The 62,705-nt window shown below is 52.8% G+C and overlaps 2 protein-coding genes across 3 annotated transcripts; one reads left to right on the top strand and one right to left on the bottom strand.

The window, feature by feature from the left end:
* Positions 1–6,500: 6,500 nt before the first annotated feature.
* On the top strand, positions 6,501–21,830 carry PHF10 (PHD finger protein 10). Of its 2 annotated transcripts, XM_078868127.1 has the most exons (12): positions 6,501–6,561; positions 8,000–10,974; positions 11,785–11,927; positions 12,319–12,402; positions 13,345–13,478; positions 13,979–14,122; positions 14,950–15,059; positions 15,861–16,017; positions 16,791–16,946; positions 19,673–19,781; positions 20,203–20,391; positions 21,233–21,830. In XM_078868127.1, the coding sequence occupies exons 1-12, from the start codon at positions 6,526–6,528 to the stop codon at positions 21,316–21,318; spliced, it is 4,323 nt and encodes a 1,440-aa protein (XP_078724253.1). In that variant the 5' UTR covers positions 6,501–6,525; the 3' UTR covers positions 21,319–21,830. The 2 variants fall into 2 exon arrangements, with proteins under 2 accessions (XP_078724253.1, XP_078724252.1); XM_078868126.1 differs by lacking the exons at positions 19,673–19,781; positions 20,203–20,391; positions 21,233–21,830 and having other exon boundaries at positions 16,791–19,651.
* Positions 21,831–24,918: 3,088 nt separating this feature from the next.
* Positions 24,919–54,499, bottom strand: PPP1R37 (protein phosphatase 1 regulatory subunit 37). The gene is made up of 13 exons (XM_078868125.1): positions 53,839–54,499; positions 51,986–52,083; positions 46,156–46,201; positions 44,034–44,134; positions 42,798–42,917; positions 41,912–42,062; positions 41,434–41,589; positions 41,015–41,127; positions 39,994–40,135; positions 39,648–39,814; positions 31,202–32,603; positions 30,751–30,854; positions 24,919–30,335 (listed from the first exon to the last, which is right to left on the bottom strand). Exons 1-12 carry the CDS (start codon positions 54,317–54,319, stop codon positions 30,766–30,768), a joined length of 3,066 nt encoding a protein of 1,021 aa, XP_078724251.1. The 5' UTR covers positions 54,320–54,499; the 3' UTR covers positions 24,919–30,335; positions 30,751–30,765.
* Positions 54,500–62,705: the final 8,206 nt, after the last annotated feature.

Here is a 62,705-nt window from a genome sequence, read left to right as displayed (position 1 = left end):
AGCTGTGTGTGTGGTTCTGCGTGAGTAGCTGTATGTGTGGTTCTGCGTGAGTAGCTGTGTGTGTGGTTCTGCGTGAGTAGCTGTATGTGTGGTTCTGCGTGAGTAGCTGTGTGTGTGGTTCTGCGTGAGTAGCTGTGTGTGTGGTTCTGCGTGAGTAGCTGTGTGTGTGGTTCTGCGTGAGTAGCTGTATGTGTGGTTCTGCGTGAGTAGCTGTGTGTGTGGTTCTGCGTGAGTAGCTGTATGTGTGGTTCTGCGTGAGTAGCTGTGTGTGTGGTTCTGCGTGAGTAGCTGTATGTGTGGTTCTGCGTGAGTAGCTGTGTGTGTGGTTCTGCGTGAGTAGCTGTGTGTGTGGTTCTGCGTGAGTAGCTGTGTGTGTGGTTCTGCGTGAGTAGCTGTATGTGTGGTTCTGCGTGAGTAGCTGTGTGTGTGGTTCTGCGTGAGTAGCTGTGTGTGTGGTTCTGCGTGAGTAGCTGTGTGTGTGGTTCTGCGTGAGTAGCTGTATGTGTGGTTCTGCGTGAGTAGCTGTGTGTGTGGTTCTGCGTGAGTAGCTGTGTGTGTGGTTCTGCGTGAGTAGCTGTGTGTGTGGTTCTGCGTGAGTAGCTGTATGTGTGGTTCTGCGTGAGTAGCTGTATGTGTGGTTCTGCGTGAGTAGCTGTACGTGTGGTTCTGCGTGAGTAGCTGTGTGTGTGGTTCTGCGTGAGTAGCTGTATGTGTGGTTCTGCGTGAGTAGCTGTATGCGTGGTTCTGCGTGAGTAGCTGTGTGTGTGGTTCTGCGTGAGTAGCTGTGTGTGTGGTTCTGCGTGAGTAGCTGTATGCGTGGTTCTGCGTGAGTAGCTGTATGTGTGGTTCTGCGTGAGTAGCTGTGTGTGTGGTTCTGCGTGAGTAGCTGTGTGCGTGGTTCTGCGTGAGTAGCTGTGTGTGTGGTTCTGCGTGAGTAGCTGTGTGTGTGGTTCTGCGTGAGTAGCTGTACGTGTGGTTCTGCGTGAGTAGCTGTATGTGTGGTTCTGCGTGAGTAGCTGTGTGTGTGGTTCTGCGTGAGTAGCTGTGTGTGTGGTTCTGCGTGAGTAGCTGTGTGTGTGGTTCTGCGTGAGTAGCTGTGTGTGTGGTTCTGCGTGAGTAGCTGTATGTGTGGTTCTGCGTGAGTAGCTGTGTGTGTGGTTCTGCGTGAGTAGCTGTGTGTGTGGTTCTGCGTGAGTAGCTGTATGTGTGGTTCTGCGTGAGTAGCTGTATGTGTGGTTCTGCGTGAGTAGCTGTGTGTGTGGTTCTGCGTGAGTAGCTGTGTGTGTGGTTTTGCGTGAGTAGCTGTGTGTGTGGTTCTGCGTGAGTAGCTGTATGTGTGGTTCTGCGTGAGTAGCTGTGTGTGTGGTTCTGCGTGAGTAGCTGTGTGTGTGGTTCTGCGTGAGTAGCTGTATGTGTGGTTCTGCGTGAGTAGCTGTGTGTGTGGTTCTGCGTGAGTAGCTGTGTGTGTGGTTCTGCGTGAGTAGCTGTGTGTGTGGTTCTGCGTGAGTAGCTGTATGTGTGGTTCTGCGTGAGTAGCTGTGTGTGTGGTTCTGCGTGAGTAGCTGTATGTGTGGTTCTGCGTGAGTAGCTGTGTGTGTGTGTATGTGCGCGTGTGTGTTCGCGTCTCGGCGCCTGTGCAACTGTGTGTGTGTGGGAGCAATATCATGGATTGGGAATAGGGTTTAGTGTTCGCGTTAGGATGACTGATCGGGAAAGGGCGGATAGTTTTCGGGTTAGGGATGGAGTTGGGGTTGGCGTTGCCCTGGCTATGATGACACAAACCAGACACGCTCCGATGGCCCTGCCGAGCGATGCGGCCTGGCCAAAAGAGCTCAGCTTTTAATAAATAAAGAGGCACACGAGACGTAACTCCGTGTGTACTCTAAAATCAACATTGAGTTTGTATAGATTATTAGCGTCATAAACCACATCGCCGTGTGATCCGCAGACACGGAGGCGCGCATGTTTATGTTAAGACGTTTGTAACCGATTCATGAATGTACTCGGGGAAAATCCATGAGGCAGGAGGACACACCGCTACATTCCGCATTGTCCAGTGTGGCTTCTTTACCTGGCTGTTGATCAAAGACATATATATACAACAGCAATGCAGTAATTATAATATACATTGGGGGACACACACACCCACCCCAATATTTAAATATGCTCAAAATGTCCCCCCCCCCAATATATTGCTATAAAATAGATTTCTGTTTATATGATTGTGGTTATGGTTGTACTTTATTAATCCCTAATCTCTGCCATTAAATACAATGAAACAAGAAAAGGTAAACAAGAAAAAACAGAGCAATGTAATGCAATACGCTATTAGACATTATTGTAAAAAATAAATAAAAAGTCGATCCTATGTATTAGTGAATTTTTTAATATTTTAGGCAGGAAATGGCAGGAAATTCTTTTCAAATTTAGATTTTTTTTTTCTGGGGGGGGGGGGGGACCCCAGACCCCCTGGAAGATTTGGTCCCCCCCCCCCCGATGTTGACTCCATGGCTACGGCCTTGCACAACAGCAACAGAAGCAACAGAAGCAGCAACAGCAGCAATAGTAGGGTGCGAAAGAAGTTCAACATACATAAAACGCTCTATCCAACACAGAAGTGACAGATGGACATTAGTCCCCACACTCTGCTTGCACTGCATTCACCTGGCAGGGTACGGCACCTCCTCGAAGCCCAAGGGGAAGGGAAATTTGTCAACAATTAAGTGATCAACCAACTTTGCTGTTGCTCTCGTGTGTATATAATGTATACACATTATAGATATAGGTAGTGGGAATTGCATGCTCTCTATGGGATACTTCACAGCAAGCGAATTACATGGTTCACTGAGAATGCGTTATATTTGTAAGCGGTTTAACACGAGACTCAAAATACACGTAGGGGTTTTAGACAGCCCCAGGTGAAACCAATCAACCGTCGCGTCCTCCATTTTGGAACTAAATGTCTAAATGTAACGAAACATTTATGGATTTGCCTCCGGTTAAAAACCATACAGAGGCCGACCAACTTGATTTCTCGAGCCCCTCTAAGCCGTCGCTATGCCTCGGCATGCCACAGCCCCCAAATGACTTCATACCTCCGTCTCCACGACGTTCGCACTCTCCCTTGTTGTCGCAAGTCAGGATTGAAAACTCACCTTCTTTTAGGACTGTTTGTTGCGTGTGTTTAGTTTGTTGTCCTTTTCCGCGCACCTCCGATGAGCACGGTTGGCTACGTACGGTGCGAAAGAAGTCCAACACACGTACGTACGCGCTCGTCTGGCTGCTAATCTGTCACCAGTCTCGCCCATCGCTCACTGCCGAGCCCTTTCTAGCGGCGTGTGTCCGGCAAAGCACAACTTTATCCTTCTCAAGGGTCACAAATCGCGTTCTCTTGCTTCACGCATCCTCTCTCTTTCTGCCACTCACTGAAATTCCGAGCATTCACCTCTCCGCGCTGCTTTGCTTATCGTTGCCAGCTTGTGTTCCCCGTTCCCCCGTGTCAGAGTTCCGTGCGTCCGATCCACGTTATGCACCACGGATTACTCCACGCATGTTCCTCTTCACGCAGGTAAATCATTTCTTTACGGCAGGGGTGGGGAACCTTTTTTCTGCAAAGGGCCATTTGGATATTTATAACAGCATTCGCGGGCCATACAAAATTATCGACTTAAAAATTAGCCCGTTATATTTGGTCAAACATTTAATTAACTCGCCCCTAATGTGATGGCTGAAACTGCTTCTCTTTGGTGAGGCGTGTGATGTTAGCTGGTATTGATGATGTTGCTACTCGCAACTGCTTTTGCAGGTTTGCTCCGAGATTTATTGAATTTCGAGTCCCGCCTGCGGTTGCCTTGGCAGGGCCACACCAAATGATTTCGCGGGCCATATACGGGCCCGCGGGCCGGACGTTCCCCACCCTTTGCCTGAGTTTACGCAGTTATTACGACGTTTTTTTAACAAAATCCCCTGCAGCACCATATATTATCAACAGAGGTCGCTATTGCTCTATGCCCCGCGACCCAAGACCTCGCCTGCCTTGACCCATCAATCAAAGCGAATGCCAGCTCCCTCCCTCTGAGACTGGAAGATGGGGCTGTCGAACGTTTAGACAACTGAATTGTACAATGAGCGGTTTATAAAAGCAACGTGTCCAAACATTATTTTGTTTAGCAATATTTATGCGGTTTTGTCGATTTCTCCTTGCCAATTCGTTACGAGTACAGCACACCGGTGCGTTGGAGAGCAAAGCCACAACATTTACAATCTGTCTTTGCTTTGATTTTTCCGTTTGCGTCAGTGCCCTCTAATTAGATTCTTGCTTTTGACACGTTTGGTGACGGGTCACTTACGATTATTACACCCTCAGGAATAATCAGGGCGGCCCGCTCGATTCGAACAGCGAACCTCTGCTATAGAGCGGCGAGCGCCCTGCCGCTGGGCCGTGTCACAACCCTGGTGGTACCTGTTGAGTCTCCTCGCCTGCTCAAGCAAATCAACCTGAGGCCTGGTTAATGGTGAGATGATATTTGTTTTAAATCAAACCACTCTTGGAACTTGTCCCTGCCAAAAAACCAGGACGTTTTGGCAGCTTTGCCCAAGCGAAGTTCTCGTTTAACCCCGGTAATTCCACACACACACACCACAGCACAGGATAATCCCGCAGTGGTGACTGAAATCAATTCCAGTTAGTTACTCAAGAGGACAAAGCGAGCGTAAAAAGTCACCGGTGGAATTGGGTAACACGGTCCCCTCAATTCGTGCCGTGAGGGGGTCACCTTGGGACGATGCGAACGCGATGAGTCCAGCACCGTACGAGTGCAGGGCTGGTTAGTTGTTGAGCCACCATTCTTGCGGCTTGGTCAGAGCGTAGACACGTGGGCTTAATATTACAAAACAATCGTTCACGTTTGTAAGGTGACGCATTTCATCCGTAGATCCCAATGCACCCCAGTGTATGGAAAGCAGGAAACAACCATAACCTGTAGGACACACGGACAGGACTCGGGGTGAGTGAAGGCCAATTTAATAAGGTGCGATTTCAGGACGGACTTAAATATCTCTCACGACTGTCTTGTTAGCAAAGGCAGAGCATTGTTCCAGTCTGGGAGCTGCACAGAGGCAACAGCCCGATCACTCACTCAACTAATCGCTCACCCACTCACCTGATCACTCACCCACTCACCCGATGACTCACCCACTCACCCGATCACTCACCCACTCACTCGATCACTCACCCACTCACCCAATCACCCACTCACCTGATCACTCACCCACTCACTCGATCACTCACCCACTCACCCGATCACTCACCCACTCACGCGATCACTCACCCATTCGCCCAATCACTCACCCACTCACCCAATCACTCACTCACTCATCCACTCACTCACCAGATCACTCGATCACTCACTCACCCGATTACTCACTCACCTGATCACTCACCCACTCACTCGATCACTCACCCACTAACCCGATCACTCACTCACCCGACCGCTCACCTGATCAGTCACCCATCCACTCGCTCACCCGCGCACTTACTCGCCCACTGTGACACGAACCACCTCGTGAGTGACAGTCAACAGGCTGCACCGGCAGCACTCGCAGCAATACGAGTCGCGTGCAACAAGTCGCGCGGCTAACCCCGACCCACAGAGACTCGTCGGTACAGCCCCCCGGCTTCATCATTCACGCCACTCACGCTGGTGGTGAACTCAAACCTGTCAACCCACACGTGTTATGGGGCCGTCCATAAATGACGTCACACACCTAGAGGGGGGGGGGTGTCAGACATTTGTGACGATGTGTGACGAGGGGGGGGGGTGAGAAATGTGACGTCACATCAAAATGCACAACTTTTAATAAATATAGATAACACGTTCTACTTAATTAAAAGTTTTTAAATATCTTTTTCTCCTACAACATCAGAGTGCAGCGTCACATTAAATACGCACTACATTGACAATAGTTTAAAGCAATTTGAAGCATGTTTTATTTTCAAAAATATGGATTTGGGGTTGGGGGCAGATCTTTGTGACGTCATATTTGAGGGGGGGTCTGACTTTTTGAGACGCCGTGTGACGAGGGGGGGGTCAAAAATCGTCCAAAATCGCGTGACGTCATTTATGGACGGAAATTGAGTCCATACGCCGAACAGCCGTTTCAATACGTGCAAAAAAGTTTATATTTGTTTGTGATTCTTCCTTGTGATGGCACTTTGTAGGATGAACGTTGAGGTGAATAAGGGGTTGACAGGTGTGTGAACTGCCAGCTCCAATTTGCGAGTCAGATCAACGCAAAGTTGCCCATTGCATCGCGCAGAGTCATCGTTCGCGTCGTGCTGGAGACCATACCAACAAATACCTAAAGTTAACAACACATAATTTAAGTTCCCGTCTGGTATTTGACCACACGCAGCGCCAATATTTACATCCACAAATTTACGAAGCGCGTTTCTCGGGACGCGTTGTCCGCGCGAGGCTTCCGTGGATCACGTGGTCCCCGGTAAATTAGGAGGGGGGGGGGAAGATGGCGTCTGGCGGTGACACTCGGAGCGGAGACCCGGTCAGTGGCTCCCCCTGCCCCCTCGTCTCCCCCTGCCCCTGCTCCCCCTGCCCCTTGCTCCCCCTGCCCCCTCGCCGGCTCCCCCTGCACCCCCTGTGCCCCCGGCTCCCCCGTGCTGGCTGAATCTTCTACTGCTGCCCCTTTCTAGCCATGCTCTCTTTAGTCTCCTGGTTAGCTGCCTCTCGCTGCTCCTTACGCCCTCTGCTCCTCACGTCTCCCCTCGTCCTTTCTGGCTGCTTCTCCCTCCTCATCCTCATCCCGGCGTTCCCACCCCACCCCCCCATTGCTACCCCCCCCCCCCCCCCATTGCTACCCACCCCCCATTGCTACCCCCCCCCCCCATTGCTACCCTCCCCCCCCCATTGCTACCCCCCCCCATTGCTACCCCCCCATTGCTACCCCCCCATTGCTACCCCCCCCATTGCTACCCCCCCTGCCCATTGCTACCCCCCCCCCATTGCTACCCCCCCCCATTGCTACCCCCCGCTCCCCATTGCTACCCCCCCTATTGCTACCCCCCCCCCCCATTGCTACCCCCCCCCCCCCCATTGCTACCCCTCCCCATTGCTACCCTCCCCGTCCCTACCCTCCCCGTCCCCTGCTGTTCCCCCACTCTCCAACTCCCCTCATAACAATTCCCCATACCCCACCCGTTACCCCCGTTACCCCACCCATTACCCCCCTCCCCCGTTACCCCCCCTCCCCCGTTACCCTCCATCCTCCCCCCCACACGCTGTTCCCCCACACCCCCCGCTCCCTCGCCCCCACACCGCCCCCACCACGTTCCTCCTTCCATCTCCTCCAGTCGCCTTCGTTGCTCCCCACTCTGCCCGCATCTCCCCTTGCTGCGCTCCTCCTCCGCAGCAGCAGCAGCAGGTGCTCTCTGATTGCTGCTCTGCTTGGGGCTTCTCGTCCACCGGGGTGGCAGCAGCAGCAGCAGCTGTAACAGTACCACGCGTCACTTGTTGTACTTGGTGCCGGCTCGTGTGCCCATCCACTGCCGGACGAGGGCCTCGGTGGCGTAATTAGACCATACTTCTTCTTGGTTCTTTCGGTAAAGTCACGCAGAATGGAAATAATGAGGACGGCTGCTTGCGTTGTGGCCGAAACGTCGTGAGAATTATTTTATTATGTTTTATTTGTATTATTTTATTACTTCCATTCTACGTGACTTTACCGAAAGAACCAAGAAGATGAATCCCTGCAGTCACGAAAGCTTTAAATCGAAATAGACCATACTTCGCCACGCTGGTTAGTGCCAGTTGGCGACTGCGTGGAGCGTAGAAGTGGGAACGTTGAGAGCAGCAAACAACAATGGACGTTCCTGCACTGCCCTCTGCTGCCCATCACAAACATAAACTGACGGGAAATGCTCTGACCGTTGTGAACGCGCGTTTGAGGCGTCGTGTGCGTTTTAACCGGGTGGTCTTCTGGACAGGCCGAGGAGGAGGACGGCTCTGGGAATACGGGGGTTGCCCCAGCACCACCACCAGCTACAACAGCTGCACCGCCTTCGGACAGTGGTGTAGCTGGGACTACACCACCACCTCCTCCTGTTCCACTGCCACCCGTCTGCCCTTTACCACCGGAATCTGAACCCCGGCAGATTGAGACCCAGGAAAGAGCGGCCCCCGATTCGGCAAAGCCACAGGCAGCAGTACCAGCAGCAGCAGCAAGGAATGTAGCACAAGCGGAAGCACGGGTGACCAGTGCGGCAGTGCTACAGACGGTGGCACTCGGAACGACAGCGGCAGAGACGGCAGAAGCAGCCGTGAAAGCAGTCCCAGCGGCGGCAGCGGTGCCAACGGTGGTGGTGGCGGAGGTACCCGATGAGGTGGTAGCGCCAGCAATCAAGGCTGCACCGTTAGCATCGGCTGCAGCGTTAGCATCGGCAGCGCCGTCCGCAGCATCGTCATCCGTGGCGCCGCCATCACCAGTGCCAGCAACTGCATCGACGTTGACAGGGGTGCCATCGACATGGACAGCGGCATTGACAGCAGCAGCAACATCGTCAACAGCAGCAGCAACATCGTCAACAGCAGCAGCAGCAACATCGTCAGCAGCAGCAGCAGCAACATCGTCGACAGCAGCAGCAGCAGCAACATCTTCAACAGCAGCAGCAACATCATCATCATCGACAGCAGCAACATCGTCGACAGCAGCAGCAACATCGTCGACAGCAGCAGCAGCAACATCTTCGACAGCAACATCATCATCATCCACAGCAGCAGCAACATCGCCAGCAGCAGCAACATCTTCAACAGCAGCATCGTCAGCAGAAACATCATCGACAGTAACATCATGGACAGAAACATCATTGGCAGCAGCGAAATCGACAGCTTCATCAACAGATATCCTACATACAACGACAGCAGCAGCAGTTCCAGCATCATCATTGGCAGCAGCGACATCGACAGCTTCATCAACAGATATCCTACATACAGCGACAGCAGCAGCAGTTCCAGCATCATCATTGGCAGCAGCCCCATGCACATCGACAACAGCTTCAGCAGTATCATCAACAGCAGCCCCAGCTACAGTAGCATCATCAACAGCAGCCCCAGCTACAGCAGCTTCATCGATAGCATCATTGACAGTAGCGTCAATGGCAGCAGCACCATCCACGTTGACAGCGGCATCAACAGCAGCAGTAGCAGCATCATCAACAGCAGTATCCTCCACAGCAGCATCACCGACATCGACAGAAGCATCACCGACATCAACACAGCCAATGATAGCAACAGCAGCACGAATAACATCGACAACAGCACCTTTGGCAGCAGCGTCAGCGACTGAAAAGCCAGCATCGGGAAGCAGAGAGGCAGCATTGCGCACGGTGATAGTGGCGGTGGGGGCTGTTGTATCTAGAGACGAAGGGACCAAGAACGAGGGGACCTCTGCGGTCATAACACGGGGCGTGGGGGAGCACATGGCTAAAGTGACGAGCACGGGGGATGCGAGAGATGACGGGTTTGTGCCTCAGGACGTGGAGATGGAGGAGGTGAACGAGGTGGATCCACGCACGTCCATGACTAGTCAGGAGTCTGTGATTCAGAAAAGTGGAGCGTGCGTGTCTGAGACCCAGGAGAGTGGAGGCCACGGGGCTGTGACACAGGAAGAAGAAATGGAGACGTCAGAGACACAGGAGGCTCGATCTGAAGTTGGCGGAGCATTGGAAATTGGTGCGGAGGAGACCACAGCACCGGAGGCTGGAGCTCAACAGGTTCTGACACCGGAGGTTGGATCACAGAAGGCCGACACGCAGGAGACTGGAGCACAGAAGGCCGACACGCAGGAGGCTGGAGCCCAGAAGGCCGACACGCAAGAGGCTGGAGCACAGAAGGCCGACACTCAAGAGGTTGGATCACAGAAGGCCGACACTCAAGAGGTTGGATCACAGAAGGCCGACACGCACGAGGCTGGGGCTAAGAAGGCCGACACTCAAGAGGCTGGAGCACAGAAGGCCGACACTCAAGAGGTTGGATCACAGAAGGCCGACACTCAAGAGGTTGGATCACAGAAGGCCGACACGCACGAGGCTGGGGCTAAGAAGGCCGACACGCAGGAGGCTGGAGCACAGAAGGCCGACACTCAAGAGGCTGGAGCACAGAAGGCCGACACTCAAGAGGCTGGAGCACAGAAGGCCGACACGCAGGAGGCTGGGGCTAAGAAGGCCGACACGCAGGAGGCTGGAGCACAGAAGGCCGACACTCAAGAGGCTGGAGCACAGAAGGCCGACATGCAGGAGGTTGGAGCACAGAAGGCCAACACGCAAGAGGTTGGAGAACAGAAGGCCGACACTCAAGAGGCTGGAGCACAGAAGGCCGGAACGCAGGAGGCTGGAGCTAAGAAGGCCGACACGCAGGAGGTTGGATCACAGAAGTCCGACACGCAGGAGGGTGGAGCTAAGAAGGCCGACACGCAGGAGGTTGGAGCACAGAAGGCCGATACGCAGGAGGGTGGAGCTAAGAAGGCCGACACCCAAGAGGCTGGAGCACAGAAGGCCGACATGCAGGAGGCTGGAGCTCAGAAGGCCGACATGCAGGAGGTTGGAGCTCAGAAGGCCGACACTCAAGAAGCTGGAGCACAGAAGGCCGACACGCAGGAGGCTGGAGCACAGAAGGCCGACACCCAAGAGGCTGGAGCACAGAAGGCCGACATGCAGGAGGTTGGAGCTCAGAAGGCCGACACGCAGGAGGTTGGAGCTCAGAAGGCCGACACTCAAGAGGTTGGAGCTCAGAAGGCCGACACGCAAGAGGCTGGAGCCCAGAAGGCCGACACCCAAGAGGCTGGAGCTAAGAAGGCCGACACGCAAGAGGCTGGAGCTCAAGAGACTGGGACCCGTCCGACCAAACGGCGGCGGTTGGGGTCTGGTGACAGCTCTCGGAGCAGCGACACCATCCAGGACGTCAGGTGAGAGCTCACCGGTGGCGTTCAATTAATCCGTCATTGCACATTTACAACAAAAGTCCAGTCCTGCGTGTGTTTTCGTGTCCGTTGGAATGCCCCGTGTGGTAGCTTGCCGACTGCCGATCAATCAAATTGGAACGCGCCGTGCGTTTTGAACATCCGCTTGCGGTTGATGTTAAATTTTTACAAACATGCAACCAGGTTCCATTGTCAATCCCAAAACGTGTGGAATCATTTGATTGCGGCAACTATTATCGAAAAATCAATAGTAGATGTATAACCCGTTTGCCTTTTTGCATTGAACAGGATCCCATGGTTGAGATGGAGTGTTCTTGCTCGTAACACTTGGTAACCCAGCAGCAGCCTGACTGCTGATGAGGCCCCGGTCAAAACCGGTCCACAGTTTGCTCGCATAAATAAATGCTGTTGCTGGATAATTATGGTGTGGAAAGTCGATAGGCGGATGGACATAACATTTTCTAGTTAATTGTGAAGATACAGGACGGAGTTCTGCTTGGACCATATTTTCTTGCAGGTAAGGCTTAGAGCATTGCACAGTTGTGTAAGTTGTTAAATCTACCGTATTCTCTAAAAAACTGGTTGTCATCAGATGACATTTTTAAAATGTAATCCTCATCAAGCCCCATGGTGTAAACAAGTGCAGTCTCCTCTCTTTATCTAATCCGTCTCTCTACCGGCCTCTCTGTTTATGTGCTATGAAGAAGGGCCATATGATAGATGTTTCTTTTTAAGGCAACACACAGTATTATTGGCAAATGCGTTGAGGTTTTTTCCATGTAATCCGCTCCGTAGCTCGGTGTGCAGTGGAGCATTCTTCCTGGCCGAGATGCTCGTGGAGTACAAGTGGCCTTCGGACGACGGGGGCGAGTACTACATGCTCCAGGAGCAGATCAGCGAGTATCTGGGGGTCACCTCCTTCAAGCGCAAATACCCAGGTGTGCCAGCAATTACTCTGACCCAACCCCCATCACTGGTAGTTGTAAAAAAAATCCTCATGAAATCACCATCATTTGGGCGGCAGGGTGGTGCTGTTGTGGTTACACCTGTGCCTCACAGCAAGAAACACCTTGGCTCAATGCCTGACTCGAATGCATTTCTGTGTGTAGTTTGTATGTTGCCCCCCCCTATTCTGCACGAGTCTCCTCAGGGTTCTCCGATTGGCCAGCCACCCCCTCGCGTGCGATGCTGGCCTTCATAGGTGTTTGCTCACATCACTTGTATGTATGTATGTTGAACATCTTTGGGACTGTACGTAGCCAACCATGCTAATGGTACAGTCTGTTGAAGACAATACTGGGGATGTTTGTCTTTGTGTGTGACGCTCAGACCTGGAGCGACACGACCTGTCGCACAAGGAGAAGCTGCACCTGCGCGAGCTCAACGTCATCACGGAGACGCAGTGCACGCTGGGTAAGCGGGGCCCACCTTTCGCCCCCGCGCTGTGCGAATTTGCACTCGTTGACTGCGCTAGGTCGCATCGAGAGGTCAACAAACGGGCCGGGTCGTTAACCTTGGTACAGAGAAACTCGGGAGAGAGGAGAGAGAGAGGACAGCATCGTGGCACAGCGTGGAACGAAGCAAACGGGGCCCAGCACCAACAATGACTCTCTGGGGTAGTCAAGCAGCACCAATGAGCCCCCCAGGGCATCCTCAAATGGCAGGGCCCCTTCACCAACATCAGTGTTTGTATGGTGGGCCGTCACGTGGTCCGGCGGTAGCGCATTTTACTATTTCCGCAGTTCGAGCTCAGCAGCCAAACCTGGTTTATGCTGCCGGGTGCATTAACGATAAAATACGGCTTCCTTAAAGATCTCGAAACGTTATTCCAAATGGAGCAGGCCGTGGTGTGCCGGCGGCATGGTCATCCCAACACTGCCCCGTACTGGCAGACGGATGCTCACTTGCAGGCTGGCGGCGGGTTCGTCTTGTGCCTCCACAAGGCTCCCAGGAGATGTTACTGCACGGCAGAGATCGCAACCGGGTACCCGATACCCGTACCCTACCCGATACCCGGCTACCCGTACCCGGCCGGGTACGGGTGCGGGTACCCGTTTGCGACCCTGGTGCGGCCGGGTACGGGTAGACCGTGAGTCACTGGTGAGTAACTGTTTGTCACTCATTTCCCAACGTCTTGTCTCTTCTCACAATTCAAGTTCCTAGAATCAACCCACCCGCGCCTGCAACATGGCTTCATCCCAGAGGTCGCAATCAGGTACCCGATACCCGTACCCTACCCGTACCCGGCTGGGTACGGGTAAGGAATCAAAACCCGTTTGCGATCTCTACTGCACGGGAGGCGCGGTGTAATTATTAAAATGATGCCGATGGGTTTTGTGCGCTCACGCGTGTTAGGGCTGACGGCACTACGCAGCGACGAGGTCATCGACCTACTGATGAAGGAGTACCCCACCAAGTACGCCGAGTACGTGACCGTGCTACAGGACCGCGAGCGGCAGAGGATCACCGACCGCTACAAGGAGTACTCGGTGAGTGCTTGTCTGAAGTTTTAATGAAAAATAAATATGTTTAGTGTTGATCATGAATAAACTAAGTATGTGTGCTTGCTTTAAAATGCTGATGTATAGGTGGGTGAGTGGGTGGATGGGTGGGTGAGTGAACAAGTGAGTAAGTGGATGAGCTAGTGAATGTACAAGTGGGTGAGTAAACTTGATTTGAAGCTTTCGTGACTGCAGGAATTACTCTTTGGTTTTTTCGGTAAAGTCACGAATAAAGAAAATAAATTAAATAATAGACTACGACGTTTTGATTGCAACACAAGCAACCATCATCAGGTAGAACGTGACTTTTCCAAAAGAACCAAAGAGTAAGTGGGTGAGTGTATGAGTGAAGGGGAGGGCGATTGAGTGAGTGCATAAATTTGTGAGTAGCAAATGAACACACGAGTGAATACATGAGTATGAGCGAGTGAACACCTGAGTGTATTTGTGTGAGTGAGTGAGTGAGTGAATGTTTTTGCTGACCACAGCAACAGCAGAGCAACCAGAAGGTGGAGCCGGGCAAGGCCCCCGAATACATGAAGAAGGCCGTTCGCAAGGCGGCCGAGTACAACCTCAACCTGAACCGCGAGCGCCTGGAGGAGCGGCGCGCCTACTTCGACCTACAGACGCACGTGGGGACACGCGGACGCACCAGGGGGACACGCGGACGCACGGGGGGACACGCGGACACACGGGGGGACACGCGGACGCACGGGGGGACACGCGGACGCACGGGGGTACACGCGGACGCACGGGGGGACACGCGGACGCACGGGGGGGACACGCGGACGCACCAGGGGGACGCACGCGGACGCACCGGGGGGACGCACGCAGACGCACGGAGACGCACGGACACATCGAGACCCAACGGACGCACAGACGCGTGGACATAGGGCTTTCGCACAGACGCTATGACACGCTCGCTCATGGACAGATGCGCATGAACACACGGACACACGAACTCATGGATGCACTTGCACGTCCAAAGCTGTGGATACGCGGTGATGTGGACATATTGGCACGTGGTCGACACACTGGCACACGGGTACATTTACAGACATGTACACACAACCAGGTGGACACACAGGCACTTGGACACACACACACACGGGGGCACACACATTGACAGACATTGGCACACGGGCAAACGGATATATACTGGAATTTGAGTACAAATACTGTACTAAGATCCCCCATATAGCCTTAAGTGCTGTTAGCGAGACACACGGACAAACACGTGTGGTCAGGTACACACAAACACACGAGCAGACAGACTTGCGAGCACAATACTACAAACACACAGACTACAATGACACATGGGCATACTCACACAGGGACACACGGATCTTCTGCTGTCCCATGTCAATACAGACCACACAGGCACATGGACGGGCAGTTGCACATGGACACGTGGACGCAGAGTCACGCCTGTCTCTGTCTCCCCTGTGGCATCCAACAGACAATCCAGTTCCCGTATGGCAAGTACAAGGCCATCGCGCCCGACAAGACCAAGGTCGGGTCCTACCCTGTCGCCCTCATTCCGGGCCAGTTCCAGGAGTACTACAAGAGGTGAGCGTGTACGTCGCTGTCGTGCAAGCGGTCGGGGTTGTGTGTGCGTGTGCGTCTGCATTAACATGGTGGAGAGCGGTGGGGCAGTGGTTAGCTCACTGCGGCGCTACGAACCCAGCGACCCGAGTTCGATTCCCCGCTCATGAACAATAAAAGTGCAGAATATTTTAACGGATCTTGGACAGAGGCACCTAAGCGTAGTGTTGGCCACACCACCCTCCTTGCATTGTGCTGGCGCTCATGGGTGCTCGCGAATAGTACTTTCCCCGAAAGTATCTTAAAGGCTATATGGGGGGTCTTTGTCTTTATATGTGTGTATGCGGAGCGGTGGCATGGTGGCCAATGCTTTGAGCAACTGTTGCAAAGCTCGGACAACGGTGTTGGAGAATTGAAAGCGTTCAGAAGTGCCTCGCGCTGTCTTATCCTCGCCCCCCTCGGTGTGCCGTGCTGGCACTAAAAGGCGCTCACGAACAGCGTTTGCCCCGGCGTTGCACGCGGCTAAGCGGGGGAGATGACTGTTGTCATCATTGTCGTCACTGCCGTTGTTGTTGGTGCGCGTGGGCACAGGCACTAAGCGGGGGGGGGGAGGGATGACTGTTGTCATCATTGTCGTCACTGCCGTTGTTGTTGGTGCGCGTGGGCACAGGCACTAAGCGGGGGGGGGAGGGATGACTGTTGTCATCATTGTCGTCACTGCCGTTGTTGTTGTTGCGCGTGGGCACAGGCACTAAGCGGGGGGGGGATGACTGTTGTCATCATTGTCGTCACTGCCGTTGTTGTTGTTGTTGCGCGTGGGCACAGGTACTCGGCGAGCGAGCTGCGCTACCTCCCGGTGAACACAGCGCTCTACGCGCCGCCGCTCGACCCCGAGCTGCCGGCGCCCGACAGCGACGGCGCCGACTCGGACGATGACGGAGACGGAGACACGCAGGGGAGACGCGGGGACGACTCGACCTCCGTAACGACCAGCACCCCGGCACCGCTATGCGCACCGTCAGACGTGCACCCTCAAACGTGCACCGTCACACACTGGCACGCACCGGCAAGCGCGCACTGTCACAATGCTGCGTGCCTCCCAATCGTCACCAGTGACATAATGGCCATACTTTCTCACATCATCAACATTATCGGCATCACTATTTCTCACATCATCATCATTGATCACATCGGCATCATCATCATCACCATCAATTGCATCGTCAGTGTCATTGTCCATCATCAGCATTAATCTTGAAGTGAATGGTGAACCCAGCTCCCCAGGACACTAGCCCACAACCATTGCGTTGGTCGGAGCACTCGCCTCCCCACAATGCAGTGAAACGTCACAATTTGGGGTCTCACAAACTACTCGCATAGAACACACGAATTGGATCTCATCGCTTCTTAAACGCATCACCGGACCCACGTGTCGCGACGCTCTGAGTGACAACAAATACGTCGTGGACTAAATACCCTTTTATTACAAAGATCTGATTGCAGTCGGCGTTGTATGTATGTTGAACCTTCGCACCATACGTAGACAACCGTGCTAATCACAGGTGCCGATGAATCTTGCCACGCCTGGTTAAGAGGTAAATAGCCCCACCTGTCGTTGTGTGCGGCCGTGCGAACTGCGACGTCCGCCTGTGATCTGCATAGCGAGCCGTGGCGTTGGTCCCGAGCCGTGGGGCGTGTGTCAGGAAGTTTGATCGTTCGTCGCCGTCCCCGCATCTCATTCCCTCCCGACCCTAGGACAGCGGCACGAGCAGCAGCTCGGATGGCGAGAGCCCCAGCGACGCTGCCGAGGAGCCGGCGCCCCCCCCGCGCCCCGGGCCCGGCCGCCCCCCCAAGGACCCGGCGGCGGCAGCCGCGCGCCTGGCGCAGCACAAGGCGGTGCCCGGGTACAAGGTAGCGGAGAAGGCGGCGGCCAGCAGCGCACAGCCGCACGCGGCGCACGCACCGCAGCACACAGAACCAGGCGCCACCACCGCAACCACCACCGCCACCGCAACCACCACCGCCGCCGCAACCTCCACGGCAACCACCGCGCCGTTCCCGCTCGCGCCGCCCACCGCCCCCCTCCCCGGGCCATCCCCCAAGCCACTTCGGGCCGCTCCGTCGCCGGCCAAACCGTCCCCGATTCTAGCGCCACCCTGCACGTGCAAGCACGGCCTGGCGCTCGCCGGCCCGGCCCCGGCCCCCCCTCCCCCGGCGTTGGCCGTGCCGGCGCATGCGGCGGAGGTTGCGGCTCACGCCTCGCCCAGGCCGCCGGCGCCGGTGCAAGCTGTCGCGCCGGTCATCGTCCCGGCGATGACCGTTCCCACGGCAGCTCCGGTGCAGGCTCGCGTGCCGAATGCCGGCGCCCGTCCCTAGTGCCGCTGCTGCCCTCTTCTCCCTTCTACCCCTCGCTGGGAGACGTAAATAACCAAACGGCTCTTACCTTGTAGCTATACGCACCAAAGCCGCGGTGTCCCAGGCTGTCAGAGCTGCAGGTCTTGAGGCTTCGTTGATGACAACACAGCCTGTACAGTCGTGGTCGGGTGCAGCGTTTGAACGACATCACTACCGGTCCTGCTCGTTCCCGGTCGCGACGAGTGGGCTTTGGCCACTTCCTCTCAGCTTCAGCGTCACACTCCACAGGAGGCGAATTACTCGGTTCATGTCGAACTTTTACAGTTTGAACTATATTCGTGTCACGTTTCTGATCTGTTTCCTTTTTAGAACCTCGATAAAATTCGATATCAGTCACTCGCCCATTTGGTCACGATTGCCAGCATTAGACGTCACTGTAGCGACATCAAGAGAGAGAGAGCTACACTGTCATTTTGCTGAAATTTCCAAAGCATCTTTAAAGAAGCTTCAAAACTTGCTTGGAACAGCCCAGGACACAGAATAGTGTAGCCACAAGATAAGAGCCAGTTTGTTTGACATGCATATTACCTTAATTTCCATACGCACCTTTCCAATTGCCGTGGTGGTGTCCAGACGCTGCCCCGATGAGTGGGGGTTTACGTGCCCTACCTCCCACGTAGGTCCACAGATCTCACGGAGCTCTCGAGCCATTGTAGTTCACAAAGTTCACTTGGCCCACGGAACCCGCGTGGCCCCTGTGGCAGAGATCTCCTTCTCATAGAGACCCAAGTGCACAGCCGCACACAGAACCGAGCTGATGACAGCCCGACACGTTTTTTTGTGTGTTCAGAACACGAACCGTATAACGATCACTGCTATACCCTCTCTGTACATAGATGTGCGTGTATGTATATGTTCTTACTGTTACTAACATAGCTGTTGGATGTCATCAGTAACGCAAACGCAGGCACTTTTAAAGAAAATATAAGATAATTCCCATGCGCCTCTGTGGTTGAGTCCATCCTCTTCCCAACGTTAGGTCCTCCTCCTGCACTCCCAGCCCTTGCCGACTCCAACCTGAACTCCTAATCTCCTGACCCCCTGAACCTAACCCTTGACCCAAATCCCTAACCTGCGCGCGCACACGGAGGCAAAGACCGCTCGACACTGGGGACTCCTCGGCTGTGCGATCGCTCTCACTGGGGGCCTAAGCCTTCCCGGGATGCTTGAACCGCACGTTGATCTCTCCCTTGGATGCACTTTCTTTTCGTAGCGCTGGAAAAGCACGAGAAAACAGCTTGAGCTTTTTTTTTTCTTATCGTGAGCATGAAGTAGAGTTATTTATTTATTTTGTTTACAAACGATCGTTGACGTGTTCCGGAATTCCGAGTCGTGGTCTGTGTACGCATTGACGGAAGCACTTTGTTGAGTAGTGGTAGCCGCTCCGAAGGATTTTATCGTACTTTCCACTTTTTTTTACGTTTCTGCACTTTGGTAGCGTAGTCCCCGGCATGGTTTGCTGTCTTTTTAAAAGAATAACCACTGTCGTTTACTGTCTTAACGGAATTGCGGTAGAGAGTAAACATTTTTTATACGCTCCCTTCTCCTTTTGTCGGCTTTTGCTGTGTACTGGGCCTGCGACCGGTTCCCGGCTGTGCTGTGCTGTCCTGTTTCCTTGGAGAATTAAAACGTTCTCATGCTCAGCCCCAGTCTCTGTCTGCTCTCTTCTCCGAGCGGCGGCGTTCCGGGCGCGTCGCTCCTCGCTCCCAACCTCCCCTCGCCCCCCCTCCTCCTCCCCCAACGCCAGCCGAGCCCCACGCTATAATAATAACAATACCCTTTGCTTACCCATTACCCAGTAAAGCCTCGTCGAGTCTTGAGTCTCCCTTTTCCGGAGAGTCCGACCACTTGGGGATGTTTGGCCGATCTCGTCAGCCTCTGCCAGGCTCAACTCTTGGCCTCGTTAATGCTCACCTTTGCGAGGTTTCGTTTCAGCGGTGGCCGCTGGCGCTGTTGACGCGCGCGCTCACCCAAGCCACGGCGCCGCCGTGCCTCCGATGGGTGACCGTGGAGGCGCCGCGGCCGTCGTGCAGCGTCAAACCGCACCTCCGCCGCGTTCTCTCCGCTCATCCCGGCCGCAAACGACGGCACGGCCCGGCTGGAAGAAGTGGCGGCGTTGCTGATTGTGCCGCCGGTGACATGAGCTGTAACATGCGTGCGCCACCCCGTCACGGGCAATAACGAGCGACTGCCACCCCCCCCCCCTTGCGTGCCGCCCGTAGCCCAAAGTGGTGTACAACGCCCTGTGCGGCATCTGCCTGAAGGGGCGCGAGAACAACCGCAAAGGCAAGGCCGAGTCGCTGGTGCATTGCTCGCAGTGTGACAACAGCGGTGAGTGTCGACGCACAACGTGTACACCGCACGCGCCTCTTGTGCGGTAGATCTCGAGGCGCCCTGCCCCAGGGGACTTCCAGGTGGCGGCTGTCCCTGCGAGGTTTAGATGGAACGCAGCACCAGCCAGCAAGTGGGCATGGGTGCCAGTACGGGGGGTGGGGGGGGGTGGGGGGGGCGGCGCGGACGGTGTTGCTATGTGGTTTCCTAATTCAAGTAATTTTCAAGGGATGTATAACCTGGACATGCACTATAGCTTCTGCGGGCATCTTCAGGAGTTGAATATTCCTGAGGACGCCCTCGGTAAGCGGCGCGGCGCGGCGCGTGGCGAAAGCTGGAGACGAACAACGCTCAACACGCAGCCCGATGTGTAAAACCTCGCTCGGACGGCCCAGTTTTTGAACGGCCGCGTTGCGCGCAGGCCACCCATCGTGCTTGGACATGAGCAACGAGCTGGTGGCCGTCATCAAGACGTACCCGTGGCAGTGCATGGAGTGCAAGACGTGCGTGGTGTGCGGGCAGCCGCACCACGAGGAGCAGCTCATGTTCTGCGACAAGTGCGACCGCGGGTACCACACGTTCTGCGTGGGGCTCGACCACATCCCCGTGGGTGAGTGGCGTCCGACACGTCACGCGCACACACGTGCGCACGTGCGCATGTACACACGCACGCGGATGCAGGTCCCCCCTGCGCAGGTTGTCTGTCACGAGCACAGTTAGTGAGCGCCCGCACGAAGGCCAGCGCTCCGACGCGTGGGGCTAATTCGGGAGTGGGATTGCCCCGGTAAATCTGCCGTGCAACCCGTCGCAAAGGGAGAACGCAGCATGCAGGCTGGAAGCATTTGTTAAAACTCAAGACTATTAAACTATTCATTTTATTTAAGCCTTTTTATTTTACCGGATAAGGCCTGCTTGAGCTATATAGCTCTTTTTCAGAAGCGACCTGGCGAACGCATGATAGTCAACGAAGTGGCTTTTCGTGTTGACATTTATAGCAGCCAAATACTCTGAACGACACGCCAAAAAGTGCTGCTTACAATCGGCAGGAAGGCACCGCACCGCTCCATCCATATGCCTTGAGTAGACGAGGCTGAGCGTGTTGTACATGCAATGCGGTGGTCACAGGACATGCACGCAGGCATGATGGGAGCTGTGCCTTGCTGCCGTTTGTGAGCAGCACATCGTTTCGTTATTGATGCCCGTTGAGGAGAACATGTCGTGTGTGCTGCCACCGCATGCTGTGGAGTTCGTCAAGACACTGCATCGGGAGTCGAAATCCCGCGTTCACTCACAGCTCGTTGCACATCGCTTAAAGTTTGTTGTGTGCGACACTTTGGGTGAGAACCTGTGAACAAAAGTCACCACTTTGGATGTGTTTTTTGTTATCATCTTGGCCCGAGTCTAATCTGCCTTCATCACCACCCTTGACCTCCCTCCCTCGCCGTGGTCAGGTCGCTGGAACTGTGCGACGTGCGAGGCGAACCCCGTCAACCCCAAGAAGACGGCAAAGCGCGGCAAGAACGGCAAGGACAGCTGATTGGCGCGGCAGAAGAGAGAGAGAGAGATCCGCCGTTCCCCTCCCCTCCTCGCTCCCCTCGACTACCCCTCCCCATCCCGCCCACTGCATCCTCCTTCTCGTGCCCGGCAATGCCGCCCCGGGAGACGTAATCAGGTGGTGATGTGCGTAACCTCAGGGAGCCGAGCGGTGAACCGCGAGACTTTGGGGCAACTCTTCTGTGAACCGTCGCTAGTGTCGGTCGCACCGATCCTTAGAAATCGAGGTTGTGGCCCCGAACTTTCTCCGGTTCCGTTAGTGCCAGCACCACGACCACCGCCGCCGCCACTACCACCCACACCCCTCCCCCGGATGCTGGCGATGACGAGGGTGTGCCGAGCGATCCTCCTTGTGTACAGGTCGCGAGCTGCCGGGTAACGTGGCTCTGGCGTTTGTGACTTTTGTACCAAAAATGAGCCGATGGTGCTACGGACGTCTTGAATTCAGGGATCCCGATCTCCTGTTTTGGTTTTCTAATAAAGGTTTGAACCCAAGTTTTGGATTTTTTTTTCTCTCACTTAGTCTGTTCTTGTTTTGTCTTTCTCTTTAGATTAATTTTATCCCCATTAACATATAATTGTTTTCTTATTTTTCGTTGCTGTTAACTAGCGTGGATAGATTGTATTTGTCCAAAACTAAAAATATAGTTCGATATAAAAACAAAAATACGTGGCCAATATTCTACCAACTATAAAGGTTAGTACAGTATATTGGAAATATACTTTCATGAAAAAGTAATGCGATGATGAATTTTGAGCATTCACACGTCCAAAAATGGTACTTCACTCACCTCTCAGGGCAGTAGATAGACGTGGGCGAGTGTGGAGAGTGACCGGTGCGGGAGGGGAACGTGAGAGTTGTGGGGGGAGCCACAGATGACTGGGTGTGGTGAGTGTGGTGATGGATGTGTGCCTGTGGTTGTTGGGCTACCAGACAGTCTGGGAATCGGCATCTGTGTTTGGGTGGCAGGAATTTATTTGTACCGACATCTGGTGTAATTGTGTTGAACGTGATCACGGGATACCGATATGACTGGGTTTGGTCAGTGCAAGAGGTGGAAACCTGGTGTGGGAGTGTGGCGAGTGGTGATGGAAGGGCGTGTGGAAAGGGTAAGCGTGAGTCGGGGGGGGGGGGCAGGATATGGGGGAGTCACAGGATAGCGAGCGGTTGCTGGTGGAGGGGAGTGGGGAGACGAGCTTGCAGGGAGTGGGTGCTGGCGCGGAGCAGGACGGGGGTGATGCATGAATTCAGAGACGCGAGGCGAGGGCGCGTACGCGATGATTTATTCACCCCGAGCCCCGCCACCCCAGACGCTGCGACGCTCCTCTCTGCCAGCCACGATTTACGATTCAGAGTCCTTTTCGCTCTCGGCCCTGATGAAGGTCACGGCTGCCAAACCACCCCCCCCGCCGCATCCCTCCTCCGCCTTCCTTCAGTCTGCCCAGGCTCCCTGCACACCGCTCGAGTTTAGGGCAGTCGATAAAAACCTGCGGTCCACGGGACGGTGGAAAAAGCTACGTGGAACTGCCCATTGCACAAATTGAGATTGTATTCGTGTCTCGTGACAACAACTTTGCTACTCAGCAGGCTGAGCCGCTGTCGTATGTTAATACCCAGGTCACTGCTGCAAATGAGACACGTATTATGGTCTCTTGAGTTCCTGCCTGGTGGAACAAAAGACACCATTCCCGATGACCTTGAACTCGATGATGGTGACAATTTTCTCTGTCCTCTTGTGAATCATTGGGTTGCCCAAAGGCTGTTTTGGAGGCTCGGGGTAAAATTCCAGATGAGGCCTCCACTTCACCTTCTAATGAAGCCCCCTCAGATGTGAAGCCCACGGGCGCACTGCCTCACCTGCCCCCCTAATGGTGCCGTGTGTAATCATAATTGAGTAATTGGCTTAGTACACTTTTAGCTTTGGGATATTTGGATTAGTTTTTTTTTTATCTGGCGAGTTATTGAGTTTAGCAGCTAAAACAGACACCACGACAGGAGACGACCGGGGATATTTTGCAAAACGCATGTTTTATTTCTTATACACGATCATACACGGACGGGCACATGGATGACACCTCCTCCACCCTCCCTCTGCCCTCGTCCCCCTGCCTAAAAGTGTACACAGCCCGCACCATCTCCGACCAAGCTTATCGGTCAAACACCCCTCCGTGAAGACACGCCCCGCGCCACCAGGGCAGCAGCAACAGCAGCGGTGGTGGCCAACGATCATGGGACATGGGAGGGGGCACGGGTGGAGGAGGGTGGCAGACAGATGTTTAAATTAAGTGGACGACGCTCTGAAGAACCATGTTCCACACTCAAAACAGAGCAGTACCAAGATGCGATGCCAACTTATGAGAGCGCGCACGCACGCACACACACATATATACTGTATTTATATATAATATGTACACACGGCAGAGCTATTTAAAATGAAGGCACGGGGAGGTGGGTGGACGGACGGGAGAGACGATGGTGGGTGGACACTGGAGGTGGAGGACGGGTGCAGGAGGGTGGAGGTCAACTCTGGTGGATGGATAGAATTCCACAAATACTTGATGAAGTGAACCCCGCCGTGGACATCCCTCGCTCGCTCTCCTCCACACCTTCTCCCCCGCTCCCCTCATCTCCCACCACGCTCGCCCACCCCAATGCCCCGACTCCCGACGTCGCGGGGGGGGGGGGGCAATGCAGCGCGAGGGAGAGAAGCTCGCAGACTGCGCACCCGCGCCCTGCCCGTGCACCGCTTGGGCCCAGCGGCAGATTAGTGTCATGCACACACACACCCAGTGTAGTGTCCGGGCGGTAATTACAATAGAAGGCAACCCGCACCACGTCCCAAAAAAAACAAAAACTCCTCTACCCACCCACCCGATCACCCACCCACCTGATCACCCACCCACTTAGACATGCACTCGCGCGCGGACACACAATTATCCATCCAAGCACGAAGCCACTCACCTACTCACATCCACAACTTACCCACCAACAACTTCCCCATCTCAATCAGCCACTCGCCCACTTACCTAATCACTCGCCTCCCCGCCCTCTGGTGAAACTACGCACCTACTCACATCCACAAAAAACCAACCACTCACCCACCCACCTACCCAATCTACCCACACACACCCAGGTCACTCACTCCCCCCCCACACATTTACTTTAATCACCCACCTCGCCGCAAAGGCGAGCACCGACTCACAATCCACCTATCCACACGCCCAACCGTTCACCCATCCGCCCGCCCAGCCACTCATCCATTTATCAAACCACCCAACCACTGAGGCATCTCTACACTCACTGAACCACCCACCCCGCTCACCCAGCAATGCGAAAAGGTTCTGTACACGAATAAAATTGGAACTCGCGCCGGGTCCCCGTTCGGTCACGGTCGCAGTTCCTGCTGCCTTCGCGCTCCCCTCCGCCCAAGCGTTTGATTTGAGTTTTTTTTTATTATTCTTGCGATTATTACTCATTTCCAACAGCAGCACAGATTCTAAGGATGATTTTAAACATGAAAAACTAAATAAAGGCAAAACACAACGTCGCCCCCCACCCCACCCCCCCGCAAAAAAACCCCAAGAATAAGCGGACGCATTAACACCCAGAACGCAAAGGCAAAACGTGAAACTTAATAACATCTCTATACACAATATTACTATAGTGACAATTATTAAATTATTACTATGTAAGGGACAAATACAAATCATGGGATGAGAGCGTTGGACAGAGATGTGCGCAGCGCGCCGGGCCCAGAACCGTCTCGGATCGGCGGACAGACGCGCGCAATCGCGTATAAAAGTTTCGGGTTCGAGCCACGAAGGCAGTGCAGATTTAAAAACAAACACGGGAGAGAGCTTTTCTAGCGCGCAGGGGTCACCTGCCGACCCCGACCCTAACCCCTACCCTCCCCCCCCACATCTCTCACCCAGCCTCAGCATCGTCCCAACTCGCCTGCCCAGTCCGCCCTCCACCAAGGTCAAGAGGTCAACATGGGCAATGGCGTTGATCGTGTCACTACCGCACCTGGCCATCGCTTCCTGCAGCAGGGTCACCTGGCTGTCACAGAGTTAGCAGCTCTGCTCTCTACAGTATCGTTGCCACGATATGGCCGAGTGCGATCCCCCCTCTCGCATGGGTGCGTATTCTCCGGGCTCTCATTCATTTGGCATACGCAAAATATACTCATTACAAGGGAAGTGGCCAAACATTTCCCTGCATTAGGAAGTTTGGGGCTAAGTGGGGCTTGCTACTTCGCAGGTATTCGCCGTTGTGCTGCTGTGCATCTCTCCGATGTGTTTCTGGGTTGTGCCGCTTTGCGCCGTTCCACCGCACGATGTCAGACGTTCCGCTCAACTCGCCGGCAAGCTTCTTCAGGAACCCCCGTTTGGTTCCCGAACAAGTCCCAGCACGCGCAACGGAATTTAAGACAACGCGCCGAACAGAGCGCGGTACGACCCGAAAAATACCACGCACATCAGAGAGAGCCCAGTGAGGCTTCCCAGGGTAGACAAACCACTGCTTCCAATTCTCATCGTGTACTGCACACCGAGAGATGCGCACGGCAGGCACCGCAAACACAAAACCCAGCGCCACTACCACCACCACTCCCCCCTGATTAGCGACGGTCACCCAGAGCGTGCTATTGACGGCCTGGTCTCATGCCAACGAACATAATAAATCAGACATCGGGGGGGGGGGGGGGGGGTGAAAATTACACCCAAAAAGCAAAAAAATGTCAACAAAAACACTGCTCTAAACCAGAACGTAAACAGCAGCAGCAGCTACAGCCACGGCAACTTTGACATCTGCTGGTGAATGAACCTGGCAGTGATCAAGAATCTTAGCTCCACCCCTCAACACCCCCCCAAGGGAGATCCAGACAGGTTTCAACCCCCAACCGCCTCTTCTCACCTGAGCCATGAGAGCGAGAAGCATTAGGGGCCGTGGGGCTGGCTCAAGGGAGGGGCAGTTCCAGAAATTAGGAAGTACACCTGGGCCACTCAGAGAGACACGTGGGTAAACGCATTCCTGACGTGGCCCTGTTCCACTTGGGCGCCAAACGCCAACCGATTGGGGGCTGCACTTCAAACAGAAGTTATGTCCCCCCCCCCCCCACCTTTCTCGACGATGCCCGTAAAACACGGCGGTGTCGGACACACTCGGACCCAACTCACTTTGTGTCACCGACGCCACAATGGCGACGGCGCGCGTTCGGGTTTTGTGTCCCTCAAACCACCCGACTCTCCCACAGAGCAATCAATTTTTTCCTAAGACTACGACAACTTCCGAAGCGACACCGGTCACGAATCATTCGGTTGAATGTGACGGAGGTTGCATAATTTGTGTAACTGCCCATGAAGCACCACTGCGTGGTGTGTGTACACGTTCGATTGTGTATGTGCATGCGCACACACAACCATATTATTACATGGACAAAGTATACTGTACATGCATAAAGCGTGTATGTATGTCAAACTTCTTTCGCACCGTGCATAGCCAACCACGCGAATCGGAGGTGCGTGTACGTGCGTTTGCACGCAGGACACTGTGCGTTGACCGCGTTACTGCGCGCGTGCATGTGGACACAGCATGCCTCGGGTACGTACACCGCGCTGTGTGCACGCACACGCGTACACATTGCGCTTTTAGGTGCACACAGCAGCACACCGCGTGCGAGCATCACACGTGTAAAGAGTCACCTCCCATCGATGCTACACATCTACACATCGTCATGCCATTCGGGGGGTCACGATTCTACCCAAGAATTAATTCTTCTCCATCTCGTTTAAGATTGCCTGCGAGCTAACATGGAATATAAATCAATACAGAGAACATAGGACCGCTGCTGTGGCTGTGCTGTCATGCGGCTCTCTCCGGCGCGCATTTGGAATACGCGTTTGCGAGAGGTTAAACCTAAACCAGATTTTGTTTCCAGTCGCTTGGAGGGACGTGGTTGGTCCCCACGGCCTTCATCATCATCGTCCACACGAAGGCCCGCCGACGAATCTCCAAGTCGTTGCCTCGCTCGGGGAGGCAAATTAATTTTAACTGAATTTTATTACTTTTACGCAATCGCTCCCTGTACGATTTAAAAATAAAATGTCTCCGTGTCCCTCAGGGTATGGGAGGCACTTGCATAGCGAGCAAACTTGACAACTGCGTTGCGAGTCGTAACATCCATCTGTATCTGGAGCCAACAAAATAAACTGATTAAAACAACAACACCACAATAATAACATCGGTAATGCAAACACAAGCACGGTCGCCGTGAGGTCAGGGCGAGAAGGGAGGTAATCCGACATTGTAGATTTATCCCAAAAATAAGATCAAACCTGGCCTGAACGTGGCTTAAATACCAAGCAAATGTAGCCCAAATCCAGTCTAAAGGCAGCCTGAACCCAGTCTGAACCGAGCTCCAATCCGGCTCAGAACCAGCCCCAGAACAATCTAAATGTAACCCAAACCCAGTCGGTGTCTCGTCTAAACCCGGCCAAAACCCATAGAGAGTTCAGCCGAAACCCAGTCCCCAAACCAAAAGTCTGCATCTCTCCGAAGCCTTGCCGCAGCCCAGCTCAGCAACGACCGACGGTGCGACAACTGAGGTGGATTCCTCTACAGGTCAAGTGGGAGCGCACACAACCGAGAAGGGGCTGCGAGGCCGCTCTGCGTTCACTCGTGTTTCCAGAATTACGTCGTTTGTAAAAAGCAATTAAAGCTTCCCTATCGCCACGTGGAGCAAGAGTGGGGGCGGGGGCGGGGGCAGTGTGAATTATAATCCCATGTGAAGCCCACACTCCAACCCACGAGACCCCAGCTAGGACTGACAAAGCAATGAACGGCAAACCAGAAGCAGCTTCTGCAAGTGACAGATGTACGAGACTATGTGAGCGTTTGTCATGCCTATGTGTATGTGTGTGCATGTGCTTTTCCTGGCCATGCTCTACATCCGTGATACAGGGTTTTTGCACCTCTCTTGTGCCTCCCCAAGGTTGACTCCGTCATAAAGGAGTACCTTGCATACTGTGTGAGTATCAGCATTTGGGAGACAAAGTCATTTGGAGCTGGGCCATACCAACCCCTCCCCGTGTTTCGTGCCAGCCTTGATAGGTGCTCACGAACAGCACTTACTAACGTTACGAATGGATCATTTTGTACACTCCTACACCTAAACCGTGACTGTAATTATCTCGAGTTCGGGAATCGCAAACAATTAACTCTTTTTGATAATAAACCTCAAAATCAATGCCACCACCAGGGCCCTCCCCTTGTCTGCAAGCCTTTGACAAACGCAAAAAAAATTATACACAAATTAAGAGAAAACACAAAAAAACATAAAGCGCCATGTGTAATATATATAGAACTCATTCAACCCTCCACCTCACGATTCGAACCCAAGTCTAACCCAGCGAATCTCACCGTCCACGTTCAAACTCTCATATCAAAGAGGCTTGAGTTGCAACCAGGACTCTCTCCCAGATAATTAAGAGTCTTAACTAAATAATTAAGTCATTAATTAGGCTTAAGAGATGTGAGCCACCTCACCCAGTGAGCACCTTGGCTAAAAATTGGGCCCACAGACCTCTTCCCAGCATGCCAGGCCCACGTTTTCCACCCACAGCGCAGGTGATGGTGTGAGGGGGAGGGGGGAAGTGGGGAGACAAATGCGGTCGGGCACGCGCGACGCTCATCACGCGATACATGGGCGGCAGGCAGGGGTGGACACTCCGCCGCTTCAAGTAAAGAAAAGTTAACTGCATGCACGCGCGATCGCCATTCCCACCATTCCCCACCGCTCCCCCACCGCTCCCCGCCACCAAAGCCACCGCCGTCGTTGGCATCGTCGCCGGCGCTGGAGGCCTCCCCCACCCCGTTGTGCCGACGAGGCCCCCGACGGCAACATCCCAACCGACGCTGCGCGCTCGCACCGAACACGTGCAACCAAATTCAGGATGCACGGGATTATGTGAAGAGGAAGAGGGCGGGGAATATGTTCTCAAAATAATCAAATGTTCGTCCAGCAACGAACGGAGGAGTTGGGACGGCAGAGTGTGCAAAACAGCAGTTTTGTGCCCTGATCCCGGCCGCATCACCGCCTGCGCGACCCCGGTGCTCGGAAAAATAAAGGAGACCTGTGCACCCCCCCCCCACCCACGTTAAGTAAATATATCAGCCTCCAATTAAAGCTTTGGATGTGTGGATTTAGTGACGCTCAAGCCTGAACTATGAGTTAGTGTACATTTCAAATTGGTCACATGTACATCTGTGACAACGTTGCATGTTCTCTTGATGGTGTTCTTCCCCTCCTGATATCCCCACTCGCCTCCTCATCCACCCCTCACTCTGCCGCTCCTCCCTGTCTGCTCTTTCCCACACTTTCTTCATTTTCTCCATACCTCCCCTCTCACACTTGCTCTCCTCATTTCCGCTCCACTCTTCTCCCATGCCTTCCCCCTCTCATCATTCACCCTGTCCTCCGAGTCACCTCGTGTCCATTAATACCGCTCTCCTCCTCTGTCCCTCTCCCCTCCTCGCTCTCCTTCCCTTCACGCTAGTCATCAAGCCACCGTAACGTCCAGTGAGAAATCACAAATCAGTGAAACAACAACGGCAAGGTGAGAATGGAGGGTGAGCAGGCTTTGGATGTGTTGACCGTTTAGGAATCACACGGACTAGAGACTCCAGAATCGCCAAGAGGAGCCCGCAAGGCTTCCTGTACATGGCGAAACAAAATCTTGCCATGGCAGTCTTTGGTTGGAAAGGGATGGGGTCGACGGCATTGTCCGAGGATGTGTGCGAGTGTGTGAGTGTGTGTGTGTGTGGACTTTAAAGAGCGAGTCTCTCGATGAATGAATCGAAGGCGGAGGAGCGACGGGGTGAGATAAGACGTCAGCCGGGACGAAGGGAAATTAAAAATTCAACAAATTTCAATTCGCAGAAGTTCAGGGCGTCCCGTGAGGCGTGGAAGGGAAGCCACGAATTAATCTTCCCCCGAAAACCTGGAATCACAACACAATCATCAGAACAGTTAAAACAACGAGGTAAGAGTTACAATGATAAATTACAACAACGATGTCATTTATATATCCGGAAATATCTGACGAATAAACAAAAAAAAACGTTTAGGATGGTCCTGAAACATTGGCAAGGCTGGACAAGTGCATTCACGAGTCTGGCCCCATGTCAAAGGACACAGGAGAACCCGGGGCCAACCCAGCACCTTACTGCAGCCGAGGGGGTGACACCACCTCCTGGCTACACTTCGCAGCCTACAGTTGGAGGTGGCGGTCACACATCCAAGTAGAAACCTGGCTGCATCCTGCTTGGCTTACGAGGAGACCAGGGATACAAGGCATCCCCCCAGGGCCCCGAGCGAGCGCGGGCGAACGGGCAGAGGGGGGAGGACACCCTCACCTGGTGCGGGTGACGTCAGTGCGCCGTCTCCTGGCTGCCTCCCTGCGAATGCTGCTCCAACTCCCGACCGAATGCGCCCGCCGCCGTCACGCCCACATCCGCGCCTTGGGACACGGCAAGGAGGAGGAGCAGGGGCCGAGAGGTCAAATTCGCATGCGGTGCTGGGCGCGTGGCGACGCGTCGATTCGCCAACAGATGGCCGTTCTCAAGTGCGCGATGCACGCATTGGAGTAAATCATGAACAATAATTGTGGCAGTTTTCTATATTCGCCGTCCAGAATAGCAATTTAGAGTGCCGTTTCATTCACATTGGATCAGCTTTACGAGAGGAATATTGCCCTCCCCCAACCCGATTAAAGACAAGCGGACATACGCGCAGATGGACGATGCCAATGCGTTAACGCTTTTAAACACGAGCTGGAAGGAGTGACTAACGCACGCCGATGCTCACCGGCATCGTCCTCCGGCAAGCTCAAAGGCGGCGCGTCGGCGCTCTTCGTCGCCCCGTCCGCTGTGGCCAGGCACCCGCCGTCCGGTACCAGCTCGGGCCGCAGGCCGTTGGGGACGGCCGGGGTAGGCCCCGCGTGGTCCAGCTCCTCATCCAGCTCCCGCTCCAGCTCCCGCTCAAGCGCCAGCTCCAGCTCGGACTCGCTGCAAGGTCCGACTGACACTGGCGCCGTCACCTCCTCCGGGGGCTCGTTCAGGCCGGCCTGGTCCACGCTGTTGTGGTCCCGGACGAAAACGGAGCCGTCGCCGCCGAGCGTCAAACCGTTGCAGCTGGCGCCTCCGCCGGGCACGCGCGTCGCGCCGCCGTCTTCACCGTCGCCTCCACCGACAAGCTCCTTTCGCCGCCGTTCGGCAGCGTCCCTCCCTGGTCGCCATGCGGCGCCCTCGGCGACAGTGCCGGCCTCCCCATGCCGTGCCGTTCGCTCGCCCCGGCCGGACCGGTCCGACGGTAAAGTCACAGCCGCGAGATCCTCGTTTGTCGCACCCTCGGAAATAGCGCCGCTCCCCAGGCTCCAGCCACTACCGCCCCGGGCGCCGTCCATCGGCGCGCCACGCTCGTCGCAAGTTAACCTCGCGGGGTCATGGGTCAGGACGACCCCTGAGCGGCCCGACTCTGGCGTTCTCACGAGAGCCGCGTCCTCTGGGCCTGCCGGCACCGCCTCCCCGCTCGACTGCTGCACGCGTGCTCTACCGTCGGCTTGCGAAACTCCCGGCTGCGTCCCGTCCCTCCGGACGCGATGCTCGTCGCCCGACGTCGCCGTCGGGCCCTCCGTACCGCGACCGCTTTCCTCCGCCCCGACGCCCGGCCGCTGGGAGTCGCTCTTCCCGCCCCCGAGGTCCTGACTGCCGGACCTGACCATGTGTTGCACGGCGCCGCTCTTCACCTGCGACTGCCACGGCTCCTCCGAGATAGTGACCCGGAACCGGCTGGGCTTCCTGACCACGGCGGCAGGCGGCGGCGGGGGCGGCGGCGCAGGCGGCGCCGGCGGCGGCAGAGGGGACAGCAGCATGGGGGGCGGCGGGGACGTCGCGGTGGCCACCAGCTGTTGCACGAACAGCAGGCTCCGCTCCTCCACTGCGCCCGGCTCCACCCGGTCGCGACCAGCGGGCCGAGGGACGCTTCCATCCGACTCGACCTGGGTGCCAGCAGCCGACTGCTGCTCCTGCTGCTCCTGCTGCGACTGCAGGTCGAGGGCAGCGAAGGACGTGGTGGGCGAGGAGGGCGAGGAGAGACACGGGGGGCCCGTGCCGTCGTCCTCTCGGTCGCGTGCGGCGTCGCGGTTGCGCTTGCAGTAGTTCTGGATCTCGGTCTGCAGGTTCTTCTGCGTGTCCAGGAAGCACTTCACCTGCAGAAACACGTGCAGGGGCCGGAGGTCAGAGGTACACGGACGGGAACATCATGGCCTGCTTGCGTTCGCCGTCACAGGTCGATATCCAAATCAATCAACCACTTGATTGACACGTCAAGAGTTAAATTAACCTTTTAATTGTTTGTTTGGCGGTCTCAAGCAGTAAGGGTGGCGTGCGTGCCAAGAGTGTTCTGTAGCCTGATACCAGTCTCTTAAGCCTGATCCAAGACAATCTGGACAAATAATAAAGCTTGCAACAAAAACGCATTAGTGAATAACACTGCCCCAAAGAGGAAAATATAAATATATTGGCAGGAAATACCCGACATTGCCCAGGTACCTGCAGCTATCTTTTGTGAATGCAGAGTAGCTCCATCACTGTATTTAGGAGGGGTGTCAATGAATATAGTGTTTTCCCTTTTGAGTTCAACGTGTCCTAGATTGGTCAATCAGACCTTTTTTCAGCAACTGCTGTGCCTGCTGTATTACTCTGCCACTTGCAGACTACATGCTTCGTGATTAATCAGAACATTTGCCTACAATCACATGCAGTATAACTTCGTACCGCATTGTGGCACGTTACATTACATTATTACAGGCCCCATGGCACAGCAAAATCTTAACAGTTGCTGTAACGCCACCGACCCCCTCCTTCTGAATACAGTGAAGCTTTTTTTGAAGCGGGAACGATGCCGTGTTGTTCGTCTCGCACGAAGAGACGGGCGTGGTCACGGAGGTTGACCGTTAATTGGAATCACCACCGGGGTTTTTGGGCAACGCAACCAACGTCAATTTCAGATTCACTTGATGAGGAGGGGGTCATTACGGCACTGTTGGATGTGCGGGGCGAGGTTCACACGTGCAGGGTTAGGGATTGTGACGTCACTGGGAGCGTGTGGGGGTGCCGTTTGGGGGGCTCTGGGCCCCCTATATAAAATTTCGGCTCGCCATGTAGCTGAGGTTTTCCGCTGGGCTTTAAAAAGCAACCCTGCCAAGTTTGGTGGTGATAGCTTTAACGGTGTGGCTTTTTATTTGGAACAGACAGACAGACTTTCATTTGTATATATATGTAGAAGACACAGACAAAATTTCAGCAAGTGCTATGGGGAAGGGCCATTTGTTAAACGTCGACTACTACATAGTTATTCCTCTGTCGGGCAGTCTTTTTTGTGCTTGTGCACAAATATGACAAACGTTTAGTTTCATTTTCCAAGTGGAGCGTATTTGTAGTGGAGATGCAAGGCGGGCTAACCGGAGAGACAATCAAATCCTGGTGATGTCACTGACAACTCATTGTCGATTTCAAATGTATTGGTAACACACCGGTCATTGTCAACTTCCATGGAATTCCCAGACACCGCCTGATAGATAACTTTGCAACGGTCACCGTATTGAATGGACGTAGACTACTGTTAATATTGTTTCATTCTTTGATAAGAGATGCACGCAGACAATAATCATCATCGTTGTCATCGTAAGCTATCGTCAATCTACTGCTGGATGAAGGCCTCCCGAAGCTACCGCCACCCTCTCATGATCTTGCAATGCAACAATCGACTCGGGGACCCGCATGAGAATATTTCTCCGATCCGTCTCCACCGCGTACGTCCTCCTCTCATATGCGTGCTCCACTCCTTGGCTGTCGCTCCGTTATTCTCCTTGGCCAATAGTCCCTTCTGGCCGTTACACATCCTGCCCAAGCCCCACTCGCTTTTCTTAACGGTCTGGATGACGTAATTAACCTTTGTACGGTCTGTAATCGACGTTATCCAATTTGTTAAAAGTTGACACGGCAATATAAAAACAAAAACATTTAGAATCAGAGGTTGTAAAAACATATTGCACCTCTGATTAGCACGGTTGTCTACATAAGGTGCGAAAAAATTTCAACATACAAAGCGTTGTATACCAATGCTTGTTTACTTGTGGATGTGTTATGTGGAAACAATACACGCACACAGCTTACCAAGCAAAACCCGCTCCCAGCCCAACAAACAAAATAAACACAAAGCCTCAAACGGCGGAAAAACAAATGGCACATAGACAAAAGCGTTTAAAACACACACACACAGACACACACAAAGAGGTGAACACAAAACAGTTGCGCATCGTTGTGATTTCAAAATGTATATAAAAGATATATAATTATGATTCCCGTGACCGGCGGGTGACCCTCGCTCACGGCAACACGGGCTGGCGTGCGGTTCGGAGCTCCATCCCACCCACGCTTGCGACTCTTCATGGTTCCGCCTTCCTTAAAGTCAGCGCCATAATCACGCGGATTTTAAGTCATAAATTGTCAATTTTGAGCACTCGGGGGCGGCCGACCAAGGTGAAGATCCAACGGCGGATGGAAGTGATGATGGTGATGATGATAAAGGTGGTGATGATGGTGATGATATTTCGATTTAAAGCTTTCGTGACTGCAGGGATTCATCTTCTTGGTTCTTTCGGTAAAGTCACGTAGAGTCGAAGTAATAAAATAATAAAAATATTATGTTTTATTTTTATTATTTTATTACTTCCCTTCTACGTGACTTTACCGAAAGAACCAAGATGGTGATGATACTCTGGTTCTTTCAGTAAAATCACGTAGATAGAAATTAATAGATCACGACGTTTCGATCGTAACACAAGCAACCGTCATCAGGTGAGACAAACACGGCAGGAGAACTGCTGAGGTAGGGGGAGCAGTTCTCCTGCTGTGTTTGTCTCACCTGATGACGGTTGCTTGTGTTGCGATCGAAACGTCGTGATCTATACATTTTTTATCTACGTGACTTTAACAAAAGAACCAAAGAGTATGGATTCCTGCAGTCACGTAAGCTTCAAATCAAGATTGATGGTGATGATGGTGACGCTATACCGTCGGTTCTTATAAGACGGGTTTTCGACTGTGCAATCGGCTTGTGGGATCTGTGTAGAATGAAGGAAGCGATGGCGAGGGTGCGGTGGCATCAGAGGCGCTGGCCACGACGCCCTCTTGGATGAAGGAAGAAACGGAGGGAGGGATGGAGGGAGAGTTTGGAGGGATTGAAAGGGCGGAGAGGAAGGCAGAGATGGAGGGAAGGAGCGAGCGAGCGAACGAGGGACGTGAGGGAGAGAGAAGCCCCTCACTAGTAAGCGGGAGGAGGCATCGCGTGTGATGCACGACGCGTCGCTGAAATAATAATTTACGCTGGCGCCGCCGTGGGGCCACCGCAGCACTAACGGCGCGGTTATTAATGTTCACGGGGACCGGAGAGGACGCTGCAAGCACGCATCGCAGCTCATTAACACCGCCATCGCTTAGGATTAGCGCCGCGCGCTGCGCAGACAACTCCAATGTTGTCTCCTGGCCCCGTGTAACCCCGGGGCCTGGGGATGCATGGCGCGAGTTGGCGGGGGTAGTGGGGGTAGCATTGGCTTATTTGTTTTAGTGAATCACTAAAACAAATACACACACATGCATACAAAATGTGGAATTCATTTTAAACTTGAATATTCATAAGATTGCAGAGCCCTTTAGTTAAATCACTGCTCCCCCCCCCCCCCCCATTACTGTGCGGGTCGTGGCGGGTTATAACCCCCAGTACAGGACTCACTTGACCGGCCTGCCATCCGCGACTCTGTGGACAACAAGATCCTTGTCCTGTCTGTGCAAGGTAGTCAACCCATCATAGCGGTATCCAGGCCCAAACCCTGCTTGGCATCCGAGATCCGATGAGATAGAGCGGGTTCCAGATGATTTGGTCGCAGGCAGGTTTTCCATCGCGAGCATTGTATGCCCAAAAATGTCATTTGAACAACAAAGGTACAAACGGGACATTCAAAACATGCTTTTCATGTCAAGACGACAGTAGCATATTCGTACATTACCATCTTCACACAGCCTGTGATAGCCACCAGCACAAAATAGCTGGGACACAAGGCATTTATTGCTTTAGGCAACAGCGGGATTTAGAACGTCGCAGAGCGGACGGGTTTACAGAACAACCAGCTGACCTATGAGATCGTGAAAATGTGGTGATGCTGCTGCTGCAATCGTTGGCAGTGATGCACAAATAACAAAAAACTTACCACATCTGTCAGTCAGGCTTCTTTAGAAGCAAAAACACATAACACACAAATTGTTGGGAAATGGTCCTTCTTAATAGCACATACATGCTAATTGCTAAGAAGGGATTTAGGATGGGGCAAAGAGAAGGAAGAAAACGAGGAGAGATGCCAGCACGGTTCCCCAATGACCTCACGGTTTGAGTGGTTATGAGAGAAAGATGGACCAGCAGAACAACTTCATGCAAAGCATGCTGGGTCTTCCTGTTGGGCTGTTGCTGTCTAAAAACACCTATTTGAATGAACATTATCATTTAGTTTCAGGCCATCGGATATATATGTATTTTGTGTGTGCCAGGCTGATGGGTTTTCCCATTAGCTAAACGAGACTGCGTGAATCCGTCCAGGTTATTTATAACCAGCACAGCGCCGATGTCTCCATCACACTCAACAGGGCAAACCGCCAAGGGGGGGGGAAGTGTTTTGGACAATCCGTTAAACTGCCAAACCAACCCCGGTGAAATTGAGGTGGCCGGGCGGTTCAGAGGTCAGAGTGTTAAGTCGGCACTGCTGAGATCCTGGGTGTGAATCTGGCTTTCTGCCATCTGTGATTAAACCAAATTCACAAGCACAGCGCGAGTTGATTATAAACAATAACTGCCCAAAAGAGTCCGACATATTAAATTTGGTTCTGCACTTAACTTGGCTAAATTGCAACCCTTTGAATTAAAACACCGGTTCACCCATCACGCAACCAACATTAGTCTTTGGCCAAGCAACGTGCAGTCTCCTACTGTGTGGACCTGACGTCACTTGGAAGGATCTCGGAGGTCGCTCTCCATTGTCTCCTTTCACAGAGTTCTCTAGTACGAAGGGTTGCGCTGCTCTGCGAGATTTACAACTGGAGTCTTCATCGCAATGCGTGCCACCGCCAGCACTTTGCCACTAAATTTGTTTTAAAATCCCGTTACGATTTTCTAACTCCACGTCTACGAGCCCTAGGAGAGAGCACCGGCATCCTTAACACAGCAGCAGCAGACGCACAATCAAGAAGGCAGCAATAGCGGCGGTAGCGTCGATGGCGACGATGGCAGCGGTGGCCACAACGGGGTGTCGAAGCGCACACACGACGCCGATCATCTATTATTAACGAGCCTCCGCACTCGAGTTGGGAGGCACTGGCCAATCATCAACCAGGCTCCGTCTATAATTATCCTAACAGTGCGGCACTCAGAGTACCGCGTCAGGATCGCCCCCATTGCCCCGATCGCTGGCTCCGTCGTCGCCTGGAAACCAAATCTCTTGTCCAAAACACTAATTGCTTCTGTCTGCCGCTGGACAGCATCTGCTCTTTTGTCAAGAGCAGGCTGGCGCGCGCGCGTGCGTGCGGGCTTGAGAGAGAAGCACGCACGGCAGGCGGTTCGCGGCAAACACGATGTGACAGCGTCCTCCCCAAGGCAAGCGTCGGCCAGGAAGACGGAACTCACTAATAAACACACGGCGAATTGCAACGCGAACTCACAGCCCAGCCCGCAGGGAGATCTCGTGTCAAGAACATCTGAGTTTACTGTTACAGGAAGTGGCTGGGTAGCTCGGAAGTTAGTGCGCTGAGCTGGTACGACAGAGATCCTGGGTTCAAATCCAGGTTTTAACCAGCTGCGATTCAAACAGGGTTCTCAAGTAAAGATTATATGCGTAGAGACCCACAGACTTGTATAGAGATGCACACACTAGCACAGAGACCCATTGACTCAGAGACAGAGATGTAAAATAACTGGTTCTCAAGTTGTAGTGAGTTGATGGTTCCCAGCCCAATCACAAATGACTGCAAAAACTAATAACCATCACGGTTACAATTGGTTTTGCAGTTAATTTGGCTAAATGTTAGCTCCCAGGAAATCGGTTTGAATGACATGCAGGGCATATGAACGGCGACTCCAGTTTGAAAAAAAGAGGCCTATTGAATGACTTCAGAAGTAGTTCTCCAATGTCATCTTCAAGGGCCGTTCAATGGTTGTTTAGTTATGAATCAAAGACACGCTCGCCTCATGACATGATGCGGATAACGCAATTGGAATAGAATTGGAGAAAAAACTAAAACAAAACAATTATTCTGATAAAAAAAACGGTGAAAATAAAATATCACGTGCAACAAAAAGAAATGGTAGAAACAAACTGACGGATCGATAGACGACCTTAGCTTATTGCCAGTTAAGAGCCTATTTGGGCCAGAAACTTCAAATGACACCTGGACCTAAGTATAACATTAACAATCAGACATAAGGTCAGCAAGGTCGTGAGCCCACACCATTTACCACAGCACGGTCATTACGGCCGTTGTCCGCGACTATGGGCGACCTCTGCTCACGTGTATCATAACCCCGGTCGCAAGGTCTGCCCCAGACCCGTGACCTCATCCCCGGTCCACTTCATCGACGTTCAACCGGTTAAAGAGGGTGGCGCACCTCGAAGAACACGAGCAGCTGGGCAAGCGCCGCTCAATCACCTCTCTAAGAGCGTCACCGTCACCCGGATTTCAGCTTCCCCCTTGCATGGCCACCCTCTCTGGGTACCGAAAAACTAAAACGCACGACTGAACCCACGAACCGCAGGCCGGACTTGGCCTGCGACTTCCATGTCATACGGTCCGTGAACATGAGGCCGACGAATTGTAAGTAGCCGGCAGGTTTTATTTACCTGTCACAACGAGCATCTTAGCCACACTGATCGGGAACGAGGGGGATATTTCCGACAAGGCAACAACACTGCGTTACTAATGGGAGTGCAATCAGTGGGATTCTGTCACTGCAAGAGGTCCTTGAAGTGACAAAAGTGATCAAGGTGGGTGTGTGTTTGTGTGTGTAATGTGTGGTTCCCCGCCAAAGGTATCAGAAAGTCCGTTTCGATGCTCAGCAAAGAAAATCTTCCATTTCAATCCCTGCTCTGACCTCAGCCGCAGTGACCTCTCCCTCTGACAGCCGCCCCGGGGACGCCGCCACGACCCACCTGCTCCTTCTTGGGCTCCTTGTCGATGTCGAGCCGGGCGAGCGACGTGTTGACCTTGAGGGCGAGCGCCAGCGCCATGAGGCCGCCCGTCTTCACGTCGTTCTCGCGCAGGTCGATGCGGACGATGCGCGGGCTCTCGGCGATGAACTCCGCCACGGCCACTGCACCTGAAGTGGCAGAGGAGGGGCGGGGGACCAGGTGAGCCAGGCTTGGCAACGTCGTAGCGACGCAGGGGAAATTCGGCAGGGACAATTCAGCAGGCGCCGTTTCGCTCCGGCCTCCAGGGACACGCCGGCCGGCACGGGGAGGCCTGGTGTGCTGCGACTGTACGACGCTGCGCATTTACCCTCGCAGGTGATGCGCGTGCAGGCCAGTCCCAGGCGCAGCACGGAGCGGTTGGCGATGAGGCCCTCCTTGAGCCGCAGGACGCCTTCGTTGCCGACGCTGTTGTGGCCCAGGTTCAGCGTCTCCAGGCTCTGCGTGCACGGCTGCGCAGGCACGCGCCCAACAAACACGCGACAATTCGTTGCAATTTTGAAACAAGGTAAAATTTTTACATGTATATCGTTATAATGATGAGTAAAATCGCACGGCCCCAGGAGAGACCTAGCTGAAATTAAACCCCGGTGGTCGAATGTACAAAACATATTTACAAATGACAGCAAAATATACCAAGGTCACATTAGTCCATAAAAATGGAAAACGAAGTGGGGACTGAGAGCGGAGATGCTGAATAACGGTTATGACCATGATCACGCTGATTAGCCCAAGAGAGTCGTGCGTGCCAACATGGGGAGCAGAGGGAGAAGATGCTGCCTGCCCTGCCCCTACTGTTAATAAAGGATGCAAACCCACAACCCTGTGCCCCCCTAAATTAATAACTTTCACAGGCCCCCATTGGCTAAGTGATGTGGATACAGACGCTACCTACCTGCTTCTCCCCCTTCCATTAAAACAATTATGCCCCGTCTTCTTGGTTCTTTCGGTAAAGTCACGTAGAAGGGAAATAATAAAATAATAAACATAAAACACGACGTTTCGGCCACAACGCAAGCAGCCGTCCTCAGGTGAAGAACAAGTCTGTCGGGAAGACAGCGTCTGAATGAGACGCTGTCTTCCCGACAGACCTGTTATTTTCCTCTGTTATTTTATTATGTGTTATTTTTATTCTTTTATTATTTCCCTTCTACGTGACTTTACCGAAAGAACCAAGAAGATGAATCCCTTCAGTCACGAAAGCTTTAAATCGAAAATTATGCCCTGGTTGCACACAAATGGTGAACAGGTACACATGGGCGGGTTGGGGGGTGGTGGCGACGTGGGCGCGCGTGTGGGCGCGTTGTATGCAGTAGGGGTGTCGCACGTACCAGCATGCTGGCCACGTACTGCATGCCCACGTGCGACAGCTGGTTGTTCCACACGACGAGAGTCACGAGGCCTTTCTTCTGCTCCTTGAGGCCCTCGCACACGTGCTGGAGGCCTGCACGTGCACAGGGGGACGGACACACGTGCATTCAAGTCACACGTTCGCACGCAAACGTCCACATGCACCCAATGGGGAGCTACTGAGACGCTACCAGACACTACACCACCAAGGCCTACTGGGATACTACCAAGCACTACCGGGACATTGCCAAACACCAGAATACTATCAAACACCACCGAGATACTACCAAACACCACAGAGATACTATCAAACACCATCCGGACACCACGAAACACCACCGAGGTGCTACCAAGCACTACCGGGAAACTAGTGAACAATGCTGTGGGCTCGCGCTCGCACCCGAGTCCATGAGGCTGTTGTTGCGCAGGTCCAGTAGCTGCAAGGTGCTGTTGAACTTGACCAGGTTGCCAAGCTGCAGGGCGTCCTGGCCGCTGTTCAGTTTGTTGTCGGCCAAGTACAGCTCCCGCATCGCCAGGTTCATCTTCAGCGCAGACACTGGGGCAAGGTCGGGCAGGGTGGGTGGTTGAGGTGGGAAAAAGTGGGGGGGCAGGGGGGAGTGAGGTGGGGGCGGTGGTTGTCGGAACGGTAGCGGCGGCAATGGGAAAATTTTATTTAAGAGACAACTAATTGGAGGCGGGGGGTGGGGGAGAGGGGAAAAGATCGTGTGAAGCGAACTGCAGGGGCTGCGCTGAAATATTAGCGGGCGCACCAAGGGTTGACGCTTCACGTCCACCCACGTTAGCCCTGCACAGCGACCCTTAACCCCTCCGCATCCCAAACCCGGCTCCCCCTGCGCCACATGTCCAACCCGACTGACCCAGAAGCAGGAGGGGGCGGCCGGACATGCTGGCGTTCTCCATGTGCAGCACCGCGAGGCTGCTGTGCATTCGCAGCGCTCGCGCCACAAACGGCAGGGCCTGGTCGGCGACGGGCGAGTTGCGTGCGTCCAGGATCTGCAGGCTGCCCGTCTGGTGAGGTCAGGCAAAAGGAAGCAAAGTCGGCGGGACAGCGAGGGGGTGAACACACAGGTGGGGCAGAGGGGGGGGGGGGTGATGAGAGGGGGCAAGGAAGGGATGGGCAGATGATGGTGAGTGACATCGAGTAGCGATTGAGAGGGAGTGGGAAGAGGAGGCATGATGACCAAGTGGAAGGATAAGATGAGGGAGAGACACGAGCGGGGTCGCGTGGCATGGGGTGGAGACATTAGGCAAGTAACCATTTGCTCCTCTCACACTCACAGTGACTGATGAATAGTCACGATTCGGGGGTCACAAGTAAAATTTTTTTGGTTTGATTTTCCACGACGATTGTATCTGGTGTATGCGTGCGTGTGTCTGTGTGTATTATGGGGAGAGGTAGTGTAGCGGTTAGTATGCTGAGCTCGGAACCCGGCGACCCGAGTTCGATTTCCGCTAATGGCCAACACCAGTGACAATTATCTGAACCAGTCCCGAGCCTCCCCTAGATAGAATCAGCCGCAAATGAGTACCCGGTACGATGTGTAAACATCGTCATTGGGAAGACAAAGGCGGCCAGGCGTGGTGCTGGCAACCCACCCCCTCGTGTGCCGTGCCGGCCTTCATAGGTGCTCGCTAACCGCACTTGCCCCAATAGTCTGTTAAGGTTCTATGGGGGATCTTTGTCTTGGTGCCCTGTGGCTATCTGTGTGCGTGTGTGTGGCGTCTTGTGGGCGAGGGTCTGACCTTCTTCATGAGATTGGCCGCGGCCTGCCACCCACGCACACCGATGTGCTTGTTGAAGGAGATGTTGAGGTGGACGGCCGACTCGTAGTACTCGACCATGTCGAAGAGCGCCGAGGCTCCCTGCGCACGACGGAGGCCCGGGGTGTGGGCCGCAGCGACGGTGAGGACAGAGGCACAGGGTGCGCCATTGCGACACTCGAGCGGCGGTTTGAATCCGCCAGTACAGCAGCATCGGAATAGCGCAATAACGACACATCTGTGCCGTGACTTATGGTGACGCTAACGAAGCATCACAGCCCAGAACCTTGCCGAGTATTCATCAGGTATAATTATTCATAATATAGGTTTTTGGGTCAGATCGCGTTATTTATAAATGTGTCGTAACCCTCCACCACCGACATGGCCACCAAGCAGGCGCTACTGCAGGAGTGGGCCTTACCTGGTTAAATTAAAAGTTTAGTTTTTATAGTTTAAGAGTGTGCTCTTAAGCATGGGTAACTAGAAGCCCATAGAACAACACTGTGCAACCTCTCAGGCTCCCATTGGCAGGGTCAGCACACATTAGCGAACACCCGCACACAACGCCAGTGGCTCCCCGAGGCTGCATGGGGCTCGCAACTCATTTAGGATGAAAGAAACAAAGGAGTGCTTGACGAGGAAGCGACTGAACAAAGAGGACGAGAGTGACAGGACTAGATAAGCGAGCTTAGGATCACTGATCGACTAAAACTGCTTCACGGTGGAATCGATTTCCCCTTCTCCACTGGCACATCTGAGCCGCCCCAGAGTGAGGGGCCCCCTCACGGTACGGGTGCTATACCATCAACTGTTTGCCAAGACGAGCCAGAAACAATCTGTGCTACCCTGGCATCGCAAGACGTCCGAATCTGGCTCGGGGCCAAGCAGGGCCAGGCTGCGGTGTTCGTGACGCGTTAATCACGTGCTACGTCAAGGCGGCACAACTCACACGCGGCGTCACCGCGTCGCTTAAGCGCTTCTCGACCGGCTCGTCGCACATTACACGTCAGCGGCACGGCCGGGCTTCAGCAGTAGAAAAACAACCTGGTGGCATCTTGCGTTATGCCGGCCTCGGTTGGCTAGGTACGGCCCCCGGCGCGGCTCAGTTGTGCGGTGGAAAAATAAAAGGGGGTAAATGAGTCGGTGAGGGAGCAACAAGGAATCCCACCCAAGAAACTTCCATCAGGTTAGAAAATAAATAAATACAAAGACACCCACGTCTTCATCCAGGCTTGTGGACTCAGCGTTGACCTCATTGAACTGCATCCGCTTGAACACCTCCTCCAATGTCTCGCATGTCTTGTAGTCCAGCTTCTCCGCTGCAGGAAGGAGGGACGGGGGAGAGAGGTGAGTGGGAAAAGGTGACAATGGGGAAGTGAGAGGGGAGACACAAAAGGAGATAGCTGAAAGAGGGTAGAAGTGAGAGTGGGGAGAGAGAAGAGGTGAGAGAAAATAAGAGGGGAGTGGGGAAAGGGTAGAGAGAGAGGAGAGTTGAGAGGAGATGTGGGGAGAGGAGAGAGAAAAGATGTGAGGACGGCGACGGAAGGACATGTGTTTGTGAGGCCAGCCTTGAGAGTAGAAGAGAACGTGCAGAGGGAAGCAGGCGATGTGCAAGGTTGAGGTCAGGTTAGCATCATGGAGGGGGCAGTGCTAGCATCTCGTTGGCTGCTTTGGCTTGGATCTGATAAAGGACCGTTGTTAGTGGCTGATGGCCTGGTCTGTTAGGGTCGGCAATCGGGGCTCAGTTGAGAAACCGATTGGGTAGTTTTGTGAGGGTCAGGGCTCACACCGGGGTCTGATTGACGAGTGTGCTATGCCCCCATAATGTGGGCACTTTACTCTCTTCTCTTTTCCCTTCTGGCATTTAGCGCCATCGCACGCCACACAGAAGAACAAAGAAATAACTAAATCAATTAAAATTGAAATGCGAGGAGTGCGTTGGCAGCAGTGACTTTACACACACATATATACACACCTGGCCACTGTCACACATACACGTGCACAGCCCCGTACGTTCAACCATACTTCATCTCGCTGGTTTAGTGTGGGTTGAGCAAAGAGGTTGGATGGCCCGGATCAGTTCGGAAATTGCTCCGCAACCGACGTTAGCCATTGCTGGGAATCAAACCGAGGTCACCGGGTACGTAAGCGTAGTGCCCTAATGCTTGCGCCAATGTTCCACCCCCTTGCCACTTATTGCAAAAACACAAATAGTTTGTAATTTGCTGCGGCTCATGAAAAAAAACTTCAACTGGAACGCTGCGCACATTAATCCTAATTAAATTCGACTGCTGCACCATCCGCCCTATAAACTACACAAACCTTACGGACGCAAGTTGGCGATTCTGCCAACTTTAAAGTTTAAACAAGCCAACGGGCGCCTACAAGACAATTGACCTTCCTACCAGTTCCCTGTCAGGTGGCCGAGTGGTGGAACAAGCGACTGGCAATCCCAAGGTTGCAAGTTCACATCCTGGTTAGGGGTTGACTCCCTTCCTCTGGGGTCGACAGAATGAATACAACGTAGTGGGGACATCAAAAGTGGTTGTCCTATAGATTCTACCCCACTCCCACTCCGCCATAGGAATGTGGAATTTCCACCACTTGTTCTAAGCTTCAAACAGGACATGAGCACAACCTGAATGCTCATTTGAGCAGGAAATCACGTTTACGTATTTATGTTTCTGCTTATTATTATCTATGAGTCTGTATGCCTGTGACTCTGTGTGCATATGCATGCCTACGTGGAAATCTGTCTGTGTACATGTGTTTATGTGAGTCTAAACATCTGCGTGTTTACATGCGTGTTGAGCATGTGTGGACCTATGCCAGGGTAATTATTTGTATGTCTCTGTTTTGTATTTACGTGAGTTGTAAGAACATCACAAAAGGCAGAGGACAACACAACACCTCAAAAGAGCCGAAGATTAAAGTGCCGAAGAAGCCAGAGAGGGATTTCCTCGGAAAATTCCAGCCCAGTTTTGCCAAATGAGCTGGTCCGGGATTTGCGAGCAGCCCTCATCAGGTGAGGTCAGCGCACTTGGCTGGGCTGCTTGGAAAGCTATCAATAATTCACTTAGCTGTGAACGGCACTGTGAGACGTGCACACTCTAAAAAACCTGGGCCGACTCGTCTGATTAATTGGGGTGAACTCACGGCTAATCCCTCGCACCGAGGCACTGGGCAACGCCGCAAGGCTCTTGCGGTAAAGGGGGGGGGGTGCAAAAGAAGAACAAAAAGATGTCGAGGATTCTATTTTAAAAATTACCAAGTTTAAAAGATGTAGGTTCATTTTTTGTTAACTCATAAAGAAATGAAGAGAGTTGGCGTTGAACTTTACCCCTGAGATCGAGGCATTCCACTCTTCCGCTGAGCTCAGTGATATCCTGCAACACAGAAAGAAAAAGACCCCCACCCCCCATGAATACGCATCAAACTGTTGGGGCAAGCGCAGTTAGTGAACATCTATGAAGCTCGGCAGGGGCACGAGGAGGTGACCGGCTGCCTTGTGTCTCCCCAATACTGACATTTACACACCGCACCATGTACCCGTTTTAAGGCTCAATTGACCTAGGGGAAGACCAGGACAGGTTCTGATATTCACAACTTATGTGAGCCATGGCTGGAAATTGAACTTATGTTGCCGGGTTCATTGAGCAGCGTGTTAAGCACTTTGCCACTGGTCTACACCTCTTCTTGTTTAATCAGTTGCTGAGCATAGGTTCAAAACGGCCAGCAGACACTTGCCGAAACATCCACTCGTCCGTCCAACCCTCGGTTCCTCCATCCATCACTCCATATGTCCATCCGTCAACCCATCCATCCCACCTTCCCTCCTTCTGTCCTTCTATCTGTCAGTCCCTGTTTCTATCCGTCCATCAGTCCCTCCTATCCATCGCCTCCTCCTCCCACCATCCATCCATCCATCCGTGGGCCTCTGCCTGGCACGGTTGTGGCACCGCGCCGACGTTGGCACGGCGCCATTTACAGTGCAAGCGGCCGCTCGCCAGAGCCGGCTGAGCGAGCGGCACGGGGGCGGCGGCGGCGTGGCGCGCGAGCATCTGCCGGCCGGATTAAACGCCGCACCTCAGCGCCGGCAAAACAAGCAGCGGCGCGGCAGGAGAACGCGATCCCTTTGCCGTGTACCAGCACGGATCATTATCACCTGCCCAGGTCCGGTTGGAGAATTTTAAATACTGCGAAGACTCGTCGTCCATGTGCCTGCCCCTGGCCCGGGCAAGAGAGTCACGATCCCATTGGCTCTTCTCCTCTATCCGTGGGATTGACGCCCCCCCCCTTCAAATGTAAGAGGAGCTAAATCCCGATGTGACCCAGCTAGTGGCGCCTCTCTCGCCAAACGCGAGCATGTGTCCGATTTACTGTGCCACTTGATGTTCATCCAAACTCACCTTCCCTACAACCACAACTACAGGACCTGAGTTTTGGGGGCCTCTGAAAATCTGTCAGTGACAAGTGTCACAAAGCAAACGATAGGTACAGGTGCAGCTTCATAATCGCTTGCTCCTGCCACTCCTGGCAGAACGGTCTCCACTACAGGGAGCTCTAGACAGCCGCCCCTCAAGGGGATATTTTGACGTCTCGGAAGAGGTTGGAGGACCCACAATTTGCCCCACCAGACACTAGCTGCCAATCAACTACGTCCGGTGTACTCATTTACACTGTTGATCGTTACACCACGGTGGCAGTGGCAGCAGCAGCAACAGTAGCAGCTGCGTACCATTGCAAATATAACATCGTTTTATAAAATCGCCCCGTTTCTTATCGGCATCAACGTGGAACGTGGTTAAGTACAAAAAGTTATGGAAAGAAAAAAGGCGCAATAATCATTTCGCTGACAAATATTTGCACTGTACTTAAATACACACTGCGATGCAGTCACTTTACACGACAGCCGCCAAAAACTACAGCGGGACGTGAGACCGCCCCCCCCCCCCACTGGGTAGCCACAGGGGTCGCTCTGTGCTTAAAAAAGACGAGCGCCTGTTTATTAAAATAAACAGTCTAATGACATAGGACGCCGGTGAGGGAATAATCGCACCGACGCACTCGGAACCGGTTACACGAAACAGGCAACGGTTTTGTTTTCAATCAACCCGACACTTCCCTAAAAAGCGACTCAATTAATAAGGCGGTCGTCGCGAGGTTACATCGGTTCGCTTTCCCTAAACGGACCCAAATCATGCCGCTTCGCCCATCGACCAATCAGCCGCCGTCATTTAGCAGGGCAAGGTAACGCCGTGCATTATGGGACACACAACCAATGAGGGGGAGACAAACAGTGCCGATTTAGTTGGGATTTATCATTTCAGTCGTAGCCTCGGTCTCGTCGACGACAACCTGTGGAGATTGAGTCAAGTCTGAGACTGCTGATATCATGTGGTCATTCTCTTAGCAGTCACTACATTGAGTCAGACGCTTAGTTCGTAAAGGCTGGTGTGAGGGGCGTGCAGTTTCTCTCAGCCTCAATATCATAAGCTCAGCCAATCGGTGAGCTCAGTAAATATTTTTTGTATACTTTTATAACCAATTACCATGCTTGGTATGCCTCAGTAGACTGCAGTCTCTGCTGACGTTAACAAATTACCTTAGTCTGCATCTTCAGACTTGTTAATTTCGTTTCCACATAGTTGTCCTTGCTTTGGCGATTGTTCTTCGGCATAATCGCGTTTGATTATATATTTTCGTCCATTCAGTCATCGTTGACTGATCAAAAAAACCTCTTAATTGAAGAATATTTTCGTCACTAATTTGGCAAACAAACTTATGGTGGTCATTGTCACGTTTTGGGATTTTCATCCAGCCATAGTCATCACCGAATGAAATAAAATAAACACTTTGTTGACGAATATTTTCATCACTTGTTTCAATAGGGACATTAATGCTGGGAGGTGCCGTAGCCCCAGTGGAGAGTTCACCGCCCTAGGAGGTGTTGGCAAAATAAATGGAAGCGGCAAGAGCTCCTAGTGTGCAAGGTGGCCGAGTGGCTCAGAGGACAGAATGCCGAACCGGCGCCACTGAGATCATGAGTTCAAATCCAGGCACTAGTCTGTGATTAAACTGGGTTATCAAGCATAGTGAGTTGATCGTCTCAGCCAGGTCACCAATGGCTGCACAGAATAATACATAAAATTTCCTTCATCACTGAGAGTTGGTTAATTTCCAGCTTGGAGCATTAAATATCAGTTTGACTGTCATGCGATGAACGTTACTCTCAAATGCAACGGGATAGTGCTCCCATGACTGTGTGGACTAGAGGTCACTTTAAGGGAACTCGGAGGTAGTTCTGTGACATTTGTCTCCGTGGACCGTTGTCCAACATGAAAAGATGCACAATCGGGATAACATTGGGACAATATGAAAAACACAAAACAAAATCTCTCGGTTAAATTTACAGGTAGCATTGGGCAGAGTGGAGGTTCTGGCTCTGGTTACCTGGGGCACCCTTGATGGTTCGGGCTGACATGTACACCAAAAATGGAATGGTTATTTAAATAACAGCCCGGACATTGGCGCTCACGTATTCACATACACACAAGGGCAGTGCGGAGTCATTGGGCTAACTTGTGGTGCTGAAACCCAGGGGGAGATGAAGCCTTCTTCGAAACACTGTCTCTCAAATTAAAAGTGTACCACTTAATGCTGCATCATCGCCAATAGAGATTTATTTTAGCTTGTCCGCTTTTACAATAATGTACACATTATTCCCAGCCAGGCATGTAATGATTTAACGATCAAAGTCGATTCTTATACCCACGATTTAAGTATTTAATTGTGTGTGGATATTGCATCGATTATCTTTGGTGATGAATATTTTTTTTGTTCCCTATGTTTAAATGGTCAAAACGAAATAAAAGCAGGACAATCGAGTCATTCCAGATGGATTAATAGATGGTACACACACGGTTGGCTACATACGTTGCGAAATAAGTTCATACAGACGAGACGAACAATAAAGAGGAGACAAAATCCACAAATGGAAGAAGACATCTTCATTGAGACAAGACCATATCGACAAGAGAGAGTACAGACGAAACAGACAGTACAGATGAGACGGGCAGAAAAAACGAGCAAGACAGTACACACACAAAAGAGACAGACAACATGGGACAAGGTGTACAATACAGATATCGTGTACAAGAGCATAAAAAAAGCAGACTGCACAGCCACCACAAACAGCAGACTCTACAGACGGTACAAATTAGTCGATAAACAAGAGACTGTACAGACAAGAGAACAATTAAATTTTGAATTGCATTGTGACCTAAAATCATGGAAATTCATCAAAATGTGGGGCGGGAGCAAATCGTTACACATCTCATTCTCGCCGAGTACTTCCGCAGATCTCTATCGGGGCTGGCTAAAAGCAGGGGTGGCTGCGAACCGAAGGCATGTGACAGCGCGCGTCTACGATCACGCGTTGCTGCGCCACGCTCCCACGCAAAAGCTGAAGTTATTGCCATTTATCCGCGCGTTTACGTTCATGATGAGGAGGCCGCCCGGAGCGGCCCAGTTTTTATATCGGTCGCCGTTACTTTTCAAAAACAGGAACAGCTCCCCACCATCCCTCCCACCTCTTCCAGCTGCCGACCTACACACTTGGACTGTTTTCAGATCTTGTTTGCTTTTACAGTCGTGGCGGGGGGGTAAATACCGAACGTGGGCATTTGCCACGGTCATGTTGTGATGGCAAGCCTCTCCGTTAACAACTTGCAACCACGCGAGATTTAAGATGGCACCACTTGGTTAGGCACGATGTCCGACTTAATGGGAGTTTCTCATTATTCACTTTGTGGAGAAACAATAAGTCAGACGTCATGTGGGACCCCACGCAGAATAAACCAATTTGAGTTCCTGAAGAAGCTCCCTGCAGAGAGCAAAACATCAGACATTGTGCCGGACAAAGCGCAGCACATCCCCCGATTTCAAATTGGAGAGCTCCGCACGTCACAATCTCAAGAAGCTACGGGAGTAGCAAAACAGGTAACAAAAACACACAAGCACATACTTTAGACACAAACCAACCCCCTCTGTCACTCTCCGTAACTGCCACTCGTCGTAAACAAACAACACGTCGCCACCGTGCGCCCGTGGGGACGCGAGGAAGATGAAGAAGGGCGCGCGCCGCCCGTTACGGGGATTCCTCTGCGGTCACAAGCCACAAGCCGGCACGCGGCACTCCTTTGGTGAGGGGGGGGGGTATGTGGGTGGGGGGGGGCAGGGCACTAGCGGTAGCGTGCACGGAATCGGATGAGAAATGCCGACCTCGCGTGACAACTCGCAGGTCGCTGTTACTCGCTGGATGTTTCCTGCCAAATCTCATCTGGGCCGGTCACAAAACAACGGCAGCAACACGCGACTCGGTGGCTTGAGCCGCTCGCCAAGCGAGTCAAAACACACCAGATTAAACCGAGAGATTCATTTGTAGCATGGGGAGGGGGGGCTCTCTCTGTTCCATGACGGGCACCTCTAAAAGCCTGCAGTTCTTACCACGGGAGAGTGAAAAGGGACTCTTCTGTTTCAGTGCTGCTGCCCCCCACAAACCTAAACTCCAAATCTTTAAAACGTTTGAGCGGTCATTCATTTTCTCTATTTTATTGGAAAAACACTGCAAAAATTAATATGCGTTGCACCGTTAGCCACGACGAGAGAAACCACTAATTATTAAAAACTCTGAATGCCTGGCCATTATTGTATTATAACCAAAATAAACCTCATCATTGATATGATAACATTCTTTACAACTGCTAGTTTTCAGCAGACCATATCGAAGCACAATAAATGTACATTTAGTACACGATGTCCCATGTTGGGTCACAGTGGCCATTATGCCAACAGCTGCAACATCAGCAACTTTAACAAACAGCAAACCCATCCGATCAGGCTACTCTTCTCCTGCCAATTAACTGCTGGATGAAGCCCTCTCCATACCATTTCAGTGACGGTGGTTGCGTGACCATACTTCACCACACTGGTAAATATGAGCTCGTGAAGGGATGGGGGAGCCTGGGACTGGTTCAAACATCACTCGCCACTGATGTTTGCCATTGCCATACATTTAACGCAATGAGTTAATAGTGCAGCAAGCCAGCCCCTTGTCAATTACCATTATAATTTAACGGATTACTGTATCATCTCACAACCGGCCGTACCTGCAACTGCTTGATAAGCTTGGGGATGGGTCGCACGTTGAGCTTCAGGCAGGACTCCTTGTAGGCCGTGATGATGACCTCCACAGTAGCGTCCAAAGCTAAAAATATAACACCAAGGAGGGGGGTAGAGGGGCCGGCAAACGGGGCCTCAGAAAATTAACTTCCCCGATCCGCAGCCAACGACACAGAGGCTCCGCAATAATAAGCACTACGTTGCTACTGTTACATTACGTATCTAATTGTCTTATCGCACGTGGCACGCTCACCAGGGTCTCTCATGCAAAACGAATTTGGAAAATAAAAATCAGTTGGTTGTAAATATGAAAGGTTGATATGGAGCTGTGCTCTGCCTAGCGTGCATCTCTGCTGCAGAGCCAGTGGTGGAAATTCCCCATTTCTGTAGCCGTGTCCAGTCTCTCCGTTTGATGACCACTGTTCGCTTGAAGTGAGCGTAATAATAACAATCTGTATCGATATGAAAGATGACGTCAAAACAAGCAATGTTTATACAGAGCCCACATGCAATTCAGCTCACGTAGGCAAGTTTTTTTTTGTCCTAAAGTTGAAACTCGTTTTTTAAGTTCACAACAGGCATGGGATGGCAGGGTTACAGTATCAGACCAGCTGCTCTGTCCCCTAACCCCAGAGCATGACCAGTCAATTAATCGATTAACTCAATCAATCAATTATGTTAATTATTGATGGAGCGTGCCTTCAGGGTGAACTAAAGTACATGTACTCTAAAAAGACAAAAAATTCGAAGTTGATGGCTGTAAAAAGTGGGTACGATGGAATTTAGGTTGTTATAAAACAGACGTTTTGGGTGGTGGCCCCTTCTCCAGGAGCCCAGTGCATAAAACTCCTGAAGTGTCTTTTTTTACTCAGTGTTCCATCTGAACCAAAGAGAGTTAAGGGCAATCATGTAAGTTGTTTTGTGCAATCGCACACGGAGACGCCCGCATCATAGTGGCAAGTGAAGTTACAGCACCGTCTCATTTCCTTGTCCAGGTACCATGTGGTGAGGTTTCAGTAAGGTCAACAGCGGCCCCAGCTCTAACCCTGATCCTGACAGTGCGACAAATCCCTAATTTTGCGACAACAGATTTATAACACCAACTGTGAACTTGACGGTAACAATAACACACCGAGTGGGTGACACTTTCCATAACCCTGACCCAAACCCTAGCTCGGACCCAAACCCTAGCCCTGACCTTGACCCTAACCCCAACCCACATCATAACCCTGACTTCTAGCCCGATTATTGCCCTCTAATTGTTATTACCCAGCTTCCACGACTGTAACGATATTGCTTCCTACTCTGGCCAAGTCAATATTAATCCCCGATCTCACATTCACCTACCCCTCACCACCTTACCCTCATCCACTTCAGTCATGGCACTCACTCGCCATTACCACCTTGACCACACTTCGCCCATCTCCACTATACATTACTTACCCTCACCTCTCTTAACCACCCTCACCCACCTTATTCTCGCTCACCTCACGACCATCACTCATGACAATGACCCTTTGCACTCACCTACCCTCACCACCACCTCAATCACCCTGGGCTCTCTTCCAAACTCACGCATGCACCCATGGTGCTCATCCATGGTATTCACCCACCTCACACACTCATCCACCTCTCCTACTCTCACTATTTACCACTCATTTTACACGACCCATGGCACACATGCACCCTCAGCCAGAACACCAACCACACAAGTATTCATGACACTATCCCACATCAACACAAAACTCGCCCATCTCATCCACTGTCCCATCATGGGACTCGGGCATTATCACCACCATTCTCGCCACCACCCCCAACCGCTGACCACCACCTCACCCACCGTGCCTCCACGGGTCCCTGGGCTCCACAGCGCCCGACACGATGCCTCCGTCCTCCGGGAAAGAGACCCTCTTGGCGGGGAGCGCGGGCCTGGACGAGCCCTGGGGGTCCGCAACCCCGGCCGCCTCGGGGGTCTCCGTCTGCGTCTCCTTGCTGCTGTGCGTGGCCGCGGCCTCCTCCTCAACCACCACCTCCTCAATCATCTCAACCACCATCTCCTCGCTGTGTCCTTCAACGTAGCCGACGTCGTCTTGCTCATTATTGCCGTCGTTGTCTTCGTTGTTGCCGTCACCTCGACTGTTGTTGTTGTAGTTGTTGTCTATGGGGTTGTTGTTTTCGTGGTTGTTGTTGTCGGCGCCTCCGCCTTCTCGGGCCCCCCGTCCTCGCCTAGCTGGCCCTGCCGGCCTCGCGGCGCCGCCCGCCGGCTCGGCCAACAAGGCCGCATCGAGGCCCAACTCGGGCCCGTCCTCGGCACCGGCCATGGCTTCTTATTCTTCACCGGCGCGGGGGCATCGGGGGTGGTGAGGAGGTGCTCGGAGCCACGACGCGGTGAGGGAAGACGAGGTGAAGAAACGAGGTGAAAGGGGGAGAGGAGCTCGCAAACACGGGATGCGGCCACGGCGGCCACAGCCGTCAAATATCCCCCCGACACGCGCGGTGCGCATGCGCAACACCCGGTTCCTGGGCACGCGCAGTGGAGGGATGAAAGGTTTGTTTACGGGGGGGGCGGGGGGCGGAGGGATTGCCCCGCCCCTTGAAATTCAACGTGTCCCCGCCCCTTGAGGTTAGCCCCTCCCCTTAGGCGAAAGGTGACCCCGCCCATTGCAGGTAAGGCAATAAAGTCGCCCCCTCCCTTGCAAGTGGGGGGGGGGGGGAATAGCCCCGCCCCTTCGGGGGATGAGCCCATCACTTTAAGTGAAAATTAAACCAAATAACTAAACACGTTCGCAAATAACAAAATAACACCGTTGTATGGCCTTTAAAATAAATAAATAATAGGCGACGTTTCGGCCAATGGGCCTTTAAAAACACAGAGTTGGTCCCACCCTTTAGGTTGTGTGGGAGAGTGGCCCCACCCCTTACGAACTCTCTTCACCCAAGGACGGGGGGAGGGGTGAGGGTCCCCTACATAGCCCCGCCCCTCAGCTCCCCCCCAAACCCTGAGTCAACCCCGCCCTTCAACCCCTTGGCCCCCCAGTCTTGTAACCCCCCCCCCCCCCCCGATCTCCCACAGCCACGTGGTTATGCGCCTGTTAATTTACTGCGATGAGCCAAGAATGTCTGTGTGTCCCGCGCATGACGTCACTCCACGTCGGCCAGCCAACCTCATTACTACTCATGAACAGGTGACGTCCTCCGCATGGACCCCATCTCATTAATAATCATGAGCAGGTGACGTCACTCCACATCGAACAGCCCCCCACATTAATAATAATTTTTACTGGGCAGCCCTTTGATTGGTGGGAAAACCTACCAGCGTCGCGGTCGCTGCCCACCATTCACATTAACATTGGCTGCTGACATTTGGGCTATGCCCATTTCAAACGTTTATAAAAAAAAGTTTACCTGTAGAAGCTAACCCCCTCTTCCTGATGACGAGACGCCGTAGTTTTTTGTTATTTTTTGTTATTTTCTTTGAACCTATCTACGTGACTTTACCGAAAGACCCAAAGAATATGAATATTAATAATCATAAAGAGGTGACGTCTTCCAAATGGACACCCCCCCCCCCAACATTAAAAATAATTATCGGGTGACGTCACTCCACATGGGGGGGCGAGGCGCCTCCTCCCCCCTTCTCGGCATCAACTTACAACCCTCACGGCAAAGGCAGAACCCTCGCGTTGTCACGTGATCTCCGTAACGCTGTTGAGACATAGAAGTAAAAAGGACGTCATTATGAACAAGGGTTTATAACCTTCAAATGAAATAGGCCTGTGTCACCGCGGCCTTACAAATTGCACACGAATTGATGCAATGAATATCACGCCGGGATCTGATTTTCGCTTGTAAGTTTCAGATTTACTGCAATACACCCGTCCTTGGCGAGTTACTCTTAATTGGCTTCCTCGTGTAATTATCCGGTCCCCCACACCTTCACGGGGGGTGTGGGGGGCAGCTCGGGGCTTTTCGCCCTCCAAATTCCGAGTGAGGGTTGCGAGCCAAGCGCTCACAGAGACCTCCCGGCCCGTCCAGGTGATTGTATAAATGATATGTATTAGGCGACGTTTCGGACAATGGTCCTTCACAGAACATAGAGTAGCCAGAGAGGTAGAGTGAATCACGTGTGATCGAATCAACCTGAATACGTTTGATCAGCATCAGATCTCAGAAGCTAAGCAAGTATTCAGCCTGCTTGGTGGCGAGATGTTAATTACATCGCCTGGTATACAGGAGATCGTCGGTTCGATCCCGACCCTGAAGCCAGCTGTATATTTGGAGTTTGCGTGTCTCTCTCCCCGTGGTCGCGTGGATTTTTCTCCGGGTCCTCCGGTTTTCCCCTCCACATGTATAATCAACGTGCGTTTAGAGTATTTGGCTGCTATCCATTTCCACGTGATAAGCCACTTCGTTGAGCTATCATTTGTGGCCAGGTCGCTTCTGAAAAAGAGCTATACAGATCAGTGGACCTTACGAGGTAAAAAAAATATAGTTATATAGTTTATAGGAGACTTTTAGGTTGGGAATCGAACGTGGCCAGGATATCATTGTAGCTGTAACCAGGAGGAGGTTGGTGGGATACGTGTGCAGGGTGGAGCGGGGCATGTTACCGAGATGGGCATTTGAGTGACACCCAGAAAGTTGGGTCAGTAACTAAGGGGAAGAGGAGAGCTGGTGGTGACGTGACTGTAAAAACGGTCCTTGAAGGACCTGTCACCTCTGTTACAAGGAGAAACCTAACGCCAGAATGTGTTAATGATACATACAGTCCTCGATTTACGAATCAGCCTCTATGAAATAAAAAAAAATTTGAAAACATTGACTTAAAACTCGTGCTTGCAATCTGACCCGTCAAACTATTTTGTTCAGGGGAGCGATCCCCCGCGAGATGTTAATGAGTCGGCCTCACGTCGGGAGTGAATGTTTGTGTGTGTGCGCGCGTGGGGAGCATTAGTGTAGCGGTTAGCGCGCTGCGCTATGAACCTGGCGACCTGGGTTCGATTCCCGCTCACGGCTAACACCAGTGACGATTATCTGAACCGGTCCTGGGCCTCTCCTAGGTCGACTCAGCCTCAAATGAGCACCTGGTGCTGTGTGTCAACATCGCCACTGGGGAGACAAAGGCGGTCGGGCGTGGTGCTGGCCCACCCACCCCCTTGTGTACCGTTCCGGCCTTCATAAGTGCTCGCTAACAGTACTTGCTCCTACATTATGTCAAGGCTATAGGGGGGATATTTGTCTTTAGTGTGTGCGTGCGTGCTCCCGTGTGTGTGTCCAATTGTGGTGACTCAATGCCCCCCTTCTGACAAGCAAGCGAGCATCAGGACTCAAGGTAAGTGAAAATGAAAGTTTTTGTATTGTGTAACTTTTGTATTTACTGTACAGTAGTTTTACAGTGTTACATGCAAATGTATAATATTTCTTCTTAATTATGAGTTCAACAATGCTTTTGTTAAACCGTAACACATTTTCATAACACTGACCTATAGGGCCATTTAAATACAGTGCATTATTGTCTTCTGACTTACGAATCGTTCGACTTACGAACGGGTCTCAGGAACGAATTAGGCTCGTAAGCCGAGGACTGTCCGAAATGGATATTCCCAGGCGTTTTACGGTATCGAGGGTTAGACCAGGGGTCGGCAACCAAAATAAAAAGAAGAGCCTTTTTAAATTCGGTAAAAAAACACTCAATATATCAAGAGCCGCGATGCATACGAGACGGTGATCCTTAATAAATAACTGTCACGAAGCAGTCCTGCGTGAGGCTGAAAGGTGGCCAGGAGGACTAGTGGACTACTATTATCCATATGAGCGGAGCTTGAAGTGGTATTTGACGCCAAAACCTACGTGTTAAACTGGTAGCCCCTCGTATACAGCGTGGCAACGTTTTGTGCCCGGGCCCTCTGCTTACCTCCCATTAGAAGCCAAACTCTCAACAATGAATTTGTTGGGAGTCTTTTTTTCAGCTATGACAGTAAACCGGAGAACCCGGACGAAATCCGTGCTGGACGGGCGGAGAACGTCCCCACTCCACACAGATTGGCGCCCTAGCCGGGAATCGAACCCAGACACATGTTGTTATGAGGCGCAAGCGCTCCCACTGTGCCACCCTGCCACCCAATAAATGGGCATTAATGATATTATCATCCACAGCACCATCTCTGGCCCGGTCTAAACCTGAGTTCCATGAGGGTGCGCGCTGACCCCGCCATGAACTCCACTGGACTCCGCAGGGGGGCACTGGCGAGATGCTTGGAGGAGATTGGGGGGGGAGGGGAATGGGGGAGAGAAGAGTTAACACTGCATTAACAGCCATAGCATCATCATCCACAGCCGCCATTCACCGCTAAGCGCGTTGATGTTACCAGGGCGCTGATGCCAGGCTCGGTGCACATTTTGAGGCTATCACGTGAAGTTTGGAAAGCTCACTGCTAGAAAGTCACAGGACAGATCCAAACGCAATGGGTTGACTGCCTGAGATGACTGGCAGATGGACCCAGCGCTTGCAATCACCTGCACTGTGCCATCCTGCTGTATTACAGACAGAGGAGAACTGCAGAGTGAAGCGAGAGGACGGGAAAGAGACGGAGAGAGATTAGATTATAGAGACCATCGGATGCACAGAGTATTCTAGATTTGAAGCTTTCGTGACTGCAAGGATTCATATTCTTAGGTTTTGTCGGTAAAGTCACGTAGGTAAAACATTAAAATTAATAAAAGTAAAATAAAATAAAAATCACGACGTTTCAGAGGCAACACAAGCTTCCGTCTTCAGCTGTCGTGGCTGTGACGGTTCCACCTGAAGACGGAAGCTTGTGTTGCCTCCGAAACGTCGTGATTTTTATTTTATTTTACTTTTATTAATTTTAATGTTTTACCTACGTGACTTTACCGAAAAAAACCTAAGAATATGCACGGAGTAGTGACAGAGCAGACAAAAACATAAAGTGGATAGAGAGAGTGCGATAGTTCAGAGAGGACATATCGAGAGGTATGAGAGAGAGATACGCATAGATGTACATCGACATTTATTATTTCGGAAGTTGAGTTCATCAGCAGTGTTTCTGTGTTCATGTGGAGGGAGGTTGGTGAGTGGACCTGTGGACGGCTTCCGGAGTAACCTCGCGGTGAACATCTGAAATGATGCTGCCAGCGATGCTGCCAGTCCATGGGTTGAGATTGAGACTCGTGTGGAGATTCACAGACTTATACAGAGACCCAGAGACTCGCACAGAAACCCATAGACCATGGGTCGGCAACCAAAATACCAAGAAGAGGCACTTTTTTGGAATTCGCTAACACAAACTAAATTTTTGCAAGAGTCACAATGCATGTAGAATTCCAGACTGTGGCCCTTCATAAATAACTGTCACGAAGCGGCCCTTAAAGAGCCACATGCAGCTCTGAAGCCGCAGGTTTGCGACCCCTGCCATGCATAGAAGCGCATGCAGTGGCGTTATTACTGTGCGGGTCCGTGGTGACAGCCGCATATCCCCTGCAATGCTCTGATAAGTGGGAGAGAAAGAGAGAGAGAGAGGAAGAGAGCGTTTGAGAGAGAATGAGAGCGCGAGTGCGTGAGTGAGAGGGAGGGAGATTGGAAGAGGGGCAGTTTGTGTGTGTGTGAATGAGAGATAGTGAGAGTGCGCGTGAGTGAAGTCAATGAGGGAGCGGAAGGGAGAGTGGAAAAGGGAGAGTGAGTGAGAGGGGTAATCGATTATCCTGGATTAATCGGCGCCTTCACCAGGCGCTGGGCGATCTGGCAGCCCGGCCCTCCCCCTGCTCCTCGTCCTTTGTGCCGCCTCTCGTGGTTGCAGGGCCCAGCGCCACCTAGAGGAGGCTGCTTCTCGCGAGCAGTGGTGGTGATTATCATCGTATATCATACGAAGTTTTGCTGGATGGCTGTCAGCCTGGCTGCCTGACTAGACGGACGGACACGACCAAAATACGTGCAAGCTGATAATTTATACGTGTTTCGATTTAAAGCTTTCGTGACTGCAGGGATTCATCTTCTTGGTTCTTTCGGTAAAGTCACGTAGAAGGGAAGTAATAAAATAATAAAAATAAAACATAATAAAATTATTTTTATTATTTTGTTACTTCCCTTCTACGTGACTTTACCGAAAGAACCGAGAAGATTTATACGTGTTCTCCACACATTCGCTAATAACAGTGTGACCATCAAAGGCAACGTACTTAATAGGCGACGTTTCGGACAATAGCCCGTATCCATGTGTAGTAACGCTCACGACTCGTTCACACCGGAGTTGGAGGCACACTTGTTTATTTAACACCAACTTTGTGACATACACATTTGAGGGGGTATCGGCCCCCTCACCCGTCTATCTGAGGACACACCTCTAGGCTAACCCTAGCCTGCCTCTGAGTCCTCCACTACTGGGCTAGGGGAGGCTAACTTGGCCCGACACTGGTCAGTCGGGCCCGGTACCCAGAGTCCAGACCAGCACTGGCTCTGGCTCTGGTACCACGCCACTGGCTCGAGCCTGCGCGGTCCTGATAAGGACGGCGTACCAGGGGGAGTCCAGGGCTCTATCTAAGACGTCTTCCGCCTTCTCTTCTTTAGCTAAAACATCACTGCCGAGCCCCTCGATGCGTTCCCCTTTTATACCCAACCCCTCCCTGAGGGGTGGGGCCCCGGGGGATCATAACGACCGAATCGACCCCCCAGGGTGTCTGGCGCGGACGTCGTAGAGGGCACCAGCTCGTGCACACATGTAGCCCCGCCTACTGTGTTTGTTTCCCATAGGCTGCCATGCATAACGGGCTCTCTCTCTAACACCCCTACATCACTCCCCCCCGCATAGCATGCAGCCGTCCCGGCTGCCAACATACAAAAATTTGACAATAAAGGTGCCTTCACCCCCTGACCGCGCGTGTGCCTCACTATTTTTGAACAATAACAGGAACCAGAACAAGAACGTAACAGCAAGATGAGAAACAACCCGTCGCACCCCCCCGAATAAATACGAATTCCGTAACAAAAAAACAGCCTATATACAATCAGCAGGGAACCCACCACGCACACACAACACACGGTGAACCCAACATATGTACATCCGAGGAGCGAGGAACACACCACCCACACAACACCCAATAAACACAACAGCTATGTACACATTTCGCCGGCCTCACAACAGTTTGCGCATTTTAGCGCGCGTCCTTGCAGCGGGCCCCTCACACGGGGTAACCGCGCGTGGCGGACCATCAGGTGGCGAATGTCCGTCTTGGGGTGAGCATTCATCCGACTCCGCGTGACCCTTGGCATCCGCAGGCGGGGTGATCGGGCGTGAGCCCGTCACTCCTGATGCTGCTGAAGGTGGCACAGCCGGCAAGGCATTAGGTGAGAGCGACGGAGACGGACCCAGCGAGTCGGCCGACCCCCCACACGTTTGGCCACGCGCGTGTGAAGTGGGATTGTGTACCGCCGCGAAGGGTTTTAACCTAGAGGGGTGCACGAACCATCTCCGCTTCCCCCACTTTATGCGCACGCACTGCGGACGTAACACCTCCACCACTTCCACAGGGCCCCGCCACGGCCGCACCAGTTTAGAGGAGGTCGCCAGTGGCACCTGGGGGCAGTGCAACCATGCCTTGTCCCCCGGCTTCCACTGCAGTATGTGCGCTCGACTCAATCTGAGGCGCTCATTCGCCCTCTGACGGAGGTCAGAATTTTGCATTGCAGCATCCCGAGCCTCGGTCAATTTGTCCAGATTAAATTTAACATGGTCAGCCAGATTATTTTTTCCCTGCGGCACGGGGATCCGCAACTGGGCACGAACAGGCGGGTATGGTTCTCGGCCGTACATGAGGTAAAAGGGAGAAAACCCCGTAGCTGCATGGGGTGCCATCCGGTACGCCGCCAAGACCCCCTGAATTTGTAGGTCCCAATCCATTTGTGAGTCCGAAACTTGTTGCGATAACATGGACGTGATGGTGCGATGCAACCGTTCGACCATCCCGTCAGTTTGTGGGTGATATGGGGAGGTCCGAATTTTCTTTGTGCCCAGGAGATCACAGACTTGTCTGAGTAGTTTACCGGAAAAATTTCCGCCCTGGTCGGTCAGCAGCCTCTCCGGAGCACCTTTGTCCAGGACATAACCCTGAACAAAGGCCTCCACGATGGCTGCTGCCGACTGGTTGGCCAGAGGCCAGGCCATAGGCCAGCGTGTAAAATACTCGACACCAGTCAACAAATATCTATTCCCCCTGGGGGTGGCGGGGAATGGTCCCAAAATGTCCAGAGCGACCAGCTCGTTTATCCTGGACACTTTGATCGATTGCAAGGGCGGGTTAGACTCCCGTGCCGGCGGTTTGCGTTGTGCACATTTAGGGCATGATCCCAGCAAATCCCCAACATCCCTCGTCATGCCAGGCCAATAAAAATCAAGTTGCAGCAAAGCGAGAGTCTTTTGGGTCCCCAGGTGCAGGAGGCGCTCATGAGCGGCCCATACCACCCTGCCCCGCAACCCAGTAGGGACCACCAGCCGATGTCGACGCGACTTCCCGTCCCAATGCATCAGCAGGCCTTGGCATATTTCCCATGCGTCGGAACCACCTCTTTTTCCCCCCGCCGCACCGCCAACGCGCCGTCGCCACCCGAGGAGGGAGACATCCTCCATCTGGAGGCGCCCCCATTCAACGACGGGCAACCCCAACAGGGAATCTTTGCCCTGTTGTTCAATCGAA

This window comes from Lampetra fluviatilis, chromosome 25, assembly GCF_964198595.1.
Source record: "Lampetra fluviatilis chromosome 25, kcLamFluv1.1, whole genome shotgun sequence".
NCBI classification, from domain to species: Eukaryota; Metazoa; Chordata; class Hyperoartia; order Petromyzontiformes; family Petromyzontidae; genus Lampetra; species Lampetra fluviatilis.
This window is presented reverse-complemented; position numbering and strand designations above follow the sequence as displayed.

What these genes read in the sequence shown, in the direction of transcription:
- PHF10 (XM_078868126.1), top strand. Translation starts at nt 6,526, where the DNA reads ATGGCGTCTGGCGGTGACACTCGGAGCGGAGACCCG. An exon ending in GACACCATCCAGGACGTCAG is followed by an intron (nt 10,975 to 11,784) that starts GTGAGAGCTCAC and finishes TCCGCTCCGTAG; the next exon opens with CTCGGTGTGCAGTGGAGCAT. An exon ending in GGAGACGCAGTGCACGCTGG is followed by an intron (nt 12,403 to 13,344) that starts GTAAGCGGGGCC and finishes CACGCGTGTTAG; the next exon opens with GGCTGACGGCACTACGCAGC.
- PPP1R37 (XM_078868125.1), bottom strand. Translation starts at nt 54,319, where the DNA reads ATGGCCGGTGCCGAGGACGGGCCCGAGTTGGGCCTCGATGCGGCCTTG. An exon ending in AGCTTATCAAGCAGTTGCAG is followed by an intron (nt 46,202 to 51,985) that starts GTACGGCCGGTT and finishes TCTGTGTTGCAG; the next exon opens with GATATCACTGAGCTCAGCGG. An exon ending in CCACAAGCCTGGATGAAGAC is followed by an intron (nt 42,918 to 44,033) that starts GTGGGTGTCTTT and finishes CGTCGTGCGCAG; the next exon opens with GGAGCCTCGGCGCTCTTCGA.